We start from the raw sequence: 65903 nt of genomic DNA, 5'->3' as shown, positions 1-65903 counted from the left end.
GGCAAGGGCACTCTAACCCATGATCGTCTACCACTGAGGATATTTTAAGTCAGCACTGTTGTCGGTGCAAGCCTGATGCGGAATTCGTATCGACCAACCATCGCTGTGATTCGAACCCTGTTTACCTCATTGGAATCATCCTTAAACTCCTTTGTTTCCTCCCACACTCAAACGGGTTTTGGTGTTCCATAGGCTCGCCTTACTTGATGGGTTTTTTTTTCTTCATTTAAAATCTCCAAATTTATATATATTATCAATGAAATATATTTCATTGAATAAAACGAAGGTTCCAATATATTATTAAATGGTTTAATAAATAAGAAATTCCCCATAAGGATGACGGGAAAAATAGAATTTTATTGAAATATTTCCTAATTTGTTTCTGACGATGGTGTTCTATTTTCAGAAGTCATCATCATGAACCCCACTGGGATGCTCTACTGTGGGGGCTGAAGAAGAAAAAATGTTCTAGAATATTTTGCAAGCGCCAAAGATCACCGAAAGGATCCAAAAATGATTGGAATCTCTCAGGCAAAAGACAGAATCGAAAAATTCATCTTACTTCTCTTCCGACAGATGATGATGCCATCATCCCATTCTGAACTTAATGTTACATTAACTATACTTTGCGTTACGTTTAAGTTAACAGCAACCTTATTTTCCACTCTTTAGCGATACTGCGCATGCTCAGAAATAGTGTTTTGCATCTCACCAATAGCGTAGGAACGTTAATTTTAACTTACCCATGTAGCACAGACTCATCCAGTGGACATCATTGCAAACATCAACGAAGGTCCACTAGAAATCCATATTTGATCCAGTAGATGTCCTAAAGCCGTCCTTCAGATATTCACCGTAGCTTTTAAGTGGATTGCATATGGATGACTTGATCCATAGCTTATCTAAGCATGGACATGGTCTCATGGACAGATTTTATTCCTGATCTATTGGAGGACGTGTAACGAACATTCACTTTGTATTACGAACGATACAAAAAGAACTAAAATATTTTATCAACGATTGAAAATTTGACCAAGATGTGAACATACAGTAGGAATTGAAGAAAGAAAACAAAAATGTTCTTTTTTAAGAGGTTTGCAGTAGTCTAAATTCCATGTTATCTTTTAACTGTAACCACCTAGTAATTATTTGGTGGTTACCTTTTTATCTTAGCCATTTTGGAAACCAAAAGACGGACGCGCCAGAAAAGGTGATGTACTCAAGGAGAAAACTTTCAAAGTTCTTTTTATTTTTATAAAAAAAAATCAAAAAGAAGAATATTAAAGATCGTTGAACAATGATATAGAAACATTGTACATAAAAATATGTAGGCATGAAGTAAAGGATAGATTTTTGTGATGTATGGCTGATTAAAGTCAAGCAATTTTATAAAACAACGCGATATATCCTATAATTTTATGTGTTTTTCATTTGAAATGTTTTTAGGTGTAGCCACAATGTGTATTTAGCTAAATATGTTGTTGTGTTTATTTACTGGAAAAAAATGTGTAGAATTGTTATAACTTACCATTCTATTGAAATAGGATGCAATTATAAATTGTATCAACACATTTATAACAACCGTGATTGTAAACTGGTATCTATACACTTTTTTAAAGTAACTCTTATCATCTCACTCATTATATACAAATCTTAATTTATTAAATCATTTATTTTGCTACGATTACTTGTAAATAAATCTTGAAAAATATATTTTTGCTTCTATTCATTGTCTATTATACTCCAGCATATTTAAAACAGTTTAACGAAAAACTATAATCTAAAATTGCTCACAGTTTGTAACAGTTATAATTCGTGACTGTTAGGTTGTCCATATAAAAATGCCAGTAGCAAAAAAAAACCCCACAAATTTTATGATCTAATTCTACGTAGTTTTTTGCCTCGTAAAAATTTGAATATATTTATAATCATTATTTCACTTTAATGATTGTCATCAAGTTGAAGAGTTTAAATTTTTTAAAAATATTTTAATCTCTATCAGGGTGCGTAGCCAAACCTTTCAACAAAAAATAAGCCATTAGCAAAATAATTTTCAAAGTCTTTAGATGAATAAGAAAATAAACAAGTTTCTGACAAAGAACTCTTTTTCTTGATTATATTAGTCGTTATAAAATGATCGAGAGATGCAAAATGAAGCCTGAAATTGAGAATATCTTGCAAAATTCAGCAGAGTTGCACATGAGAATGCAATGATCTCACCGAACCCAGCTCAGTAGACGCACATGCGGACTCCCAAGTATTTTATCAAACATCAACATGCAAAATGATTGGCTCTTTCATACGCTACGGGCCAACGGTACGTCGAAATGGATTGTGGTTTAATGAATTATGAAAACCTTGAATAGAACAATGTGAAAAGCACACTTTTGAATAATCCATGGCGAAAACCGACACGGTAGAGAAAAAAAAAATCTTATTTTTGAAAAGGGAAAATGAAGCACTTTTTAAAATTACCCAATGAAAAAAGCACCGCACCTTTAAGGGCTTTTAAAAAACGAAAATAAGCACTTTTTAAAAACGCTACGCACCAAGCATATAGACTTAATATATAACCATTCTATGGTCTCCAAAACGGTGGAAACAGCAGATGATTCCATTCATATGCACTTCTTATGATATTTGTTTTTATATTTTAATAATATTATTAGTATAACTTATAATTGAATTTTAGAACATCAGATTCCTTTAAACACAAAAATTTAAGAGAAAAACTATCAGTGTTACGCAATTATCATTTTTCGGACAATTCTATAATTCACGAGTGAGAAAATAGCATTTTACTACAGAAATATTTCCTAAAAACATAAGAAAAATTATTATATTGATTGATAAATAAGTTATTTATTTTGTTAAAATAATATAAAGTATAACGTACGTTATACTTTTCAGTAAACACTAAATTGCTCTCTCTAAAATCTACTTTGTTAAGGATATTGTGCAGGCCCTGATTATCGCCTAGATCCAATAGGCCCTCAAAAATTAGTAAAAAGTCTACAATATTACTATTTTTTTTAAATACTGAAAGAAACAGCTTTTCTCAAAAAAATGCATTTTCCATTTCAAATTTTCTTTATATTGAGATAAACCTAACTCGTGTAAACATTGCACCAATCAAATTCGAAAATACAGCTAAATTTGAATTGGTGCAATTTTTATGTCAATGGTTTAAGTGAATGCATTGAATATGAATTTTTTTTAAAGTGTTATATTTAAATAAATGATTAGTTAAATGTGTTTTAAATTTTCTACGAGTAGATATAATTTTGGCACTTTTGGATATTTTTTAATAAAAATTATAATTAATAACTTTAAGATCTTAGCATACACGCTGAACTTACTGTTAAATCTTATAAACATCTTGGGAGACAATTTAGGAATTATAGTTTTACATTAGCTCTGTTAACATCATAAATGTCGAAATATTTAAGAGAAAAACAATACTTTATATCACTACACAGACCCTTGACGAAATTTCACAACATAAAAATGATGGCACAAAATTGTTTCGTGGATCATTCTCACAAAAAAGGATCGGAAACAACGTGATTTTACGACATCATTGTCCCGAATTAAACGCGTTAAAACTGAAATTCGTGTGTCGTAATATAGTATGTTAAAATTATTGGAGATTGGAAAACTTTGTGGAAAGGCTGAAAAAGACAACGACGAATGACAAACGAAAAAGTAATAATCCAAACAATGTGAAGTTACGATGGAATTATCATAGCGAAACGAACGAGTCAAAGAGTTATTACTCAAATTCGAACGTCGTCGTCAGAATTTGTAAAACCAAATGAAAAGGGCTAAAATAATAATAACTGTAGAGAAAGCTATCATCAAACCACGTTAAATTACAATGAAATTGTCAGAAATCACACGCGTCAAAACAAGAATAACTCAAAATTCTATTGTACTTAAAACATAAAAAATTAGTCGAAAATTCATCGTATTAAAAATATCGGAATTAGAAAAACCACGTTGAAGGGGAGATGAAATTAAATGCAGATCAACTATCATCGTAAAAATTATGATGTAATTAAATTTGAATCGAACACTTCGAATGTCATAACTACGTATTAAATTTATAAGAATTGATTTGAAAAACCATAAGAAGGCGAAAAATTACCAAAAATCAAGCAAGCTTATAAAAAAAAACATATATATAAATAAATAAATAAAAAAAAGAAGATTAGAGTAAAAAATAGTAATTGTTATAACTTTTTATTAAAATTTTCAGGAAAATAATTTCTATTTTTTACAAAAAGGGACTCTAAAAATAAAACCTGGATTGAACCCAGAGTATCGCATTGCAATTTCCTAGTGGAACAGCATTCTCCATGCTTCCGGCTAGTTATTAAAAAAAGTATAATTAAATTCATTGATCAAGCTTTGGTGTTAAGGAAATTAAGAATAAAAAAAATTTATACAATACTATAAAACATTATTTATCAATTTCTTAATCAAAAATAAAAATAGTAAGTCATAAAACCATGGTATATTCCATGCTCCAGGACAACGTAACAGACAATCAATTTCTTCCCTCGGGAGAAAAAGTTTCTTAGTAATTGTGAGTGGCAAGGAAAGAAAGAGCAAGAAACTTACGTCAATCGTTCTTATTTTGTGTAAGACTTTTTTTCTATTACAGTTTTTCCGTTCTTTAGAGGAAAAAAAATGAAGAATCAAAATCTTCCCAGGACTGCATGAATTTCCTTCAAATCTCGTTTCTGTGTTCAGATATAGAGAGGGTGCGTAGCCAGAAAAAAATCATAATTAGGATCTGTGCCGTAATAAAATTTATTATTTTTTAATCGCTTAAAGTTCTTAATTTATGAACATAAAATCAATAAAATTTAAAAACATTTTCACAAACTTTACATAATCATGCATTTTTGTAATTTAGAATAACAATCAACATGACAAAGAAAAAATCTTTTTTTAAAAGATAGAAAATTAAGTGCTTTTTACAAACCTCAAATAAACAAAGAACCTTTAAGGGCTTTTAAAAATGTCAATAAAAAAATAAGCACCTTTAAGCACTTTTTTAAAAACGCTATGCACCCTGACATATTTTGTATCCCTACTGCAGAGTAATACTGATTAGGGTTAAATACATGCTAATATAGTAATGATTAAAACAAACAACAAGTATCTGCTTTTTAATTTAATTAAAAAAAAAGCAAAATAGTTTTACATCTGATTAGGTACGATTTATGAAAATTATATCACATGTGATAAAAGTATGATGATCAACCACACTAATTATAAATAATTCACACATAACAATTCACAGATAAGCAAAGCTATTGTGCTAAGTAGCAATAATAAGAGCATTTTCTTTTTTTTTTTTTTGAAGATCACAATTCAACAAAGTCGGAAGAAAAAAACAATGCAATGGTGAATGAATGGCAGTTTTGTGACAGGTTTTAAAAGAAAATTTTTTTATTTTCCCTATTCAAACTAGTCTATAAGTTATGAAAGAACAGACTGTACATTAAAAATTTCAATAAATACATGTAGTAAAAATACTAACCCTAAATCTCCAATTTCCCCCCTGCTCCAATAAATTATGAACATTAAAAATTCATCAATAAACAAAAAAATTAAAGCTTAATGAATACACGTGAATGAACAACAAGCATTAAATTCAAAAAAACATTTAAAAAAAAAAATTAAAAACATAAACAACTAAATTCACATAAAAATAATAAAAAATCTTCGCAGCATAATGGTCGATAAAATAAAAAAATATTGCAAGATATGATTTTTTATACATAAATTATCTACATTTATAAATGCCTTTTTCCTTTTTCTTCTCTAAAATGAAAAATATACAATGATTTTGAATTTATTTTTCTTGCGTGATATATGACACTATATCAGTGACCTCGGTCAGTTCGTCCTCGGGGTTCCTACCCTGAAGCAGAGAGTCGATCATGAAACCTCCGTTGGGTTGCGGCACCGGAGTCGCTACATATGGATTCGGGACATAGGGTGGACCTTGTTCGGGAGCCACGTAGTTCGGTTGGTAGGGAGGCCTCGGAATGCGTTCTTCACCCCCATAGTATTGATGACTTTGATAATATTCTGGTGACCTGGGTGGAGCGTAAGAGTCAGAATATTGAGAATGGAACCTAGGGGGTGTGCCAGGATCTCTTTGCACTTGGGGGGATGATCTTTGGGTGTAAGAATTAGGCGATTGGGGGCAAGGGTATGGTTCGGGAGGAAATCTAATTTCTCCCTGGTAACTGTCTGAGGAGGGGTGGACTGGTCGGGGCACGACTTCAGGCTCCATGGCAGAGCTGCCATAGAAGTGCTTCTTTTTCCTACCTTCAGAATAATCTAAATTTACGAAGCCCCTGGGACTGTTTGATCTAGAATAGTTATCTAAAGATGTGAACTTTGATGGGTTGTCGAGGGGCGTCAACTGCTTTGATGTGGTGTCTAGCGGGGTTAATTTAGATGGACTGGAGTTATTGGAGTAAGTTTCGACGAGGGATGGTTTGAGGGGGCTCGGGCGAGATGAAAATTCCGCAAAAGGTGCCAATGAAGAATAAGAAGGAGGAAAACTCTTTTCCTCCGGAGCAGTGTAAGGAAATACTTTAGCGGGAATATATTCCTGATCAAACACTCTGGGTTTGTTGACCACCGACGGAGGCACACTCGTAGGTATTCTTTCAAGGGGAACGGAGTCCTCACTTTCTTCGTCCATATTACTGAAAGGTTCCATTATGGTGCTGGCAAACGGTCGGCTTTCCGATCCAGGTTGACTCACCACGTTTTTAGAACCACTAGGTGGTACGGAAGATGGTTGAAGAGAAACAGATGCAGAAGCTGGAAGAGATTTAGCAAATGGTAACTTCGAAGAATCTTTCTCTTTAGGAATTTCTTTATCACTTTCTTCGTCGGGTGTGGTTGCATGTCCACTTTTAGGAGATTTCACATACGGTATAACACAAGGCACCATTTTTGTTGCATCTTTTTTAATTGTCCTAATCGCGGGCTTTTCCCGAGCAACAGCAGTGGGGACTTTAGTTGCATCGACTGCAGTTTCAATCTGAGTTGGAACTTTAGCGATGGATGGAGGGTCAGGTTTCTTCACTAACTCTGCTTTAGGTGGTTCTTTTACGAATGGGGGCTTGCTTTCGGGCGCTGATTTGGGTTTCGCAGCTTCTTCCTCGGATTCGTCGTCCTCGCCTCCTTCCTCCTCGCCGGATGAACTTTCTTCCTCCTCTTCATCTTCCTCCATTTCCTCTTCCTCCTCCTCTTCTTCTTCCTCTTCACTTTCTTCTTCTTCTTCGTCAGATTCGACTTTATTCGATTTCTTTTTGGGAGCAGATTCCTGAGAAGAGGATTCTTCTTCACTTTCACTGCTCAAAACTTTTTTGTTTATATTGATTTTGAGACGACTTCCCTCGTAGCTCTTTTTAATTTTCCATTCATCTTCAGAACCTCCCTGGCTGGTGTCGCTCCCTTTGAAACTGACGTTTTCGGACTCCGATGACTCAGAGCTAGCCCATTTACGAACACGGGATTTCCTCTTCGCTGGTTTCTTTTTGAACGACGATTCACTATCTTCTTCAGATGTAGAAGTCTTCTTTCGTTTCTTAGGCCTAGAATAAGAATAAATTAAAACCACAAATAGTTATATTAACATAAATTGTAGTGGACGTTTAAAGTGCAAAATAGTTAACTAAATGTTTCTTAAAATGGAGGGCATACAAGGCAAATTGGACAATACTAAAATGCTGCCTGATATAATTATTAAATTTCTTGCATTCTCTATCGAAGCATACCAACCGACATTGGACCAATACACAACCAATAGTAATTATTCACATTCCAATGAATTTTTTTCCATTATTGCTTTGCGAAAAGGTAGCGTGCATGCTTTTTGTTTTGATTGAGTTTGCTATATTTTCATTGCTCTCGGAGGAGATAATGATTTTTTGAGGCAAATAAATGAGCTAAAGCACAAAGAGGACTACTATTTCAGGGCTAGCAGCTATTTTTTTTTTTTTTTTAAGAAAAAAAAAAACAATTCTGAATTTGAGTTTTTTCCTTATTTGCTTAACATCATTTTTATATTTAATTAAATTTCTATACATTTGTAATATAACTTATGGAATTTATCTAATTTAAAATAAATTGGTTCTGCGATTAGCTTATATTTTAAAATTTATAAGTGTCCAAGATTTTTCCATAATATTTTAATAAGACAATGATATTTGATTTTGAAAAAAAAAATCTAATTTCAGGAATAAAAACCAGTATATATTTTCCCACTATTTTATGTGTTCTTGTTGTTGATTATACATGTATAAAAATAATAATAAACACATTTAATGAATGCTTATTTTAAATATTATATTTCAATTTTATGTTAAGACTTTTTTTTACAACAACATACTTGATTAAAAGTTAAGATTCCCTTCCCCAATTTGTTCTTTTTTGTTTCTTAAAATATCTTGCATTCCTTTATTTATATAATTGATTAATTAAAATATTTCATTATAAGTGTTAAATGTGTCACATATCATACTTATATTTCATCCCTTCTAAATTCTTGCTAAGGAAACTTCTGAATTGTAATTTTTCCAGTTTGGCATGTCTGTGTATACAATCTAATTATATATTACAGGTAGTAAGCCCATTTCAAATTTTACTTACACATTTTCAAACATCATGATAAAAACCTTCAGAAATGGCAATATTTTAACACATAAAACTTTTGTTTTGTATGCAAACAAGTGAGAAAGTACATATAGAGAGTATATAAAACACCCAGCCAGGTCAAGACTGACCACAACTGCTGAGGAAAAATAATTGTGGCTTGATTACATCTACTTGAACAATAGAGAAAAAAAGTTTGATATCAGAAAATTACTATATATATTCCAGTTATACACTAAATTAACAAGTTTCTTTTTATACACATAGTAAAGAAAAACTAAAGAAATAAAAGTGTTCATATTGTTCTTCAAAAGATTATTTAACCTCAAAAAGTAAATGTTTTTAAAAAAGCATCAAGTTAATGAATTCTTCCTGTATAATTTATTAATAGGCCATATTAATAAATTTTGGTTAATACTATACGAGTAGAAAAGGTAGAAACCGGTAAAAACTTCAGGATTCATTGAATTAAATCAGCCTGATTTTAATCAAAGTATCCTTTTTTAAAGAAATTATTCATCCAAGCAAAAGAGCAGGTATTGCTCTAAATCAATTTTAAAAGCAGAAATGTGGTTTGAAACATATTATGATTTAATTTTTAATAATATTTTAAACATTTACTTTATAATATTTCATTATTAACTAAAGCTCTTAAGATGAATTTAATTTTTTTTTAATATTAATAAAAAAATCCCAAACTTTTCTAAAGGGAAATTGCAGTGAGGTGAAACTGAATTTCCAATAAGTTAAATAGCACCACTTTTATAACTTTCTCTAAGTACATAATGTAATTCTCTTTCGATGAATTTAGTTTAGCTAAAAATGAAACTACAAAACCTTACAAATTAATGCTTAAGTGAGAAAATAAAAATTTCACTTGCTGAATGAAAAGCTAAGTGGAAGAAGCAAGTAAGTGACATTTCAGTGAATTTGGGTAAAACTTATTTATCAAGGTGTGAGTAGCCAAATCTTTCAACAAAAAAATAAGCACCTTTCAAGTACTTTTCAAGCACTCAAAAAAATATTTTTAAGCACTATATACATGAACGAAAAGCAAAATAATTTCCAAAGACTTTACATGATCATGATAAAATAATTAGTTTCCGACAATGAATAAACTCTTTTCTTGATTATATTAGCCACCATAAAAAGATGTAAGATTTTTCAGTTTGATTTCAGAGGGCGGAAAATGAAGCCAGAAATTGAAAGTATCTTGCAAAATGCAGCCGAGTTGCCCACGAGAGTGCAAGAATCTCATCGAACGCAGCTCAGTAGAACGCACATGTGAACTTCCCAAGCATTTCACCAAACATGTAAGATGATTGGAGCTATCATATGCTACGGACCGACGGTACACCGAAATGGATTGTGGTCGAATAAATTGCTTAATCGTTGAACAGAACAATGTGAAAACCGCACTTTTGCACGACACGAGGCGAAAATCGAAATGATAAAGAAAAAAATCTCATTTTGGAAAAGAGAAAATTAAGTTCCATTTTAAAACACCCAATGAAAAAGGCACCTTTAAGGGCTTTTAAAAATTGAAAATAAGCACTTTTTAAAAACACTATGCACCATGTTTATATATACTGACAAGAATACATATTTTTAGATATAAATACTTTCTGACAGTAAGTACACAGTCAAGATACATTAAAAGCATTTCTTATCCGAATATACAGATACAATTTTTGTTCGCATAGCTTACAATTACTGTTTATTTTCTTCCCTTTCTTGGTAGTAATTAGTATATGACATGCTTTTATAATAAATTTAAAATAAAATTTTTCGGCTTCAGAAAGATTATGTTTTTGCTTTCCCTATTTAAAATTTCTAAAAGCAAGACACTTTAACTAAATTACTTTTACTATAATGTCTTAACTGAATAATTTTTTTTAAAAAAAAGGTGCTTCAAATGATCGAAAACCTGCTTGAAAGTATAATTAGGGGTCAATACGAAAATATATAAAAACTGAAAATTCTGAAAAGGAAAAGTTACAAACCTATAACTTTAAATGAAATAACAGTTTTTTTAAAAATCTAGTCTATAATAGGGGGTGCTTAGCCAGATTTTTCAACAAAAAATAAGCACCTTTTAAGCACTCAAAAAATATTTTTAATCACTTTCCAAAAAAAAAAAAGTCATAATTAGTATCTGGGCAGTAATAAAATTTATTTATTTCTACTGTTTAAAGTTCATAATTTATAGATCAATAAAATTCAAACACATTTTTGCATAATCATGATAAAAATAACTAGTTTCTGATAAATATTGCAGAGAAAATTGTAAAAATCACGAACTTTATGAAATTTAGAGTGACAATCAATGCGGCAAAGAAATAATCCCTTTTTAAGAGATTGAAAATTGAGCACTTTTTACAAACCCCGAATAAAATAAAAAGCACTTATAAGGGCTTTTAAAAAATGCAAATAAAAAAAATAAGCACCTTTAAGCACTTCGTAAAAACGCCGTGTTACATTTATGTGACAAGTACAAAATAAGCAATAAAAAAACGAAGGGACATTTTTAAAATGGAGAAAGCAAGAGATAGGGAAATATCCCGTAATTTAAGGGGGAAATAAAGCACAGCTGGCAGGTATGCAAAATCAAAGAATTGTTTTCACAGCATCTAATATACAAAAGCATTTTATCACTAGGTTGTTTTTAGTTATATGAATTTAATTGTGTAGCTGGCTTAAAATTATGAGTAGAAAATGATTATGTAAATAAGCTTACAATTTAGCCTTGGGTGCGTTCCATTCACCATCGTCATCAGATGATATCTCTCTGTAGCTGATGGCCTTCTGGGCAGCCCTACGTGTCACCGGTCTGTAAGTGTCACTTTCATTCTCTTCCCAGTCCTCTTCTACAAACACATTATTTACAATCAGAGAGACAAATAAAGTAATTGAAAGGTAGTCACTGGTCAAAGTGACCAATAACTTAAAGAACGCACTAGTCCATGAAATAATGGAGATTTTATTAGCAATTTTTTTTTTAATGCTACGAGTCAAGTTTAGATACGTCATGCATAATCACGTAAGTCAAAAAAGAGAAATTCACAATTGGAAATAATATAAGCACTTACATTTAACAAAAAATATGTATATAAATCTTAATCCAAAGATTTTTTTGAACTTTTATCTATAACTACTTAAACTATAAACACTCAACATACTGCAGTACTGGCAATAGTATTTTACCGCCAAAAATTTTTCTTTTACATTTTTTCAACAAATATGGAGAAATTTGAGAATATACGGGTAAACAGAAAACAGCCGTAAAATACAGGAATCTTCGTTTAAAAAATCAGGAGACTTGGTAGGTATGCAGTCCATTCTAATCGAGAATGGAATGTAATAAATCAAGATTTTTTTTATTTTTTTTAAATAATGCCAATATGAATTACACATATGATTTTTAAATCGCATTACAATGTGCAATTTTTTTAATTTCGCCAAATACTAATCACAATATTTGAATCATGCGAAGATAAATCATGTCATATGGTTTTTAAATATTGTGATTAAATCATACGAATTTGGATTCACATCCGGAGATGTTTTAAAAAGTCACATGAATGCGGATCATGGTGTGTGGCTTTTTAAATGTCACAAATAGGGATCGCATTGAAACGGGTTGATGTGAGATTTTGTTTTAATTGCAGGAATGCTGATTACGATATTAGATTTTACATCGCGCCAATATGAATAGCATTAATACAGATTGATGTGAGATTTTTTTTAAATCACAGGAATGCTGATTAGGATGTTAGATTTTACATCGTCCGAATACGGATTGCAATGAGATTTTTAAACAGCGCAAATACAAATTGCAATTTTTAAATAATTATTTAATAACATAATTATGATAGATAATTTTTTGATCATACAAATACGGATCGTGACTCATAACTTTTAAATCATGTTAATACAAATCACGATGCGTGATTTTGTTTTAACTGCACAAATAGGGATCGCAATGTGTAAATTTCAAATCGCACAAATATAAAATTAGATTTCTAATTTTTAAATTGTACAAATATAGATCGTGATGTGTAATTTTTAAATCATGTGAATACAAATCCCGATGTATGATTTTTAAATTGCACAAATACTGATCGTGAGGTGCTACTTTTAAATCTCAAAAACTCATATAATGATAAGAGACTTTTAAATTGTACAAATGCGGATCTCGATGTGTGATTTGTAAATCGTGTAAATACAAATCATAAAGTGTAAATTTTAAATCGTACGAATACAGACCATACATGAGTTCTTAAATTGTACTGATATGGATTGTGTTGGGTAATTTTTAAATCATGCAAATACTCATCAAAATGTATGGTTTTTAAATTGCACAAATACTGAACATGATGTGCAATTTTTAAATTATACAAATGCACATTGTGATAAGGGATTTTTAAATCGTACAAATGTGGATCTCGATGTGTTTATTAAATCATGTAAATACAAATCACAATGGATAAATTTTAAATCGCACAAATACAGATCATATGTGAGTTTTTAAATCGCACAAATACAGATCATATGTGAGTTTTTAAATCGCACAAATACAGATCATATGTGAGTTTTTAAATCACAAATACAGATCATATGTGAGTTTTTAAATCGCTCAAATACAGATCATATGTGAGTTTTTAAATCGTACTGACATAGATTGTGTTGTGTAATTTCCAAATCAAGCAAATACGCATCCCAATGTATGGTTTTTAAATCGCACAAATACAGAACATGATGGGTAATTTTTAAATCACACAAATACATATTGTGATAAGGGATCAACTGCTCAACGTGGACCAGCCAACGCAGTAGGCGTGCTAAATTGAAGTGTGAGTTTCTGTGAAAGTTCATATCACGTCATAGTCACCAATGTAGGGCAAGTGAAATCAACAGTTATCTATTAAAAGGTACACCTACATAGAATTGAATTAACATGTCTATTACATTTTATTTTATAACCATCGTTAAACAGCCAACCCAATTTTGTGTTTATGACTACTATATATAGTAGTGCATTTTATTTTTGTAGTGGAAGATGCACAACAAATTGTATAATTTATCTACATAGGAATGTTAAACATACCAGAGCTGTATCCTCCTCTCCTTCCACGCCTTGGTTTCCTCCTCTGTTTCTTTCCTCGTGTCTTCACTATCCTCCACTCTCCGGAAGCCGCACTCTCTGCCCCAGACTCATTGGTGGAGGGGGGAGGTGTATGTTCAGAGTCAGTGCTTCAAATAATTAATAATAAGGAGAATTAAATATCATGTCTGAAATGAAGAACTTTTGATCTTCATGTACTAGGACTCAATCTTAATTGTTTAAAGAGGTGACTTCATGTATGCTAATTAATACGTGCAGACCATATTTTAAGTTATGAAATAAAACACAAAATATACTTTTTCTCTCTCGCTGGATTTGAATTGTCAACACTTAAAATAGGGTGGCCCTTTTTCGTCACAGGATGCTTAGCTAAATCTTTCAACAAAAAATAAGCACTTAAAAATATTTTGAAGCACTATAAACATTAACAAAATGCAAAATAATTTTCAAAGACTTCACATGATCATGATAAAATAATTAGTTTCCGACAAAGAACTCTTTTCTTGATTAAAATTAGCCATTATAAAATGATTGAGAGATTTTTCGGATCGATATCAGAGGCTGGAAATGAAGCCTGAAATTGAGAATACCTTGCAAAATGCAGCAGAGTTGCGCATGAGAGTGCAATAATCTCACCAAACCCTGCTCAGTAGACGCGGACTCGCATGTATTTCATTAAAAATGTAAAATGATTGGCGTTTTCATATGCTATGGACTGATGATACATTAAAATAGATTGTGGTCGAATGAATTGCGAAAATGTTGAATAGAACAATGTGAAAAGCATATTTTTGCATAATACATGGCGAAAATCGACACGGTAAAGAAAAAAAAATTTCTTTTCGAAAAGGGAAAATTAAGTACTCTTTAAAAACACTCAATGAAAAAAAAATCGAAAATGAGCACCTTCAAGCACTTTTTAAAAACACTACACACCATGGCATCTTTCCATAATAATGGCACATGTATGAAATCAATAATTTAATTTTTTCCGTTTTTATTGTTTTTTATTTTATTTTTCACTGCAAACACAACAAAAACAATAGTTAACCTAGTAGATCCTTATGCACTAATCACTGAATAATAAACCATTAATTTTTTCATGATTTTATTATGTCTACTTTTCTTGGATCATCATTATTTATTTATTATCGTATTGCTATAATTTTAAAAAATAATAATAATCTTAATTTTGTTTAGCATTTTAAAATGTTATGGAAAAATGAAAACAAATTCAGATACAACAATAGTACTAATTTTGTTCAAGCAAACAAGTTCAATCACAATCCCAGTGATCAAGTAATGATGCGGTGCGACATCATTACTAGATCACTTTGAAAAATAACAATCTTTTCATTAAAATATAATATTTGTTATAAAATTAACATTTTTAAGGAAAACAGTTTATTTTAATTTAAAGAAAAACTGGAAAAGAGATTAATTGATGAAATTTAATCTCATTATTTTTTCTCAATACTGATTTCACACTGAAGAGTGGCACCCTTGCATATTTTAAGTTATGAAATAAAACACAAAACATAATTTTTTTCAACTAAACATAATTTTTGTTGTTGATGGATTTGAATTTTTGACACTTAAAATATGGAGGCCATTTTCCTCTATCAGGAAAATAGAGTTCCAATAAGAGTTCAAAATAAGTGGTCATTAATTGTAATTTGTACCTGAACATTTGAATTTTATGCCTAGAAAATTACACCCAGTTGTCATTTCTGATGCTTAAATAAAATACCTTTGCTCCTACAATTCAACTCTGGGCGATGCTATACAATGGATGGGAAATTTCACATTGTTTCACAGAGGCTTTTCTAAAAGTTATTTATAATTTTTTAAGGTTTCTTTCATATAATTTTTCCAATTCCAATATTTTTAAGCAATGGATCCCTGTGGCAGAATTTCTTCGAACCACCTGCGACAAAACTCTCTAGCACTAAAATCTTTCTGCAAGATACTTTTAATAATAACAATGTTACTAATTTAAAATAACAAAAGCGCTGTATTAACAAAACAAACAAAAAAAAAACTATAAATACTTCTTTTCATTAAACATGTAATAATTTTTAATTCTAATATTATAGATGATATGCATGCATTTTGTTGGGGCGAAAAACACATTAATTATTATCTTATCCACATTTTGTAAATAACCATCTCAGTAAAAATACCATTAAAAATTATGAAATTCTTATTAGTAATTGCCAAAAAAAAAAAAAAAAAAAGATCGACGACGAAATCCCGCGAATTGGACTCCACAAAAAGGGGTTAATCAAATGCACATTTCGTTTCGAGATTAGGTTGATGTAATAAATAACTGTATAAAAAATATCGGATTTAATATCGGAAAATATCGGACACCTATGGAGAAATCAAGAGATATAACAGCCAAAAAAATTTATAGAATCATTGCCTTAAATAGTAAATACTCAAATGCTCGATTCAAATTTTTTACATTGTTTGAAACATATCGGATATTTAAAAACCATCTGAAAATCAATATCAATAACTGCCAAAAATACAGTCGAAACATTATATCGATTCAAGATACTATTGTGGTAAATTGACCGTGAAAAAAGGGATTATCTAAATACATTATTGAAATTTTATGTGTAAATTTTAGAAGAACGTTCTGCAACAATTTCACCATGATTTTGCCATGGAGCAATGGATATGATCACCTTATTAAGACTATCAAATTTGAATTATCATTTTTTGATAACTTTGATAGTTTTTTCAGTAAATAATTTTTTTTTCAGCAACGAATTATAGTTTTTTCAGAAAATATTTATAATTTTTTCGGCCTTTTCCACAGGTTTTTCGAAGTCTCATCATAGTGGTGCAGAATTCACATCTAAGAGACATCTCTGGGATTCAAACTCAGGGCACCTCATTCTGAGGCGAGTGCTCTACACCCTGAGCCCCCAAGACTCTATAAAAAAACTAATTTAAACTGTTCCCATTTAAGGACAACTACTTCAATGATATGGAGTGTGTTAAACTCCAATAGCTCCAGATCAGAGAACTTACTCAGTAATTAATAGAGTAAAAGCAGCAATTAGAAATAATGTTAATTAGGCTAATGTAGGTACTTATTTATGTCACACTAGAGCAGCACAATGGCAGCGGTCTGGGAAACATCCTCGAGGATGATCCGAAGACATGCCATCACAATCTTGATGCTCAGCAGAGGGGATGGCTCTCCTGCTTTGGTCGAAGTCCAACTCTGATGCTTTGTGCAAAGTCCAACGCATTAAGGTAGAACAGTTTAATGAGAACCAATACCGCACACCCTCGGTCCCTACACAGGCTGATCAAAGTGGTCACCCAACCGATTATTGACCGCAGCCAGTGATGCTTGACTTTGGTGTTCTACTCAGGGTGCGTAATGAGATTTTTCAACAAAAAATAAGCACCCTTTAAATGTTTTTTAAGCACCCAAGAAATATTTTTAATCACTTTCCAAAAAAAAAAAAAATCATAATTAGGATCTGAGCTGAAATGAAATTTTTTTTCTATAGTTTAAATTTCTTAATTTATAAACATAAAATCAATAAAATTCAAAACTTTACATAATCATGATAAAATAACTAGTTTCTGATAAATATTGCAGAGAAAATTGTGAAAAATCACCCATTTTTTGTAATTTAGAAAGACAATCGATATGGCAAAATTTTTTTTTTTTAAATATAGAAAATGGAACACTTTTGACAAATCCTGAAAAAAAATGCACCTTTTAGAGCAGGGGTTTCCAATTTACATGAGGCTGGGGGCCACAGTTAAAAACACCAGTCAAATGGCGGGCCGCAACTTTATCAAAATTTTATATAGGACTCCTTTATGTTTGAAGGAACATTAAATATTGCCGTCAGATATTTATCAAGTTGTACAAAACAAACATATTGAATTACAAATTAAAATTAATAGTATATTATTAAGCAACATATACGATTATTTTTGTATTAGAATAAATATTTTCTTGGAAGCAAAACCTGAGAAAAAAAATTTTTTTGTGCCGTTGGTATGTTAAACTCATCTAGATTTCTTACGAAAATTGTCCACAAAAAATGACAACTAATATATTTCAGTTCACGGGCCGGATGCGGCCCGAGGGCCACCAGTTGGCAACCACTGTTTTAGAGCTTTTATAAAACATAAATCAAAATAAGCACCTTTAAGCAATTTTTAAAAACGCTACGCACCCTGTCTACTTGGAACCGCGTCTTTATGATCGAATTAGAATAAAGATCCTCAGAATTAGGATAAAGATCCTCAGAATTAGGACAAAGATCCTCAGAATTAGGACAAAGATCCTCAGAATTAGAACAAAGATCCTCAGAATTAGGATAAAAATAATAAAATAGATTACGCATGATTATTCACCTTTGTCCTTTGTATTCTTCCCCACTGTCATCCTCATCATCAGAGAAGTCCAAATCATTCAATTTTCTACTTCTCTTCTTCCTTCTCGATCTCACACCAGCTTTGAAAGATTTCTCACTTTCAGCATCGTCCTCACCTTTAGGGGAGTCTTTGAACTCTTCGTCCACTAAAAAGAAAACACATCGCCGTCTTAAAATCAAGTTTAAAGGAAATCTACAGCTTCAATCCGAGATTGAAAGAATTTGAAAAATTAAAAAAGACAAAATTATCTTAAAGGAAGGACTATTTGTTTGGTGGGCCCCTGCAACAATTTTTTTCGGGTTATCTGTGACAAAACTCTCCAACACTAATATCTTTCCACAAGATACTTTCAACGATAACAAATATGTATCATTGAAATGGCTACAAAAGTAAAAAACTAATTTAAGGCACAAAAAGGCTGCATTTAAAAAATCAATACAATTTTTTTACCTGAATATGTAATATGTATATTTAATCTAATATTATGGGCGATATACTTGCATTTTATTGGGGGGGGGGGCACTAATTGTTTCCTTTATCGCATTTTATAAATCTTCATCATCTTAAAAAAATAATTAAATATCATGAAACCTACAGCAGTAATTAACGAAAAACAAATCGAGGCCGAAATCACTTGAATCGTACTCTTCAGAAAGGGCTTACTCAAATGCATGTTTTGTTTCAAGATTTGATTGCTGTAATAAATTACAGAGTATAAAAAAATATTGTGCTTTAAAGATCGAGTGGAAAACAAATGCAATAACTGCCAAAAAAACTGACAGAGTCATTACCTTAAAAAGTAAATGATCAAATGCGCAATTTGAATTTCCCACATCGACTGAAATATATCTAAATATCTAAAAGTCACGTGAAAATCAGTTTCAATAACTGTCGAAAAAACAATCAAAATAGATTTACGATATTGGCATGAATTGAGAGTTTCAAAAAATGATTATTTAAACGTGCGATTCAATTGTACGTGTAAATTTTTGAAGAAAAACAGACCAAAATTTTTTAACTTCCCAAAAGCAAACTATTTCTGCAAGAGCTCTGTCAAGTTCTGCGACAATGTCGCCGTGATTCTGCCACGGGGTGGTTGGCTATTAATTTAGACAGGGTTTGTTCTTAAGAGAAAAGAAGGTAAAGAAACTATACCTCTGAGAATCTGACGTTATCAACATACAATTCTTTCTGAAATATCCATAACATAAGAATGTTTTAAGTCCATAAAAAAATTAAGAATAGAACTGAAACATTTTAATCCTAAATTGAGAACTAAGCATTCATTACACTACTAAGCACACTTTTTAAGGGGTTTAAAGCATCAAAAATTTATGTTGATATACATAGGAAAAAATCCAGTAGATTTTACCAAATATAAATTTAATGACAATTGTTGCATAATGTACTACAAATTTTACACATAGGAATTTTAGGGATCAAAAAAGAAAAACTGCAATATTTTCAAGTCACAACTGGCCTTAAATACGCTTGAAATGTTGTGTATTATATTTACTCATAATTTTAAATAGTAATAGACATTTAATTCCTGAAAAAATTAATTTAAAAAAGAGAGTTCTGCATGAAATTAAATTGAATATTTTAGAACAATGACGTTTCTCTGGGTAAACGGGGAAAAAAATTCTCCCCTTCCTTACATTTTCCTCTACTCAGCTTCAGGGATGAGTTCATTTCCGCTTTTTTTCATAATCGTTCTAGTTTAAAATGACGGGAAAACCGATCAAAAATTTTCCCGGTTATCTGGATACCGGATAAATGGTTCTCTACTGTATATAATAATAATAATGCATTCATAATAACCCAGTAGTCTACTGGAAATTCCAGTAGCATTGGCAACTATAGCACTTCTTTTTTAGGTTAAAGTAAAAAAAAGTTCTAACCTTATAAGTTAACTTTTACAAATATATTAAAAATTACATATTCTTTCTAAAATACACACAATTTGGAAGATTAAAAAATTAACTATATTAAATTCCTGGAAAATAAAACCAAGGGTCTGTCTAGGTTTTTTTTAAGAGGTACTATTTTGTGAAAATTTAAACATAATTTGTGAAAATTAAAAATTCTATTAAAAAATTAACACAAAAAATATGGTAAAGTCAGAAAATATTTTCAAAAATTGTCACTTTAAATTAAGATCATTTATGACTGGTAAATTTCTATATATTTATAGTATATATTCAAAAACAATTTTGCTATAGTAAAATTTTGGGCTTAAAATTGTATCCAAATTTAAAATACCATAAAAATCATTGTCTGTCCGTAATAAACTTTAACTTGAATTTAATAAAAACATGCATTTACTAGCACTAATAGTTATTTTCATATAAAGAACATTCTCGACTGGTTCATACAGAATTTTTTTTACAGAGATTGAAAAAGTTCAAGAAAAAAATAAAGGACTGTTACAATAATGTTTAAGATAATAGTTCGAACTTTGACTTACTGAAAAGTTTATAGAGGGAGAGTATTGTCGTTTTATTTTTTAAAATAAATCTGCTTAAAAAAGCTCGCTAAGCAACTGATTAGGCTTACTATGCTGCACTATCTGACCAAACACGTGATACCTATTCGTAGAAGACAGCTGGCGGAAAAGCCCCTCCCCCCTCCATAGATTGCAATGAGAACGCTCCTTTTCTTCCACGGAGTTTTGGAATCCAAGAATGCACTTATGGCCAGGCATGAGGAGAAAAAGCGATTTTTTCTACTTGTCATAATAGCAATCCACGGAAGGGTTCAATCTCAAGACAAAATGCATAACTAACCTTGATTTCTTTTTTATGGAGATACCAAAAGAAAATTTTAAAAGGTAGGGAGGTCTTAGAACTTGTTATAGTAAATTTATCCTGGACAGACCCCTGAGAACTAACAAATAAAGTAGACACTTAAGCAAGTATTTAAAAATAAATATTTAAACATTTCACAGCTTACAGGGTACTCCTATATCTAACATATCTTCTTGTATAGCAGATGCAATAAGTTCATCGTATTCCTTAAACTGATAATTGACTGTACGGCGCGCTCGCACAGATCGCTGTCCATAGAGCTTTTTGTGCTTTTCATCGTCGGAGGACACTTCTTTGCTCTTCACTTTAGGTCTGCGTTGTTCCACAACTTCCTCCTCGTCCTCCCCATCGTCTTCGCTTCTGGAGGATTCTTCTGATTTCTCTTTTTTCTCCTACAATAAAATTTTAAACGTTGAGATATTATTGTTACAAAGCATAGAAAAAATTGCACTTTAAAAAAGGCACTTACAGGCTTTAGGACATTATCCAAACTAATTCCAACATATGCAAGACGCTGTTTTCTGCAATATATAAGTAAATAATTAAAGAAAGGAATAAATTTATCACTCTAAGAGATCTCCCTATCTTACACATTTTATAACCGTCGTTGAATAGCTGACCCAACGTTAGGTTTAAGAATACCAATGTTAAAATTGTAATTTTGAGCCCAATCCAGAAGACAAGGGAACTTCTGGATCAAGTAGTGGGAAGAAACATATATGAACCACTTGTAAGCGTACTTGATTCACGAGTTCCCTTGTCTCCTGGATTAGGTTCTAAATTACAAGGCTATAACATTGAACATTAGTAGCTGTAAACCCTAAATTGGGTCAGCTGTTCAACAACGGTTATAAAGTATAAAAAAATACCCATAGTATGGGAGAGGATACTTTAAATGACTAGAGGGTTGTTGCAATTAAACATTGAGAGCTAGTGTAGCACAAGACAAGTTGGTAGATATACATTTACAACAGGTGTAGGTGTTGTCTGAAGTTAAAATTATATATATGAAAAGTAGATGCAGTTGTTTAGTTGTACCATCCCTGCACCTGTGGGAAATTTCAATAATATCACTGCAGTCGAGCAGCCCATATTGTAGATCGATCTTATCGATACATGTTATAAGGTGACATCTTTATATCGTCATTGATTAAATTTTACTAAACAAAATTGTGAGTGTGGAATCATCCGTAAAAGCTTAGAACTAGATTGTGTTTCCAACTTTAATTTTCTAGATGCAATAATACTAGAATATTACCTAATAAATGATAAATTGAAATTTATGGAATATTTTTCCTTAGATTTATCTATCTTTAGTATTTTTTATAGACATGTATCAGACGTATAAAAACAAACTTGATTATGTGCAGCGCGATGCATGCACATAATTTTTGTAAACAATCCAATTTAGACTACTTTGTAGCCAACGGTTGAAAATAAATTATTAAAAGTTAAAATAATGATGAGGTAAATTGCCCACTGAGAGAAAAAGCTTTAACCCTCCATTTAACAAAAACTAATTAGCTGACATCAGTTTCCTCATGGTGGCAAAGGAAGTAGGAATTTGTATGCACTTAATGAGAAAAGTAAACAAAACTTCTGTATTTGGGGGGGGGGGGAAATCACAACAATTTTAAATTTGGCTGTCAATTTAGCAAAATTCGGGATATTTTTTAGGAACAATGGCAAAAATTGAAAGCCTACCAAATGATGCAGCAGATTTGGCAAGTCAGCAATAGTCTTCATCAATTTTAATCCTCACAGTAATGTGTTTCAAGCACTTTGCCCAATAGTTAGCTCAACATAAAAACATATTGAAGTTTCCCAAAAAATGTGGCAGATTTGGCACATCAGCAATAGTCTTCATTTGTTTTAATCCCCACGGTAAGGTGCTTTGGGTAGTTTGCCTAATAGTTAGCACATCTTAAAAGCATCTTGAAGTTTTGAAACGCACACAAATTTTCCAGTAAGGGAAATATGTATAACCCGCAAGGCGTGGATAGGGGGTACATATTTTATAAATTTCTGTAATAATGCATCTAGTAGGTATTTAGAATTTAGAATGTAAAAAGCCTCTAATTTTTAATAGTAAGTTTAACTTTCATTGCACAAACTACAATTACAACACTTAATTCCACCAGCTGTGTTACTAAAATCGTTATATAGCTATTTTTTGATTTGAATAATAACATTAATTGAAATGCTTCACAGGCAAATTACTTGATACGAAAAATAAAGGAACACTAGATGTCAATACAATACACATTGTATACCTGAGTTCTTCCCTTTCTTTTTGTTTCAGCACCAGCTCTAGTTTATGCAACTCTTTTTGTAGACACTCACACAAAAACATCTGGAAAAAAAATGTGCATGAATAATTTAATTTTATACTCACTAAAGCAGGGTTGACACAGAAAAAAATGAACAAAATAGTTGCTTTTAGTAGCCTAAAGCATGGAAATAGTTGCAAAAAACTATGAAAATAGTTGCCTAAATAAGAACAAAAATTCATCAATAATGTGACTATAATTTTATTAAAATCTTAATTGTCATATACCATGATCCATTAAGTCAAGTTGGTGGTAAATATGATAAATTTTAAAAAACATTAGTGTTCTAGCACTAAATTTTTATATCAAAAAAATTTGTATATTTGCAGAAACTTAAATACTTTTATTTTAATACTTTTTGCAGAAATTTATTACTAGAATTCATTCAAAAAACACAAAAATACTTTTTCATTAAAAAAAACAAACATACTTTTTCTAAAACTTTTTCCCTTTTAATCAATAATTGATTTAGTATATATATTTATACATACATAAATTGTGAAAAAGTGATTACTCAAATTCGAAATGCACCCATCGTAATATTGTATAAAAAATTTGTTTTTAAAAAAATCATGCAGAATTTTGTAGCAATAACCGTTGAAAAAAAGTGATCGAGCAACGAAATACACTTGTGATGGAATCTGTGCAAATCGCGTGCGTTGAAAAGTGATAACTCAAATTTGCAATTCAAAAATTTTCAAATTTTTTTTTTTTTTTAAAGAAAAAATAAATAATTGTGCTCAGAAGCTCCTGCCGGCTGCAGGTTGACAACCCAATTTATGTTAAAAACAATTGCTATTAATACAGAAAAGTCTCCTTTTCTTGAAAATAGATTTTTTTAGCCTTTTCAGGTGAAAAAAGTTGCTAAAGTCGCTTTAGGCTGAAAATAGTTGCATTTTAGTTGCCTGTGGCAATCCTGCTAAAGAAAGTGAGAGAAGGCAAAACACTTACATGCTCACAAGGTTGGCAATACCAGTCACCATCAGGAATAATCAATAATGGAGGAATCAAACATGTTGTATGATATCCGCTGTCACATTTATCACATAGCAGTATCTAAAACACACAAAACATCATAAAAACAAAATAATGGTGTGATACATAGAATAATACACAGTGACAGAATGACTATCTGGAATTTGAATGACTGGAAGTAAATATAGAAAAAAAAAGTATTTCCTCAAAAAAAAAAAAAAAATCCTTTTTTCTTGCAATTAATATTATTGACAGATCGCTATTTCATCACCCATTTCTTTTTTATTGCATATATTTTTAAGCCGTTACTTCATATTTTACAAACTAGCTATCAATAATTAAAAGAAAATAACACAGAAATATATTCGGATTGGCCTTTATATATGATGAGAAGATTTAGCAGTTCTTAAAGAGAGCAGAAATCAGTAGGATTTTTTGTCACTTAATTGAAAACTGATTTAGATGCAGCACTGATATGTGACATAAACAATTAAGTCCAAACTGGAAAAGACAGTAAAGGAGTAGAATTTTTTTTTATTATAGATTAGATGCAAACTTGCTCTGGACAGATATATTTTAAAGTGGTAGTTTATCAATTGTGATTCTTGATTTAATAAATCCAATTTTTTAGTAGATTTTTACCCACCACTATTTCTAAATAGTTCGTAGGCTTATATAATTCACCACTTTATAGTACTTGCCATGACATGCCTTTTAAAAAGCTAGCAAAAATAGTCAAACATTTGCAAAATTTACTTAGTTATTTACCGTTGGTGTGTCCGGAGCAGTTGGTATTTCTGTGCAAACAACAAAATTTCATAGCTCTTGGTAGTTAAGGGGAAAAAATATTTTTTTTAAAGAAATTGAGAAAATTTTCAAAAATACTTAATTTTTCATCAAATAAATATACATACAACATCATTGATATTTTCAAAACATTAAATTCTAAATAAATTATATGCAACATAATTTAAATGAATAATTTATTTATAAGTTTACTTTTATCTCTAATCACATTTATTATTCTACCAAAAAAAAAAAAAAATTACAAATGGAAGAGTTGCCAAGTATAAATTCTAATTCTAATATTTTTAATTATTTATATTATTATATTATTAATATATTTATACAGATAAATAAAATATACAAGAATTTTTATACATAAAAGCGATGTATAATTTCTCAAAACTTCTGGACCTGGATTTTCGAAAACTTTCAGATCACGGGCGAAAAATACGGATTTTCTCCGGAGCACAATCATCTCTGATTCCCCCGACTGATTTTAGCAAATCTTTCACTTTTTTGCACATAAAATATATTACAAAACACTGATATTTGCCATTAAAGTTGAAACAAAACAATTAAGAAATTCATTATAAGAAAGAAGTAGGGGAAAATATCACACTCTAAAGTACCAAAAAATCAAGTTAATTCAGATTTCATGACTTATTGGGTATTTTAGTTAAATAGCCTGACATTTCCAGATGTATAAACTGCACTGATTTTTCCCTGTTCTGGGGCTACCCAGAACATACTGAATTAAAATAGCAAACAAACCCATTCAGGTCGATCATATTTGCCACATTTAATGCAAGGCGTGTCGTCATTGATGACCGTTTCTTCAGCTGCCTCTTCAGGAGCTGGAAAAAAGAGTATTTTGATGTGATTATACAAATTTATAATGCATTGCAGTTATACAAGGAATAAATACAGCAATTTAATAAATTATTACAAAAAAAGTAATCTATCAAAGAAAGCACTAAGACTGACGAATTTTTCATAAAAACGTTAACCACAAACGTTTGTAATGCGAAATATTAGATTTTCTGCATAATAAAAAATATTATTAAATGAGGAAAGGAACATTTCAGTTTGACTAAAATGTTAAAATTTAAAAACAAATAATTGTAATCGATGTTAGAATTATTTAATTTAGGGGTGCACAACCTGCGGCCCTTCGACTACTGAAGTGCGGCCCGCGAAAGCTTCTAAACACAATAAAAAAAATTTTAAAAAGGGCAATTTTTAATTGCACTTTTAAGTCATCACGTTATGACACAATCAATTTTAACAGATTCTTAAGTAAATGTACATTTAACGCGCTTTCTTTAAGCCGATTTCATAGTAAATATAAATGATTTTTTTTAAACAGTTATTTCCGCTTTTCTACGTGATTTCGAAAATCCCGAATTTTTATTACGACGCGAGTTTCAGATCGCAAGTTTAAATAATCACTTTTCTTGCACTTTATTTGTGACGATTTCATCTTAAATTTAAGTGATTTTTTTTTTTTGCAATTCTTTCTTTTTTTTCAAAATTTTTTTTCGGTAGTTATTGCTATGCGTTCCCACGTATTATAAAAAATTCCAATTATTCTATTACGACATGCAAATTTTAAATCATGCATTTGACACGCTTTATTCGTGCTGAGTTCAGCATAAATATATATTTTCCCACTTATTTCTATGTTTTTCCACATGATTTTGACTATCCCGTTATTTAACTATGATGTTATTACGATGCGTGATTGTTAATCGGGCAATTAAATAATCATTTTTTGATACGGTATTTCGGTACAGTGTTATCGTAAATCCTAGTTATTTTTCCTTCGTTTTTATTTCCGCAACGAATATGATTTGGTCGAATGTGGTAATGAATTGTGATTTGGTCAAAAACCAAATATTCGGCAAAAAAAGAAGAAAAAATCGACTGAGCGCAGTACAATTGGGGCCAAATAGCAAAATCTTTTACTGCTACTAAACACTGAAACTAAAATTTTAATGCTCAGAATAATATTTCCTGGAAAATCGTATTCATAAATTAACTCTAAAAAGAACGTTTTTGCCAATCAAGGCGAATCAAGAACGTTTTTGAAAATGTCGAAAAGCGAAACAGAGAACATAAAAATCAATCTTAATTTTTGAAAAATTTTTTTAAAGCTGAACATCTCAGTTTTTCAATTACCAGAAAAAGCAAAAGAAAAATGAATTAAGTAATCAGAAATGCTATTACAGGGTTCCCACTCTATAATGAGATTGAAATTCAAGAACTTTCCAGGACTTTTCAAGGACCTCAACAAAATTTTCAAGGACCTTAATCTAAGACCAATTTTAAAAATTCTTCTCTTCTATTTTACTAGAAGCAACAATGCTTGTTGTGGCAATAATTAATTTCAAATATAATACCTAAATGCTTTGCCTATATAGAGAGAAGAGAGTATATGTATTATGGACTAAAATTTATATTTTTTTAAAAACAACCCTACTGGTTTTACATATTAATTCACAAAATCATTTTCAGCACAATCTATAACTAATGGTAATGAGGTGTTAATGGGGAAATCCTTTAATCCTGCGTATTTCCATGTGAAGGCTGCATGAAAGACAGAGCTAAATCTTAGGTATTCCATATTCCATGACTATTCCATAATCCCCTCCTCTATTAAACATCGTTTCTGAAATTATTCATCCATAATTTACACAACCTTCTCTAAATGTTATGCAGCAACAATTCTTTCTGAAAATAAAAATTAGAAGGAACATATCCCATTTTCACCATGTTTAAAAGCATTATTCGTTATGTGTAATCCACAACTGCCAATGAATATGACCTGGTGGGAATATTTCTCTTAATTCACACTGAAGCTTCTAATAGAATTTCCAATTGACATAGGGTCCATCCATGGATAATTGAAGTATTTTAGAGAGATTTTAACCATCATCCATGCATTTGTAAAAAGAGGACAAAATATTTTCTGCAGTTCCATGACCCATAAATTGGGAGGTAAGATACTTAGTGCAAACTTTATTATCAATTCCTTACCATAATGTCCATCTGCTTAAATTGTAGAGACTGATTTAACGTCTCATCAAAGAGTACAGTGTAGCAATCAACATTCTTCAGCTCATTTATTAGAATCCCTTTGAAGTATAGTGCCAATCCAAAGGAGCCCAAATAGGCTCACTTTGTGGCACTACAAAAAAATTGTCTCGCTATACAGCTATCAGCAAACATTTTGGAGAACAATTTATTAATCCCTTCACAGGAGTTACATGAATAATTACTAGTGATGCACTTCAGACTCCAGAGAATTTCAGCATCAAGCACATTCCTTTTGACCAGATAAGAAGACAAGGTTACCTCGGCCACTAAAGTCTCTGTTTCACTTGGGGCACACGATGTTGAAGGAGTATTTACACCAGATGAATTAGATGTTGATGTCTTTGGAAAAAGAGAAGTATTTACTTTTTTGTTTTACCTTTCTTTCATGTGTGACTTCAGAGCAGATTCTTCCATTTTTGCGATATCGATCTCCTTCATGCATAATCGGCACTTGGCTCTGAACTTCTTTTCGGGCATCGATAAAATCCATTCTTTATAAGCTTGATTATCCATCCATTGGGGATTAAAATAGCACTTCCCAGGCATAACTAGTCTAAACTACATAACACAAATACAAAGCCGTGCCTTTGCGAATACACTTTACAATAAAGTTTTGAAATGATGCAAACATAAGGACAAGTGCGGATGGTAAAACGGCAAATTTATTGAAAACTACAAGGTACATATTGTTACGAAATTCGAGAGTATTCCAGTTTCGATAAGAAAAAAGAAGATCTAAGCATATGCGACAGAAGATGAAGTGGAGTCCCGCCCCGAACGCATTGATTGTCTGCTGTGCTCCGCGTGCTTGGCAGACACCAAGACGCTAGGCCCGGTTAGAAACGGTGGCGTTAAAAACCATGTGAGAGAGCTCAGGAACAAAACAGAAAGAACGAGAAAGATCCGCGGGTGTTTATAAAAAGGGCCGCCTGCAGTATTTAACAAATTCAAGGACCTATCAAGTTTTTCAAGGACCTAAGACGTTTTTCAAGCACTTTCAAGGACCTAAATATAGCACACAAAAAATTCAAGGACTTTCAAGGACTCTCAAGGACCGTGGGAACCCTGTATTAAAAATTACTGCGTTATAGTGAAAACGTCTAAAAAAAGTTTTTTTTTATTTAAAGAAAATAAAAAGATAGAAAAAACGTTCTTAATTTTTAAAATGAAAAACTTATGCTGAGAATCTCAATTTAAATTTTTCTCATTGCCATAATTTAAGAAGAAAAAAAATTGCTATAAAATAAACTTTATTAGTAACTTTATTTTTAAAAAAAATGCTGAGTCATAATGAAAATGCCTAAAAAAAGAAAAACAGAGGAAACAAATTTTTCTTAGTTCCTGAAACAAAACTTTAATACTGAAAATCACACTTTTCTATGTTATTGGTTATTTATATTACAGTACAGGGAAAGAGTGATAATAAATTAATACTATGAGATGTTCTGTTAAAATGCTGGGTTATACTAAAAGCAGCAAAAAATGGAAAAAAATCCTTCTCAATTCTCAAAGTATCGAAAAAATTGACAAAATTGTCTGATTATAATTTTTTTTTAAAAAAGTAATATTTATAAAAATTCAAAAATAAAAAAAACCTAGAAAAATACATTTCTAAAAAATATTCTGCCGAATATTTGAGTGATCATTCAACCAACTGAATTTTTCACAGAATGGCCAAATACTTGTTTCATCCCTCCCTAATTTAAATGCAATGCTATTTCAACTTGAGAAATTCATAAAATGGCGGAAAACGTGAATTTTTAAACTGCTCACTGTTTGTAGTTTAGATTTAAATTTTTTGTTGCTTAAGTGATCTTTTTCGATAAAAAAAAGGAAAATGTTTACGATATAAAAAATCTAATAATTAATAAAATAAAATAACAAAGTTTACAAAATAAGCATTGAATTTTATTTTGAACTATCACAGTTTTGCTTTTATTTTAGGCTTTTGTTTAAAACCTATAAATTTTCTTCAATTAAAATATTTAATTTGAATTTATAATACTTAAATATGACTAAACTTTTTCCTATTTTCATTCCATGGGCATTGCAGTTTTTTTTTATTTATTAGAATTTAATTCTAAAATGAATTTTCGTATTGCATGATTTGATAAAAAAAACATTTCTTTTCTTCAATGTTTATTTATTTTGATAAATCTATTGTTCATATAATAAAAATAGCAAGTTTTTTTTTGTAAAAAAAAAAGTATAAGTTTTTTTATTTTTGAATGAATTCTAATAATGGAACACTACTAAGTTATTGATATTACTAAGTTTATTGATAAAAAAATGGAACGCTAATGTTTAAATAAACATTGCTACATTTGTCATTAACATGTCTAAATACATGTGCGGCCCTTCGTTATCCAACCAGCTGTGCAAGTGGCCCTTCACTCAAAAAGTTTGTGCACCCCTAATTTAATTCGAATTTCAATAACTAATTAATGTTACTGACAATTTTAAGACTGGTTATTTTCCAGGTATGATACAGGGAATATTCCAGGTTTTTGCAAAAAAATTGCAGCTTTCCCTGATTTTTGGAGTTAAAATAAAATTCTCTGACAATTCCAGGTTTTCCCTGTTCTCACTAATCCGTGGGGCGCCTGATTATTAGAATCTGATATTAGTTTTGGTGTTTGTTATTGGCAAAATTAAGTGACTTTGATATACACAAAAACATTTAAACAAAATAATCACACAAATAAAGAGGATTAAAAAAAATAAGGTTACCTCATAAAATGTAAAAAACATAAAAAGTTAAAATAAATAAATGACTGAGGAGAAAAAATTGATAAATGTTCCATGAAAGGTAATTTTCATAGTACACAAACAGTCGGTAATAGAATCTACAGAATCAATCAGCAGCAAAATCCTAACACAGACTGCTATTGTAAAAATTACACTAATCTAACAAGAGTACAGCAAAATTAGTATATATATTAGGTAGATGAAAATAATTCTTAAAAAATAATCTTAAAAATGTGCTATTTTAATAAAAAAAAATTATACGCTTTTAAATAAATGGAATAATTGAAATTCAAAAAAGGGTATAAGTCCCTATTACAGTCAATAAACAAAAACCTTGTACAGCTTTCGAAAATTATAATTTATTCTCAAATTTTTGAGTTTTTTTTTGTGTGTGCATGTAATATATCAGCCTAATGACAGACAAATTTTGTTAAGGACTTAAAACAAATAGTAATGGAGTAAGTTCAAGAATTAAAAAAAGATTTTTCTGTTTCTTCATTCAGTAATATTTTTGATTTGTTTTTTAAACCTGAGAAGGAAAAAAAATCTTAATATACCGCGATAATTTTTTTACATATGAGGGGAAAAATATGCAGACAATATATTTTACAGCACTTGCTGACGTGTTTCAACATTTCTGTCATACAAATGTGAAACAAAATTCTCCAAAAAACGAAGTATTTCAGACAAAGAAAGAAAAAGAAAAAAAAAACTTCTGGACCTGCAGAGATGCCAACTTTCTAAACTAGCTACCAGTAATAAGTACAACAGAAATATAATCTTTAGCGATTATAAAATTCAAATTATTGCAATTTTTATAGATGTATAAACAACTTAATTTTAAATAGGTATATAATACTAACAAAATTATGAATTTACTATTTAATGAAAATCAACAATTAAATTAAAAAAATTTATAAACTAGGCACAAGTATCAAATTAAAAAACTTGAAATTTTATACTTCATTATAAAATGTTTAAAATAAATTGATTACTTGGAATCTAGTTTTTAGTTAACTAACCATTATTGCCTTTTTAGCATCATCTGAACAACTAAAAATTTCTGTTCAAAGCATTTTAAATTTATGTTCTTTTGTTGTTCTATAATAAGGAGAAAAGTTCTTAAGAGTTGGAAAAAAAAGGTTTCATTTTCTTTCCCCTGATTAATAACACTTTTAGATGCAATATTGCTATGTAAACCAAGCAATAAACCCAAAACTAGTAAAGAGGGTAGAACCATTAATTACAGAATTATGACATCAACAGTTTTATGAACTTAATAACAATCCCATTAGTAAATCTTTAACCACATTAAACAAACGCGAAAAAAAAGTATTATAATTAAAAAAAGGGGGCAATAAATTCTAAAATAATAAGGCAGTTTCGTCATGGAATTTTCATATTTTTCTTGAAACTTCTAATATTTGTATCTATCCTTTGCATCAGAATAACTGCTACCTAGAAATACATGGGTATGGTAGGATCAAATTCACAAAATATTAGAGTGGTTTTTGCTTTTTAAGATTTTTTTTTAGCATTTTCTGTAAGCATTTTCAAAATTTCTTTTTTAATATTTATCTATGCTTAAACATAAAAAAGCTTATTATAAAACCAAAAGAAAACACCTAACTGTGAAAATAGATCAAAAGCAAAACAACCATAACCATTCATTTAAAAAATCTCCTAGTTGGCCTTTTTCCCACTTTACTTTGATGAGCAAAGAAATATCTTGTCAAAAGGGCTCTCTTTTTTTATTTGAAAGTTACTAAATGAAACTTATGACTAAAGAAAAGGTTATGTAAGTTACTAAAAATTGGAGTATAGTAAATGTAAATGGAACCAGGACTTTTCACAAAAATTATTAGAACTGCTTAAATACTAATACTAACTAAGTTATATGCTTTAAAGTCTGCAAATAGCACAGTCATAAAAGGTGGTATTATCTATTTATTCATATTGAGATTACTCTCAACATTGAGAACACATAATCTTTAAAAACAAATTGATTAAAATATACACATACAGATACATACACTATTCTACAATGGTTGAAGAAAAACTTTCAGTAATTAAAATTTCTCAAGAAATTAGAGGATTATTGCACAGGTGTTTAGGTCATGCGATTCTTCATACTTCTCAATAAAGTTTAAAGTTTGTAGGACCGGCAATAAACAGCAAATGAAAAAAGGTGTTTTTTAAACACCCATTGTCACAAAATACAGGAATTACTAATAATTTATGAATGTCTTCAGAACTCTTGACAATAGCAGAAAAATAAAATTAGTGAAAAATATACGTCAGTGTTGATAAAAAATATTTATTGAAATAGTGTATGCACACCTTCGGCCAAAAACGGGTTAAGCAAAAATATTTGATTAATATTTAATCTAACAAAATCAGCATTTCGAAACTAAAAAAAAAATAGTTAAAAATTACACAAGACATGAACAGACAAAGTAGTCCTTTCATATTGCGCATGCGCAAAAAATATTAATCATTTTTTTAAAAAAATTTTTTTTACAATTTTGTAGTGAATTGTATTCGGTAAATAGCTTGAAAATTTAAAAGTTCCAAGCAATTATCAAAGTAGTTTCTGCAAATTTTGAAAGAAAATTCTGAATGGTAATTTAGAATAATTATTGTTGGGTATTGTATATCTGCATCCTAAAATTAAATGGGTTCTAACCTTTCTTGGCTGTCCTGGCTCTCCTGACAAAAACAGGTTCAGCATTTTCGTCTATTTCTTCACACGCAAATTCATCCTCATTGACTTCGAATATAAGAGGCTCTTCCTGTTCTTCTTCCTCCTCCTCTTCCGTTATTTCCTCTATAGTAGTGGAAGACTCCGAGGACACATCCCAGGGCCTGTGACCTGCACCCCTACGGCTAGGGCGACCCCTCCTCCTCCTCCTCTTCTCCTTGTTTTCGGCATCCCTCGAATTAGAGAACTCACTACTTTTGGTATCTTCTTCAAACATCAGAGCCTAAAAACAGTTAAAAATCTTCCTCGTTTAGACATACATTTTTAAAACTAAAATTGTTGTCTTTTGAAATAAAAATTAAAATTCAGGCCTAAAAATTGTTGTTTCAGTTTATATCTTACAAAAATCTTAATGAAACCAATAAAAACAAACAAATAAAACAAACAAACAAAAAAAACAAGTTCTTTGTTCAATTTTATATATATATATATATATATATATATATATATATATATATATATATATATATATATAAAATTTTTATATTTTTTAAAAAAAAAGCCAGAGTGTTTTTAAGTTTGGAGATTAGTAGCTTTTTCTTTTGCATTGTCTGTTAGATTTAAAAATTGCTATTAATTTTAAAGCTTGTCCATTTTAAGAACCAGATTTAGGACTTTTTAAGGTCAAATAAATGTAAAATGCAATCGAAATGTATCATTATTATCTACTTGAACAAGCTAAAAAATCTAATAATTAATGCCACTGATTTTTATTTCTTAATGCCTAAAAAAATCATATCCAATCACAGCAATACATTTTCACTTTGTTCTCAGTTTGCATTCCATACAATCCACAAAATTTTGAAGACAGTTACTAATGCAATTTTGCTACCTTAAGCTTATTGATAAGACAATTTATTTGTCAGGTGATGGAATGATAAAACTATGGAAATCAATAAAAAATTTAAACTATCTCACAGCAAAATGTTTCAAAAAATTTTAAACCAATGATTTAAAAGAAAGTAATTAAATCAATAACTTTCTTAACAAATCAGTTAATTTAAACAGGGTTGCTGTTGTCGTTTGAAAAGTACAAGTCAAATGGGACAGAAGGCATGGAGCACAGCCCTAGCCACATCTCCTACTTTTTCGAAATAAAGGGTCATAGAGGGGTTCGCCATTGCTTTGAGAGTTAATTTAAACAGGGTTGCTACTGAAATGGAATAAAATTTCCTGACTTTTCCAGATACATTTAAAAAAAAAAAATACTGTCTAATATCTCAGTATGCACTGGCAGCACTATGGACAAAACATATAATGAACCACAAAAATTAATTATTTGCTATTTACACATTATATTTTATTTTAATTAATGCCAAATTGAAAAAAAAAGAAGCTCATGTGTTCTTGAAAAAGGGTGGTGCAAAAATAGTATGCTTGGCTAGACCTTCGACAAAACAAAATCGCTGACTTTTTCAAATTTCGGCTGAAAACTTTTTTGGGCAATTTCCATATTTCCTGACTTTTCCCAATTTTCCAGACAAAGCAGCAACCCTGAGTAAATCAACGAACTCTGTTTGACAGCATAATAAATTTTTATCGTGTTCACAATTTACCATTTTTGCAGCATTTCTGGATCTACTTTTTCTTGGAGTACGTTTAGAATCTACGCTGCCTAGAGTATCCTCTTCTGATATCACGAGTGTCTTTAATTTCGTTCTACTTCTTCTCGGGGACTTGGTGTCTAGAGGCTTATATTTAAAAAAAAAAAGATTTTATTCAGAAAAAACAGAGGAAATGAACAATGCAAATAAAATAAGAACAGACAAAAAAATTACCTTCACTGCTGCAACTAGTTTTTGGGGAGTTACTTTCTTAGCAGTGTTCTTTTTAGCTAACTGTTCAACTAACATTCTTTGTTCTCTCTCAAATTCAGAGATCTTCTTCTGCGTTTGTTCTCTGATGCGCCGACTCCTCTTGATCGGAGCCGACGACTCCCCGTCGCTGCTCTGCTGAGAGGGAGTCGCCAGGTCTTCTATCCTACTTCGAGCTCTCGGAATTTTAGCGGGTTTGGACGTCTGTTTGTCTGCTTGGGTGCTGCTGAGTATCTCTAAAAAGCCCTCAGGAATAGAAAAGGCTTGCTTTTCTCCATCCCCTGATGAAAATTGAGTACTTTTAGGTGTTCTTTTTCTAGGCGAAGGCTTTGGAGGAGGAGGAGGAGGAACTTTTTTTGGCTGAGGAACAGCTTTTGCTGGAACAGTTTTGAGTGGGGCTCGTAACCTTCCCTTTTTCTTTTTAAGAGCGTTTACGTTAATTTTTTCTTCTACGATTTCTATGTCGTCCGTCGTGTCCATACTGAAGGTGGTCAGGAGAAGCGGCGAGCTTAATTTTTTAAGTGGAACTACAGGTGATGGGCTAAATGAGACACGCTTAATTTTTGTTTCCAAACAAAGACTGTTTCTTATACAATGCAAATCAAAACGGAGGGGGTGAAGTTTACTTTGGAGATCTAATTTTGATTTACTCTTATTTTCGCCACAGGCTAAAGTCGTTTCGTCTTTCGACGATTTCTTTTCGCTAGATTTTTTCATCAAGGCCATTAAATTAAGCTCAGATTCACTAGAATCCTCATCTGAATTCAAAACTACTGTCTTTTTATCCCCTAAAATTTCATCGTTCTTGGATAAATTACCAGAAACTTTCCCTATGTTTTCATCAATGCCCATAGCTTCTACATTGGTTTCTTTTGCGCCATTTTTTAAACTTGCTCTTCTTCTGTTCTTCCGAGGAGTGAATATGCGTTTCTTTCTGCTTCTGGTTTGTTTCCCAGTTTTAGGTTGTACATCACTACTTGCTTCTTTAGCAGTATTGCAATCTTTTTCACCTAGGTCTTCATTTTGAAGTTTTGGAACACTTGTTTCTGAATTCTCTGTTGCCAAGGGCTGAAGCTGAGGCAAACTTTCAGATTCAGACTTTTCAGTCTTGTCTTTAGAATTTTTGTCGATGGATTCTGCTACAGATTTTATGCAAGGTTCATCATTTTCTTCCGCCTCTTTTTGAATTGTGTGTTCCTTGTTCGTAAAAGACTTACTCTTGGAATGTTTCACATTTTCTGTATCATTTAAACCTTCTTTTACCGCTTTATCATTAGGTACTTCTTTCACATCAGGGCAAGCTAGATCATTTTTTTCTTTTGTTCCAATATTGTTTAGTTCTTTTTGTTCGTGAGCAGTAGCTTCTGTTGTAGTTTGCTTTTGTATTTCAGTTTTTTTGTTTGTTTCTGCATTCTGTTGCTCATTTTTTTCTAATTGAGAAACTTCTGCACTAACATCTTCTCCAATCTTTACCTGGCACTGTGTATCATTTTTATCGTCCCTATTGTTATTATTTTCTGTGCTTAAGCTCTTTACCTCACTATCTTTATCTATACAAGATTTAGGCTCATCTACAATTTCTCTCTTTTCAGACTTGTCAAGCTTTTTGTCACCGGGTTCTTTCTCATCTTGAATATCCAACGGCACAGATTTCGAAATTACCTCTTCCTTAGTGGATTTCAAAGTTTCTTTCAAGCTTTTTGCATTGTCTGAATCATTATCCACTGGAATACGAGAACTTGGAAAAGATTTTTTTCCCGTAGATGAATCAGACTTCTCAATTTTATCACAACATTCAGTTTCATTTGGTTCAGTAATTGACTTTTTAACTACATTTTCAGGTGGTAAGATAGGTCCAGTTGAGGTTTTAGGCGAATCAGTTGTAGTTTCCACAGAAAGTTTTTCCGATTCAGAAACAGAGTGAGCAAGATCTTCCTTCAAAATAATTTTACCTGCTTTCTTGTCATCAGCATTTGTAGTTTGAATAATTTCAATTTTTTGATGTTTTATATTAGGCGGAGTTACGGAAGAATCAGCAGTCAACTCTTCAGACGCTTTTTCATCCTTGGACACTTCATTAGTTAAAGGTTTAGCTGTTGCACTTTTCACACCATCCGAGACTTTCACGCACTTTTCAACATCACACGAAGAATCAGCAACAGTCTCAGATAGTTTGGGATCATGACTGTCTCCTGCCGGAATACTCTCATCTTTTTTATGTGGATCAGCTTTATGTTCATTTGCATTTGGTACACTTATTTCCCCTTTTCTTTCTATTCCTTTTGAAGCTAATTTATGTTCTTCATCATCGCTTACTTTTTTTGAAAGGTTCTGAATATTTGTTGCGTCCATATGCTCCTTGTTATCAGGTGTTTGTTTGGCCTCTTCCTCAGCATAAGGCTTCAAAGATTTCCCAGCATTAGCAGCTTCTAACGTTTTTCCATCAACAGAAAGCTTGTCTGTGGATTTCTCATCAGGAATCTCCGGTGCTAAAGTACCTGATTCTTTTATAAGTTCTTTATTTTCAAGAATTTCAGAGGTGTGGTGGTCATCCAGAGATTTATCTGTTTTTTCCTCGCTCAAGATCGGCATGGTTTCCTTGATGCTAGAATCTTCAGAAAGTTTTTTAGTGCTCGTCTTTGTCTCACAGGAACTTGTAACTCTCGAAGTCAACACCTCCACTGAATTTTTATCTGCTTCGCAATTTTCTTTTACCTTGTTTGTTTCCTCATCAGGAGTTAGAGCTGTTTTATCAACACTTTCTTTAAGGGGCACTTCCTTATCCAATTTATCTCCTTTGGTACTCAGTTTTGACTGCTGTTTCAATTTATTCTGTTCTTGAAAAGAAGTATCAGACCTGTTTGGTGTTACTTTATCAAGACTTTCACTTAGGGGCACTTCCTTATCTAATTTATCTCCTTTGGTACTCAGTTTTGACTGTTGTTTCAATTTATTCTGTTCTTGAAAAGAAGTATCAGACCTGTTTGGTGTTACTTTATCAAGACTTTCACTTAAGGGCACTTCCTTTTCCAATTTATCTCCTTTGGTATTCAATTTTGACTGTTGTTTCAGTTTATTCTGTTCTTGAAAAGAAGCATCAGACTGGCTTGGTGTTATTTTATCAAGACTTGCACTGAGGGGCACTTCCTTATCTAATTTATCTCCTTTGGTACTCAGTTTTGACTGCTGTTTTAATTTATTCTGTTCTTCAAAAGAAGTATCAGACTTTTTCAGTGTTATTTTATCAAGATTTTCACTTAGGGGCCCTTTCTTATCTAATTTATCTCCTTTCGTACTCAGTTTTGACTGCTGTGTTAATTTATTCTGTTCTTCAAAAGAAGTATCAAACTTTCTCAGTGTTATTTTATCAAGATTTTCACTTAGGGGCACTTCCTTATCTAATTTACCTTCTCTAGTACTCAGTTTTGACTGTTGTTTCAATTTACTCTGTTCTTGAAAAGAAGCATCAGACCTGTTTGGTGTTATTTTATCAAGACTTTCACTTAGGGGCACTTCCTTATCTAATTTACCTTCTCTAGTACTCAGTTTTGACTGTTGTTTCAATTTATCCTGTTCTTGAAAAGAAGCATCAGACCTGTTTGGTGTTATTTTATCAACAGAACTGCCAGTTTTCAATTCTTGAACACTTTCAGCACTACTAACAGGTAAGTTATCAGGATAATTTACATCAGCTTTTATACTCTTTGCATTTTGAAATTTAGTATGCTTATCTTGGGATAGAACTTCTGGGCAATCAGTTTTATTATCACTGCTTCCTTTTACAGAAGAATTTGAATTAGTTTTTACAGCATCTAAAGATGAACATTTCTGGTAAAGTTCTGAGGAAGTTCTGCTGTTCTGTAGTGCCACATTAGATTTCAAAAGTACAGAGGAATCGGTAGATTCCGCACCGGATTTCGCGTCATCTAGCACCTGCGCAGTATTGAAATTATACCTCTTGCTTAAATTATCACAATAATTATCATTAAAAGACTTCTCACTTGCATTAAGGCCAACTTTACTCGAAGCATTAGTGAAGTTTAGGGTTTTGTCTGAATTCTTTGGATGAATGACGCTATTTGAAACATTCATCATCATGTTGGTATCGCACATGTTTTGCAAAGCTTGAAGGTGCGAAAAACTAGATCCCGTACTCACTTTGGAGGTATAAATAGACTCTCTGCTAGTTTGATTTTCTTGATATTGATTAAGTTTACTATTTTTCACTTCAAAAATTACAGATTTGCGCAAATGTTCACTATTTTGATTAGAATGCTCGTCTTTCAGCATGGACATGTGCTTTTTTTTCAAAGGTCTCGGCGCTTCAGGCACACTGTTAAAATCGGGATCGATCGTTTTATAACTCATAGGGGAGGATGTTATGTGAGAAGGCCTATCTTTATTTCCATTGCAATCAATACTACTTTTACTTAAGTTAGAAATATTATTAAAGTCTATTCTACCCCCAGAGGAAGACGTGTTCACTTTGGTTTGGCCGGCCGAATCGCTGCTACGATGCGACACGCTCAAATCCATCGGAAACTCTTCCCTAGGTGGGGCAGAAGATAGTTCGGTAGGGTGTGTTTTCGAGGGGCTTCTTAACTGTGGAGTTTTTCTAGCGTCGACGGACAAGTCCTCAGCGACCGCTTCAGGAACATTATTTGTTTGGCTACTCGAAGAGAGATCACAGGCGGTGTGCTGATCAAGGTTGAGAGCTAAGGCAGCAGCTTGCTTCTTCTGGTTGTTCCAACGCTCATACAGCTTGATTTTCCCGCCTTTAAAATTAGGCTCAGAAGGAGATTCGATAGAGGGGGAAGGAAGCTTGTTTGGGACATCTCCTTTCTTTGGTACAGCTGGAGGAGTTTCTTTGCTGGGCAGCTTGGTTGGACAGGAATCCTCCGATCTAGGCAAAGGAACTGTTGTCGATTTTTTATCAGATTCCTTAGTTTCTTTCATAAACTTTTGCAGTGGTTTAACAAGATGCAATTTTTCTGGAATTGAAGTGACGGGAGAAATTTCCGCCGAGTCAGTCTCCTTTTCGGAAGGTTTATGCGATGAACATTCCTTTTGCTTGTCTGATTTGTTTTCTACTTTAATTTCTTCGCTGTCCGTCATTTCAACGTCATTGTGCGTCTCCTTTGCGGCAATGGAAGAATCTTGTGTTATAACTTGGCAACCGTCAACTTCCATTGGAGTAATTTTGTTATTCTCAGGATCAGAATCTTCTATCTTTACGGTTACTTTATTATCACATTCCATTAGACTGTCTTCAACTTTGACAATCTCTGATTCCGTTTGTTTTTCATTAGACTTTTCTTCGCTGAGCCGCTCGGTAGAAGGTTTTGAATCTTCAGCCATTTTTGTGGAGTTGACGTCATTCAAGTTTGAGTCTTTTCTTTCAGTTTTTATTATTATTGTATTAGGTTTTGTCTCAGATATACTACATGCTTTCATATCATCTCCATCTAAAAATAAACAATGTAATATTAAGAACAAAGGGATAATAAGGATTATAAAAGATTGTTGCACAAGAGATAGTGTCATAGAACATCTCATTTTAAGCTTCTGCAACAAGAGAAAACATTTTTACAGGGATAGCAAAACAACTTTTTAAACTTTTAGGGTAATTTTAGGAACCTTTTCAAGAAATTAGAACATAAGCTTTAGGGGTAAAATAAGATTTTATTAGTTTATTACATTGTTTATTACATTACAACAAAAGATTATTCCTATCCAGGAATACATATTTACATGTCCTTAAACAAACAAAAATGAAAAGACCATCATAATTGGCCGCACAGCCCAATGTGGGTCAAAGCCTTCCCCTGAAGATTTCTCCATAAAGACTTCTGATTTATCTTTGGTCTCCAATTGTTTACATTGATAGCAAGAAAATGAGACTCCGCCGAGTCAGCACATCTCAACCACGACCTTCCCCGCTTTCTTGCTCCAGTAGGACTAAAAAGCAGTATATTTTTCTATTGTATTGTCATCACTCATTCGAATCACGTGGGCCACCCAATTTATTCTATCTATTTTTATGTATTTAACAATATCGGGTTGTTTATAAATTTTGTACAGTTCAAAGTTAAATCTTCTTCTCCAGTTACTGTTTTCATTTACACCACCAAGTATACTCTGCAAAATCTTTCTCTGAAATATTGTGATACGATTTTCCTCCAGTTTAATCATTGTCCAAGCTTCAGAAACGTATGTCAAGCCTGGCCTGACAAGAGTTTTGTAAATTAAGAACTTAGAAAACGAAAAATAAGTTGAGGAAGAAAAAAAAATCCATACTAAAACATTTCAAAAATGAAATGCTTCAAAAAATTATTTATGAAAAAATATGATCTAATTAAGTAAGCTAAAAATTGGAACTGTAGCAAAATTTATTTAGCACTAATAAATTATAAAGTTTGATACAACTAATTGACTCAGGAACTGCTTTTTACATAAAGAACAATTTATACATTAACAAATATAGATAAACAAATTAATAAGCATATACCTTCATGCATAATTTACAGATATTGTATCTAATAATAATACCAAAAGAGATGGTTTTCAAAACTAAGTCTTTGGAATGGTACCCTTCCTCTCCAAAAAAAATAATACCTTTTCAGTAAAGGAAAACTTTAATTTTTAACATATTATTACAAACATTATTATTTGAACCCCTTTACCTTATTATTAAAAAATATATAATGTGTGATATTACTAAATTTCAAATCAGCAATTTACATTAAAAGTTACAACAACAACAAAAAATGACATAATTTAATTTTGAGTCTCTTTATCAAAGGTTATTTGAAAAGTTCTTTGTAAAAAGTCTTGCAAAGATGTTTTTCTTTCCTCCAAATTATGATGAGATCGACCTTGAGTGAAACCACTTCCCGATATTTTTAAAGCTATGCAACATAAACTGCACTTTGCAGAATATACCTTGCCAGTCACTAATTCTAACCATTCTTTAAGAAAAATTCTGTCTAGTTCTTTTTCAAATCAATTGTTCTAGAATTTGGTTCCTACTTTTCCCATGTTATCGATTTATACACAGACAAATACAGTAAGACAGCATGAAAATTATCATCAGGGGTCTGTCTAGGCTTTTCTGAGAGGTACCTATTTTGTGAAAATTTAAACATAATTTGTGAAAAATTAAAAAATATATTAAAAAATCAACACAAAAATATGGATTTATTGTTTCTTAAGGGATAAAAAAATAAAATTTTAAGAAAAAGTATTTTGTGAGACTACCGCTTTTCCTAAAATTGAATTAGTGAAGGTACCGCTAAACGGTAGTAAATTCGGCCTGGACAGACCCCTGATCATACAATGTTTATGCTACTAGACAAACTGGAAGAATTATAAAAATGCAAATTAGATATTTTGACATTTTCCAAAACATGACCCCGTTCAGACGACAGGGAATTTTTTATGATTTTCTTAACCAGTATTTTTCTAAGAATTGTTTCCCCTTAATTTCAGAAAATAATCTTTTATTTTTGGAATCTTGACTTTTTATGGCTCTCTGCGAACAAATGATTACTACGTTTTAAAATTAATAAGAGATATATATTTAACACCTATGATTTAATACAGAAAGAATCGTATGAGACATTCTATATTACACTCATATATATATAAACACATTTGGCTACCTGTCTCAACTTTTGTTGCAGCATCTTCAGATGTTTCTTTGGTTTCTTCAGCACCCTCCTCTTTCGTGGCGGCATAATTATTTTTTTGAAGCTCTCCAAGAAGATTCTTTAACTCATCAGTCGTTCTGTAAAATATTTTAATCAAAATATTTTCTACTTTATAACTTCCAGTTAAGAATAAATAAATAAATCTTTAAAATATATTTCTATTTATATATATATATATATATATATATATATTAAAATAATTTAAAATATATTATAAATAAAAGCTGACGAAATATATCTATTCTGAACAGTCGACCCATTTTTGAGTTTACATCTATATTCAACTATGTAGGCTTTCAATTTTGACTCCAGAAGACAAGTGAACTTCTGAATTAAACCTTGGAACTAACTAGCTGTATGGGAGGACTTTTTGAAGGAATTAATCGTATTTGTAACCATAAGAAAATTCTGAACAGCTAAAATGGTTAGCCTGACGCTGAATTGAATTCTAACTAGAGATAGATAAGCTTTCGTTATCAATTAAAAACTGATATTGATACAGTACAGAACCATTTATCCGGTATCCAGATAACCGGGGAAAGTTTTGCTTGGTTAGTGTTAACTAGAACCATTTTAAACTAGAACGATTATGAAAAAAAGTGGAAATTGAACTCATCCTTGAAGTTGAGTAGAGGAAAATGTGAGGAAGGGGAGAATTACTTTCCCCGTTTACCCAGAGAAACGTCATTTCTTCCATGACCTTGAAGATCTTTATATCAAGAGGAGGCAGGAATGTTTTGTTTTCTCCTTTAGGCCGTCAATCAAACTCAAAGGAGTGGGATGCTGATTTCGTTTACCGTTTGATTTAAGAGGGGGTGGGGAAAATGCATTGCACATGCATATCAGTGAACAGAAGATGAAAGAGAAAAATATATTTATCTATTTGACATCGATTAATAAAAAAAAAATCTTTTTCTTTAGAATAAATTCTGATTCTTTGGAAGTGCGGTATCATTTGTAAATTTTTTTCGTGATGTAGAATCACAGCTGCTGTAACAAAAAATCGCATTATATAAAAAAAATAATAAAAGGAGAATTGTTTATTCATTTAAACATATGATTATTTTATGAAGCAGATTGGAGTTTTGTTTTTCGGATTCCATTATGTCTGATTTTTTTTTTCTTTTCCCGATAAATTTCGCTCTCAATAAATTAATTCTTTTTATTCATAAATTTTATCATTAGGTTGTTTCTTTTAATTCCGTTGATCTTGCTTTGTTCCGGGTTTTAATATTTATGCTAGTGCCTTTTTTAACTATTGTTTCGGTTCAATAATTTTAAAGTGTTGTTTTTATTTAGTTTAATAAGTTTTCCTTTTATTTATCGTCCCTTCCCCCGTATAAATAGGCATGAAATATATTACGTTATTTAATCATTGGTTTTGTTTATATTAGTTAATTTAGGAATTGTAATTCTACAATATGAGATATGATATTGAATGATATGAGAATTTCGTATATATGAGAACTATATATCAAATATCAAATAAATATGAGAATTTCGTATTTTTTAAACTTGTTTTTCTTGTCTAAACTTGCAGATTTTTTTCTTCTTTTAAATGTTATTTTTCTACCATTTTTTTTTCTTTTTAAATTTAAGAGTGCTTTTCTTTTTTCCCCCTTACTTTAAAAGGTTTTACACTTTTCCCTCGTAATTCGGGTTCGATAAAACATCGATTAACGACACTTTTTGGTCGATCCAGAAAACCGGGAAATTCAGACATCCGGGATAGCGATGGTCCCGAGCATCCTGGATAATTGGTTCTCTGCTGTACAACTAAACATCAGTTACAAAAAGCTGATACGTTAACTATCAAATACATAATGTTAATTTAGATCTTAAGAAGTAGAGTTGATGAATTATTAAGTGAAATTTATATTGAATTTTGAATTTATTCATTTAAATTGTAGATCTTAAAGTTTTGTTATAAAATAAAATGAGTTAAATCAAAAAGAAAACAAAAACTAACTAAAATTAAAAAACTAACATATTCAATATGGATTCCATGCATCAATTTTCATGCATCACATCAATGAAGTTGTAAAAACATAATGACTCCATGGCTCATACATTAATTATAACTTTAAATTAAACTAAATGTATCAACAAAAAGTTTATTATTTTTATTTTCTGATAATTTGGCAAAAAATTAAAACTTTGTCAGCACGTGCAAAAACGTGTCAAATTTAAATAAATTATTGCTTTAAATTTTATAAATAAAATTAAAAAAACTTTCAATGCCACAAATTCAATTTTTTACACAAATAAAGAGTTTGTAACTTTAGTCAAATTAGTAAGAAAAAAGCTAATATTAAAATCATAGTAAAAACAAACATTTAAAATTTATTATAATAACAAACTTTACAATAAATATTTATGAAAATTCTTTTATGATTTTGAAGTTACAAATTAAAATAACATACGATTAATTGAATATAGCAAAAAAATGAAATCACTTTTAAAATCTGTAACAAATCGAACCTATATCAAATTACTGATTTGAATAAGGAACTGTTTTGAACTAACTGTTTGAAACGATAAAAGAATCACACCAACATTGTTGCAGAACGTTACAGAGTTCTTGCAGAGAGATTTTTCTTCCAAAAGTGTAAAAAAAATTAATTAAAAAAAAAAAACACTTTTAACACACTTAATTTACACCGATAGAATCATAAATTGATGTAATGTTTCGATTGTATTTTCAACAGTTATTAATTTTAAATATCCAAATATATTTCAAACAACATGGAAAATTCGAATCTTGGATTTGAGCATCTACTTTTTAAGGCAATAATTCTATCGAAATGTTTGGCATTTATTGGTATTGATTTCTACGTTTTAAAGCCAATATTTTTTGTACGATATTTTTTATTACAACAACCTAATCTCCAAACAAAACAAGCATTAGAAAAGTCCGATTCACACTATTTCATCACCGATCTCCCCCCCCCCCAGCAATTACTCGATCAATTTACAAAATGCAAAGAAGAAAATAATTTGTTCCCTCCCCCACAAAATGTGAGAATATCACCCAAAATATTAGAATAAAAAATTATTATATGTTTAATTAAAAAAAAAAAGTTTTTTTTTGTTGCAAACACAGTGCTTTTGTTATTTTAAATTAGTAAGTTATTATTAAAAGTATCTTGCAGAAAGATAGTGGTAGAGAGTTTTGTCGAAGATAGCTCGAAAAAATCCTTCCACAGGGGATACAAAATTATCTAAGTTTCTCAGTGGTATTGATAGGATTCAAAAATTAATATAAGATTGAAAAGTAATTTTAACTTTTTTTTAAGAGTTATTTTTCATTAGATAACTTTAAAAAATGAATTAATATGCTTACGAGCATAGAAGTTGCCACTCATTTTCATCCTCAGCCCCTTGACGATATAGCCTCATATTATGATCTTTGTCTAACTGGTACCAATACACATGGCCATCGATATCTCGACCAATGGGTGGAATGCGAAGAGAGGAGGCATCTTGTTTGTTGACTTCAGTTTTAAATTTCACATTGCTATCAAATTGCAGTTCAAGTAATCGCTGCAAAAACAAATATTAATTAGTGTTTTAATAAACAAGAAACCAGGACCAATTATTCCGACAGCACATTTTAGTCACGAAAAAAGGAGGATCATTTAAGAATACTTTAAGCCATTTAATTTCAAGTATCAGAATTAATTATTAAAAGTTAGCAGAGGTCTAACTAAGTTTTTTATGAGATACCTATTTTGTGAAAAATTTAAACATAATTTGTGAAAATTAAAAAATCAACACATAAAATAGGAAAATATTTTCAAAAATTGTCACTACAAATAAAAATCATTAATGACTGGTAAATTTCTGTATATTTCCCATATATTCAAAAACAATTTTGCTATTGTAAAATTTTGGGCTTAAAATTGTATCCAAATTTAAAAAAATCCATAAAAATCATTGTCCATTGTTAAATTTCAACTTGAATTTAATAAAAACATGCCTTTAACAGTATTAGCACTTAAATTAATTTTTATTATGGAACATTTTCAACTGGTTCATACAGAAAAAAAATATTTCATAAACAAATAAAGGCATGTTAGAATAAATTTAAAGTAATGTTTTAGATAACAGTTCAAATTTCAACTTCCTCTAAAGTTTACAGAGGTAGAACCTCTTTGTTTCATTTTAAATTACTTTTCTAATTTAAAATAAATTCAAACTTAAACAAAAAACATAATTATTTCAAAGTTCTATCCTTTATAATTGGTAAATTTGTTTTTACTCATAATTAGAGGTGATTTTTATTGATGCTCAAGTTTTATAATTGATTCGATTCTCAAGGGGTCAAGATTAAAATCGTAACTGACAAATCCTTTGGATAGCATTTTGAACTCAATGGATGTTTAGTTTTCCTTCTTTTTTAATGGCGGACACTTGGGCCTATTTCCCATTGGTCAATGCCCGAATTGCTATTCTTTTATCGTTACCCAGTGGCTAAGTCACGTGGTGGAATAGTTTTGCCCACATTAAACAACTGCAAACCCATTTATAGGGCGAGTTACATTCACATAGAAGAAAGGACAGTGAACAGAGAGAGAAAGTTGCATCCATACCTACAGTGGGATTCGAACCCATAACCAGAGCCTAACAAAAGCAGGGTACACGGGGCAGTTGCCCCTGGCCCCACATCAGAGGGGGCCCCCAAATCGAATAGAAAGTTTACTTTAGGTTTCTTTCATTAATGAACTTTTTTTGAACAAAATATCAGTACAGTGTAAAATCCATCAATTTTATGTTAGCTTCTTCATTCATTTTGTATTCATTCTATCGTATGAATACAAAAAATCTATATTTCGTAAATCCATGGTTTTCTAGTGCGGAATTCAGCTAAATTTCCACAATTTTGATGGACAAATTCAGCCAATCAAAAGCCTGCATTTTTACATATCACAAAATATGATGTATTTACAAAAATACAGACTTCTGATTGGCCTAAGTGAGCAATCGTAATTGCGAAAATTTAGCTAAATTCTGCTCTATAGTCAGTAGATGACAAAATTAACAATCAGAAAACTGCATTCGGCATGGTAGACATAGGGGGTCAGAAAATCAATAAAACGGAAAGAAATATATTTCTTCTGACCATTGGAGGGCTTTATAGCAATTTTAGGTTCTCTAGTCAACTTTCTTGTTACTTATGTATAATGAAGTGAAAAATTTAAATACCTCCATAAAGTTCAGTTCTTCATACTTCATTCCCTCAAAGAAGTTTTTGCCCTGGGGCCCCAATTAGGCTAAGTCAAGCCTTGCCCATAACCACTGGCCTTGTAGTCCATTACAGTAACCACTAGACCAGTGATTGTCAATGGAGGTAACCCTAAGAAAGGCCAAACCCCATTAATGACTGTATTACTCTGGAACATACAGGGGTTGCTCACAAGAGATCACCGTAATAATAAGTGGATAAAATTGTTGGTGTCAGGCGTAAAACCTTAGAAAGCAAAAAATAATAAATTATTTACAAATTGCCTTACTCTGTAAATTTATTAACACAAACACAAAATTAAATTATATTAGAAAATGATTATTTTTCAAAGTTAGATAAAAGAAATAAAAAGTTTACCTTCAAGAGTTCTATTTTTATAGAAAGCTTTGCTTTTTTGTAACCAAATCTTTCTAATTCCCATGCATCCACAGATGAATACTCGTGACAAAACTAAAAATACAAAAAGACTTTTGTAAAAATTGTGTAGTAGTTGATTTATGAAATCTCTCGAAAGAATACATAAAACACATTTAGCAAACTCCAAATGTTCGCATAAAACACTAAAGTTTCATGCGATTTTTCAAATTTTAATTCATGAAATTACTTTCAAAAAATATTCTGAATTAAAGATATAACTTCTGGTTCAAAATGCTCAGGTATGAGATTACAGTACTTGAAAAGCACACACACAATATTCGAAAACATTCAAAAGATATTAAATTAAATAATTATTCCTTGTCATAAAATGTGAAGGTATCACATAACTTTAAAGTTGTATACAACTTTAAAGTTTTCATGCTATAGCATGAAAACTACACATAATATGCAAAAATATTTTAAATACACCAAAGCAGGTTTCGGACAGAATGGATTAAACCAAAACCAGAATTAAATCATCCTGTCCAAAATCCTTTTGTTCAAATTGTCCAAGACCCTATTGTTAAAATTCTATCACAATTTAAAAAAATAATAATGATGTGAAAAATAAAAGGTTAATTTTTGAACAAAAAACAAAATGAAGGCAAGCTTTTGTTGTATTAAAAACATAGATATATTATTACTTTTAATATTGCACTATTTATCTTTATGCAGTGTTTTCACTACAGCGCGAGAACGCGAAAATCTCGCATATTTTCGCACACTAATGAAAAAAGCACCTTAAGAGGATGCCATACAGCGGAAGGAAATTTTTGTCGTAAATTCTGAGAAATGAAGGAGAAAGAGAATTTACAAGGAAAATTTTCTTCTGCATTATGACGTCCTCTTAAGAGCTTTTAAAAAACGAAAATTGAAAATAAGCACCTTTAAAAAACATTACGCACCATATCTTTTCTCTCTCACTTATTTAAGATTTCTTAAACTAGTGAAAATTAACCACGAAAACTCACTTTTATCAGGCTTTTCTCCCATTTTTCTTTTGTAACTCTCTTTCTTCCCCTTCTCAGCAAATGAATAATAAGCTCTGCCAAATCTTCTCTCACTGAAAAAGAAAAAAAGTTAACTTAAATACGAAATATATGTAACGCAGCAAACCATAGTAATACATTAAAGTGTAGACTAGTGATCGGAAGTAGAGTGTTATAAATATCAAAAGTACTGTGGTCACTACTTTTTTAATAAATAGTAAAGGGAGTAGTTTAATACAAAACAATATTTAAAAAAAGTCAATTCCTACTTAGGTCAACAAACACAATTTTTATTTTAGTTACTTTTTATTAAATAATGAAAATTCCCCCCCCCCTCCCCCCATATAAAACTAAAATTAATAAATTAATATCTGAAAAAACGGCAAGTTTTAAAAAAAAAATTATTTGAACTTGAATGGATGCATAAAAAGCAGGGTTGGAGTTTTTGCCGGCAAAAAAAAGGGTTTTTTGCCAGGACAGTGGCAAAAACCTGGTAAAAACCGGCAAAAACCAAATTATTTAAATTGCTGATTAAATATTATTACAAAATACTTGAAACAAATTTAAATCAATTATAAGGAACAATAATTTTGATACATTACATGAAAAAAAAATTTTTAACATATTAATAATTAATATAAGGGTAATAATTTTTAAAAGATTGAAAGTTTTTGACCTCTTTTCATTTTAGAAGAACATTTAATCATTAGTAAATGCTTTTTTACAAATAAATAAATATTATTTGAATAATATCATTAATTATTTATTATAAAAAATTATTATTTGTACAATAATTAACTACACATGTTGATAGATATTTTATGCTTTAAATTATAGTTATATTAATTTAAAATAAGTTCATTTCACTGGAAAAAAGAGAATAATCACAAATTTTTCAATCAATAATGTTTTAAACTACTAAAATGATATATTATTACATTATGATTTAATTATGGAATAATAATTTTGTTAATTTTTGTAATTATTTATATTTATAGTATATATTTCAATTTTAGGAATAATTTTGCATCAAAAATGTGTTTTTGTCCTCTCATCTTGGAAAATATAGGTTTTTGCCACATTTTGCCAATTTGCTTGGCAAAAACCTGTTTTTGCCAGGACGGTTTTTACCGGTATTTACCATGGTTTTTTCCACCTGCGGCAAAATCTTGCCAACCCTGATAAAAAGTATTTTATAAACGATTGAAAATTTGAACAAGATATAGGGAGAATGTGAACTAATAGTAGGAATTCCTGACAATTGCTTTTCTGTTAGTCTAGTGAAGAAACAAGGTTCAAACTAATTAGTCTCATTGGTGCAATTTTTATGCGGGTTAACCATCGGCAGAGAGAATTTCTAATATTTAAAAATTTCTAAGTATTTAATAAATTAAATATTTGAAATCAAGTAAAGCATGAAAATAGAAGGTTAAAGAAAACAAATTCGTAAAAATAGCAGCACTCTGCGTAAGAATAAAAAAATGGCAAGGTGCTTCCTCTCTGAAAAGGGTACTTTGAAACAGCACTCACTTAACATCCTAATGATTTACCAAAATGTGTAATATTATGTAATAATTGAATTTTTACTCTCAATAATTTCTAAATTACCCTCTTATACAATTTAATGTGTATATTTCAAAAAGTAATTTTCTCTCGTTATCAAAATAAGATAAAAATTTGTAATTTACAAATTTTTCATGCTATACTCAGTATTAACAAAAAATGATCAATTGATAAACTTGAAAGCTTTTTTTCTACAAATTTAAACAGAAAATTATGTGAAAATAAACATTTAAAGGAGCATTTGTTCTTTTTTTAAAGAAAAGGGTATTTATTTTATAAAATAGTTTTGAAATTTAAAATGACTTAAAAATTTAATTAACATTCTCTTTCTCCGAAAAAAGATGCTTCACAAATTTAAACGGTTAAGAATAATCCTAACAAAGTAAATGTTTGTAATAGTACTCAGAACTAAACCTATTAACACACATGATTTTACCTAGCAGATATTTCCGTATCGTGATGTGTTGCACCAACTACAATCGCCAAATTTAGGATTTTAAACTTGCAAATTATTTTAACAAAGCATTTACGTGCTTGCCCAGGGGTTGCTACAAGTTATACCTTTTGAGTTTATCCCTTTCTGTGATGTTATATTAGTTTTTTGTGGGCAGCTGCACGGAAGCCGCCAAGGCTTGCCGAGTATTCTGCCACAGATCACGATACAGAAATTATCCCATTAGCAGTGTGTAATTATTATTTAAATAGTAAACATATATTTATTTTCTTCATAATCGAATATCAATAAAAAAGCAGGTTTTTTAAGGGATGTCGGCGATTTTTATTAATCTTCCTTGCTCTTGTAAAAACAAATAAATATTTCTTAATAGGTGATTCCTTATAGTTTAATAAGTCTTTTTAAAATTCAAAATGATTATAAATATAGGTTCACAGTAAGTTCTCCAGGAAAGTTTGTCTTTTAAAAAAAGCAGAGAGTAGTTGCTGCTCACTAAAAAAAAAATTATAGTTTTTTGTTTAATTACTGGTGTAGACATATATCCCGTGACAGAATCGTGACAACACGGCGACATTGTTGCAGATTATTACAGAGTTCATGTAGACAGGTTTTTTGTTTGGGAAGCAAAAAAGTTTGATTCTTTTTCATCTGAGAATTTTTTATAAGATTCTATTTTCCTGCTTAACTTTTTTTTCTTCCTTTTCTGCCGAATAATTTTCAAAAAATGCCTTATTTTATATATCAGACAAGGAAAAAATGCTCGTGGTATTTTAGCGTTTATACAATAAAAGAAGGTCCACAATGACTAATTGATATTATAAAAAGTAATTTCCAAGTCGATAAAATTTTAAAAAAGTTAACTGCACAAATATTTTTCTGAACAAAAAAATATCGCCCATAATATTAGAATATGAATTCTTTTACATAGGTTTAAAAAAAAAATCTTACATTTATAATTTAAAAAATTATATATCGTTCTATTTTATATATGCAGGATTTTTAAAAAAGTATTCATTCCTTTCTTTCTTGTAAACAGGAACCGCTTCTGTTACTTGAAATCAGTAATATATTTGCAGGGGTCTGTCTAGGTTTTTCTGAGAGGTACCAATTTTGTGAAAATTTGTACAAAATTTGTGAAAATGAAAAATTATATTAAAAAATCAACACAAAAATATGGTAAAAATATGAATTTATCGTTTCTTTCGGCATACAAAAATAAAATTGTAAAAAAAAGTATTTTGTGTACCTACCTAAAAGTACTTTGTGTTAAAGTATCTACCATTTTTCCTAAAGTTGAATTTGTGAAGGCACCGCTAAAGGGTATTAAATTTTTCCAAGACAGACCCCTGATTTGCTACTATTAAAAATGTCTTTCAGCAAGGTATCAATACTAAAGAGAATTATCACAGAAAGTTCGAAAAAATTCTGTCACAGGGGACTTATAAGATACACTAATGAAGATTTGAGCAATAAAGTAAGACACTACATTTTTTAAAATATTACAGAAAATTGAGAGAACAACTCACTGAAAAACAAGATAAAAATTATAAATATTTTACAAAATAATTACTCATTTTATGCTATTATCAGTGAACTGTAATAATTAATAAAACCTAGCAACATCTCAAAATTTAACAACAGAATTTACTGCCGGGGTGTGTTTAGAAGAAATTTGGGTTCGTTAACAGACCCTTCACAAAATATCTTTCCATAAAAACGGACCCTTCACAAAGTAATTTATCTTTAAATCCAACCCTTCACAAATTTGTTTATCTTCATTATTGTTTTGTTAATCGAATAAACTTTTTCCCAGAAGAAAAAAAAAGAAAGACAGTTCGAAACGGACTAAGTTTTCCAAGTTTAAATTCCAAATGTAGTTTTCTAAGAAAATATTTCTACTTTTACAAACGTCGTGTGCACATTCTGATTGATATTGAATGATAATTTTGTTTTTTTTTTTGTAAATAAATAATTGATCAATTTATATTTATTCATAAAATTAGTTAATAGAATATTATGTAAATAAAAATTAATTTCTGGCAATTTTTTTAAAATAAAATATTATAAATTCAAGAATTGTTTAAGTTTACTTAATGCGTAACACATTAAACATGATACACTACTAAGTTGTGTCATTTAAAATATGTCAATTTAAATGATTAAATATGTGAGTGATTTTGTTTCCATTATTCATCCGAAAAGAATATTCTGTGTTGAGCAGTATAGGCCATATAACAAATATTTGTATGTTGCATCTCTTGTTGTATGTTGTATCTAATTAGCAATTTTTGCAATAACAGGAAGAATGTGACTGAACGCTTATTTTATACTCACAAATTATGAATAATTTTTTTACACTTTTACAAAAACAGGACTATGTATGGACAGGCCCTTGGTCAATAAATTGATGTATCAATAGAAGTTACATTAATTGTCATAAATATTTTGTAGACATATATTTCTCAGATAAAATTTTATTCTATAAAGTAGATGAATTAAATGTGCATACAGTGACTCAAAAGAAACAAAGATTCATTCTACAACCACAATTTTGGCTCAAATGTTCTCTTCCCTCAGATATAAGGGAGTATCTCACAAAAACAAAATTTATCTGACCCTATAAATCTAAAAATCACATTGAGGCGAGATTAAGATTAACGAACAAATATAAATATTGTAACGTTGTCCATAAAGTAGAATGTTTTCTCTTAGCAAGCGCCGATGTTATACAACTCCAGTCTGCAATGGAATCCACCATAATTATATGCAGGGGTCAATAAATTGAACAAAAACTACTAAAGTAGAATGAAAAAATAAACAAATTATTTTATCACACTAGGTAGTAGTCATATGAAGAATAAAGTAACACCGAAATCATATTACTATCAATAAAACACTATTTAGCTGATTAGAGTAGCGCTTTCCACAGCGATGACTTAAATGGACACCGCATATAAACAAACAATCATAAAATAATTGCTTAACAGCAATTTATGCCTGTATTAAGACCGATTGAGCCCCTCGCATCTTAAAATGATCAATAACCATAGTTAAAAACAAAAAGATTTTCATAATTAATAAGATTTCTTGTGTACGAAACAAATGACAAGTAATAACCAAGGTTAATGGCTCTGGAGTAGGCAGGATTCACGAAAATGGCCGATTTACAACCACTCACCATTTTTGGTATCCTCTAGTAATTCTTTAAGGTAAGATATAGATAGATTTACTCCACAATCGCTTCCAAATTTAGTGATAAACGAACATATGATGGCAAAATCGGGATTTCCTTCACAACTCTCCTCGCTGGCTGCCATCTTGAATGGCACGGCAACACATTATTACCGTGGATGCTGACCGTGACTGTATACAAAAATAAATACCGAAACAGCAGTAAAAAAAATCACCGTTACTTTGTATCTGTTACTTGTACTGGTTGTTTCTGTAAAGGTAGCGTATGGCAATAGAACGTGCGTGATGCCATAGGAAACAGGACGCTGCGACAAGGCATGTTTTCGCACTAGAACTGCATAATGGGCTATTGGCGACGGTCTGGTAAACATCCTGAGGATGATCCAAAGACATGCCATTACAATTTTGATCCTCTGCAGAGGGGATGGAACCCCCGCATCTGTAGAACGACGGCCTGCACGCGAAGTCGAGCACTTCACGGTGGAACAGTTTAACGAGAAACAATATCGCACACCCTCGGTTCCTGCACAGACTGATCCAAGTGGTCACCCAACCGCACCCTGACCACAGCCAGTGATGCTTGACTTCGGTGATCTGCTGGGAACCGTCTCTTAACGATCAGTCCACTGCGGGACACACTACCTTTTGTAAAGTTCGCTAAAACTTTGGTGAAGATTAGCAGGAAATGAGTACGGTTTGGAAACTCTTATTTCTGGAAAGACTCCCTGCACCTCTTTGGGTTCCTTTTTGGGACTTTGCGTAGTGCTTGGGACGGCCGTGACTGATAATTAAATAGATATATCTTATGGGTTGATTTTTATCATCGTTGGCATCGTTATCGCTTAATCGTTGATCATTTTTACCAGATTTGGCTTACAACTTCTGTGGCGTCTTTGTGAGCGCATGCGCATATTATGCTGCTGGCGTGCGCGGGCAGATTCTTAATCGACATTTATACGCTATCCGGAAAAAGACCGCGTTTTTCATTTCACAGACTTGGGGTGGGGTGTCGAATTTTATTCAGTTCCTAGTACAACAAAGGGGAAAAATGTGTTTACAATGTCAATTGATGCTAATATCTATTGTATCTTTCTTTTTACCTTTCCTTTTTCCCACCTCGATATCAATTTTACTCAAATCATTTTGTTTTTCTGGTTATGATCTTTCTTTTCAGTATCTTTACTGTAGGCAATTGAATAAGTAGGGAAAATTGTAAAAGTTAAGTTTTTGAGGCACATTTAAATATTTAACTCCCAAAGCGTGGGACTTAAATCAGCAACACCATTCTAGAGGGGGGCGGAAATACTACAAAAATGAGCAATAGAGCATAAACCCCACTGAAAATAATCTTAAGATTTTCTTTAAGAAATATCATTTTCTTTAATTATTTAAAAGTTTGAAGAATTTCTGAAGATTTAACTCTATCTCCAAAATAACTTAAGAATTTTTGCAGGCATTTTGAATTTCTTTGAGGTGAATTAAGTTTGTCTTAAGAAAATCTTTAGACAGTTTCCTGAGTTAATGTTACCTTAAAACATCCTAAGATTTTTTAGACTATCTTAAGAATTTTTGAAAACATTTTGAATGTCTTTAAGGTGAATTAAGTTTGAACAAAGATTTATTTCAGTTCAAACAAAGTTTGTCTAGTGATATTTTCGATAATGATCAGATCTTAGTTTCTGTTTAATTCTACGAACGTTTCAATAATTCTCTAATTAAAGTATATGTATTAAAGGTTTTCTACCTTTCCTCTCCGTTCTTTCATGAAACATAAAAAATAATAATTTGAGATTGAAAAGAAAATGTTTTGTTTGACTTCTATTTTAAATGTTTTAATTTACTGTTTTTGTCAAACATCAACTGGTATCTACGGAATTCAATATATCATCAGCTCAATTTTTCAAATCAAAAAATATCGTATTTTCATATTATTAATCTATCTATATATATAAAAATACGATATTTTCTGCTTATTTATGACGCATAAATAGTTTTGGTTTCCTTTTTTATCCAATTAAATATATCCATTGGATAAAAGCTACTAACAATGATGTAACTAAGCAAAATTGCTCTAACTTCTTACATATCTATTTTTCATTTATTTAGTAGATTTAAAATATTTATTCAAAATATTGCTCTAACTTCATACATTGTTACTCGCTTATTCTATTTTTGATTATATGTTAAGGAATTGAATGAATTTTACCTCCTTTTTTATTCTAAAATCATCGTGATTTAAATACAATCAATTTAACAATTAGATCTTTCTCATTTACACAATAGGAGCTTTTCCCCTGCCGAAAAAAGGTAAAAAAAATAATAAAAATCATGAAAATAAAAGATATAATCTTTTCATCGGCTCACACGATTACATCCGCAAAAAGGAGTGCTTTCTAACATTGTATCACTATAGCCAAAGCAAAATATATCAATACAATAGTGGGAGGAGCGTGACGCCCGGTAGCTGAGCGGTAGCGCTTCGCGCTGTCGTGCCACAGGTCCTTGGTTCGATCCTTGGGCCGGGCAAGGCCGACTCAGCCTTTCATCCCTTCAGTGGGTCGATAAAATGAGTACCAAGCATGCTTGGGAACTAACACTGGGGGTTCCGCGTTCGGCTGACCACCTGACCGGAACATATGCTCCTGCACCCCAGAGCCCGAGGTCAAGAAAACTGAGATGGGCACAGTCGGCCTTGGCCCTCTTAATGGGCTGTCGCGCCACTGAGTTAGTTAGTTAGTTTAGTGGGAGGAGCACTCAAAAAAATTTACAACAGATAAAATGGAACACATTAAGTAAAAATATCACGTAAAAACAGAAAATAAAATTTAAAGAAGAAACAGAATAAAACATAAAACGATTTCTATAAAGCGAATAGCAAATTCAAATGAACTTACATGAACGGGAAATTTTTCAAGAATGATTTAAAATATTTTCGTAACTAGATTGCCAAACTACAAAATAATAAAACAGAAACGCAAGTTGAGGTAAAAGCGTAAATAAAGAGATTTTTGTTTTACAGTGCGTTCTCACTGCAGTGCTGAAGTGCGTTTGATTTGCTAGTTACCAAGGATGGGCCCGAAAATGGATGTGCGCAAGGTAATATTATACTGGATGGTTTAAGGAAGTTGACATTCAATAATTTTAGAAAATTAACTTTTAATTTAAGAAAAAAAATAGAATAAAATAGAAAAGTGAAAGAAACATGAATTGCCTGTTTTGCACATAATTTCAGCCATGGATTTGCCCGAAATGGATTAGCACACGGTAAGAATTATATAAATTAACGAAGAAGTTTTTTAGTAAATTTATTTACAATAATATACAATTAACTCAATGATTTAATATAGAATTTTATTACTTTAGTTGGGTATCCATTGTTTGTTTTTTTATCAAATTTTGAACGAGTTTGTCTATTTGTTTTTTGAATAAATAAGCATCACTACATATTCTTTTAATTCTATTCATTTGATTAAAAATGGTATTTAAATAGATGTTATTGGAAACATTAGAATTCTAAGTAATTAGTTTATTTATACTAAATTTAAAATAATTTCTTTTATCGTATAAATCGACAAAGCAGATATTTTCTTGATTTATAATACCCAAATCCAAAAAATTTTAATGAATATAATCATCACCCCTTTTTATATTATTCCGCCGGCACCCTTGCATCAAAATTAGGAAATTCGAAATCAATATTCTGTATTACAACATTGCCCTATATCTCACCTTAATATAGACCCATAATATTCAAATTGGATCAAGTATTAAAGTTTATTTAATTCGATCAATAATTTGATTATAATATTGACATTTGATATTTTGTATACATTTGCTGTTATTATTCAAAATTATCGGTAAATTTTGTTTAAAAAATACACGATATTTTATTGGAGCAAATATTTTGCAGGAACAAATATTATATTTACAGCAAATATCGGGAAACAAGTAATTATTTAAGAATAGTTAAATGACAACTTTTATTTTATAACCTGTGCAAAACTGCCATTGAGTAGTTCTTGTAAGTAACAACAACAAAAAAAGGCCGCGTTTTTAAGTTAACATTTAAAAAGTGCTTACATTAAAGTTAAAAATCATTTTATGTCAAAGTTTTGAAGAATCATGTGAATTTGTGATTTTTAAACCATTAAAAAAAAAAAAAAACTCGTATCATTAAATCATTTTTCAAGAAAAAGGATAAAATCCATCGCCTTTTGCTACACAGATAGTCATTCATAATTTAAGTTTGCATTTGTGTGTGGCTTTACATTCTCGTTATTTGTATGAAAAGAAAAAGAGAGGGTATCTAATATTTCTTTCTACAAAATATATGACCCAATAAAATATCCTGTATTATTTATTGTCCTTAATTTCCCTTTTTAAAATTCTATGGAAAAATTTAATCAACCTGGTTCAGATACATACAAAACAATGCTATAGAAATGTATCGAATCACAGTGAAAGGAATAAAAAAATCGGTTTGATTGCCTGATGAGGCTTTTCTTAAAACCGGCAATCCAAGAGACTGATTTCAATATTTTCTTTCATTAATGATTGACTTTGAAGTGTATCTACCACTACAAAAATACAATTCCAATTCACTAGTATATGAGATATGTTAACTCGATTCTATGTTGGGGTAACTTTTCACAGATGAAGGCTGACATTGTCTATAACTCCCCACATTGATGATCTTCGGACGAGATGTGAACACGCCTGCCTTGACAGAAACGCCCACTTCAATTTGAACACGCCTATTTCGATGGAATGTCCCCATTGAACAGTTCACTTGTTATTTGTGCCTGCGACAGTATCCACATATCCGTGCTGTTTTCACTCAGTCTCGATCACACACAACGTCGGCGTGTACACACTAGACTGCTCATGGCAACACGAGAGCAACCACAAACGTGAACTTTACACAGTTTTCACGACCTGTACTCAAAAGTTCGGTGATCTTAATACAGCTCTCCCGGCTTGTCACAAAACAGCAATGAATCAACTAATGGTATTTCATTCATCGAATTCTTTCACAGATATAATTCTGGTGGGGGAGTACTATAGTGTATCTACCACTAGAGCACTAAAAACTTCAATAATAACGATATTTATGTAATCTGGTCAGACTCAAAATCATCAATACTTGATTTTGACACAAATAATAGAATTTCTTTTGATATTCAACAAGAACTACAACACACATCAATTCAAATTTCCTGGATTAAAGCACACAGCGATAGAGTAGGTAACGAAAAAGCAGATGATTTAGCTAAACAATCTACGAGACAACAAAAAAATGTTGTATACCCACTTCCAGTTTCATATCTTAAACGACGTATTAAAGATTCTCTTCTAACAAAATGGCAATTTCAATGGAATAATTCAGACAGAGGCAGACGTCTATTCAAAATTATTAACAATGTTACTTTTTTTAAAACAATTCCTCCAAAACAAGTCATCTGGTTCTTGACGGGTCATGGACCATTCCCAACATTCTTTAATTACCTGCATATAACAGATACTGATCTTTGCACCTGCGGCCAACAAGGTTCGCCTGAACATTATCTCACTAGTTGTTCCTACACTGTCTCCTGGCACAGTCGTCAACCTAGCCCAACAAATTTAGAAATTTGGCAGAAAACTTTTATTACAAACAATACCTTAAACAAAAGATTAATAACAGTTATGAACTTCTTAGCGGATAATGACTATCTATTAAAATTTTAATAACTTCCCATTTTACATGTATAATATTTTTTTTGGTCTTATTTCTTCCTAAATTCCACACTTTCAGTAAAATCTATTTTTTTTTTAAAATTTTTAAATTTTTTAAATTGTATGTTATTTAGGCTGGAGTGGAGCTGGACCAGCGGCCAAGTCCTGGGCTATATGGTTAAGGGTTTTCATAACCTAGGTACATGCTCAGGGCTTGGAGGAAAGAAAAAAAAAAGTGTATCTACCACTACAAAAATACAATTCCAATTTGCTAGTATATAATATATATAAATATTATATGCTAGCAATATATAAATGCAATTCCAATTTACTAATATATAAGACATGTTAACTCGATTCTATGTTGGGTAACCTTTTCACAGATGACATTGTCTATAACTACTATCCCTATAACTTCTTTTACAACGAAATATTCACATATCAAATGTTTTTTTTTTCTATTGTGTAAATGATCTAAGAGTTCATTTTTAAACTTATATTTTATTCCTCGTGTAATAAAGCCTTATTCTTTACCAATAAAAATATTTATGAGCTTTCATTCGATCGGATGCCTTCATTGATTATGATACAAACCCCTGATCAGATAAGTTTTCCTCAGTAAATACGGATCTGCTGCACAAGGGATCAAATCTTAATAATGAATTCCTTACGCGTCATGGTGGCTCAGGGGATAGAGCGTTCACCATGCATGGCTTGTCAGAACGAATTTCGCACTCGGCTTGCACCGGGCACAGTGCTGACGTAAGATATCCTCAGTAGTAGAAGGATCGTGAGTTAGAATCCTCTTGCCATGAGGCTAACCTGGGAGGTTTTCGTGGTATTCCTCTCCAAGTAACGCAGATGCTGGTTAGTTCCACCAAAAAGTCCTCCACGAAGGCAAATTTCTCTCGACAGGGTGCGTAGCCAAATTATTCAACAAAAAATAAGCACTTTTCAAGCACTCAAAAATATTTTTAAGCACTTTAAAAAAATATCATAATTAGGCAGGGTTGGAAAGTTTTTGACAATGGACGGTTTTCTCTTGTTTTAACCGTCATGTCAAAAAAAAACTTTTTTGACAATTGTCAAAAATCATGAAATTTTGAACCAAGTAAAACTAATGGCGTTTTCATACGCTATACGGACTGCCGGATACGCCTAAATAGATTGGGGTTGTATTAATTGAGAAAACGTTGAATAGAACAATGTGATATGTGTCTTTTAGCATAATTCGTAGCGAAAATCAACATGGTAAAAGAAAAATCTCATTTCGAAAAAGGGAAAATTAATCACTTTTTAAAAACACCCAATGAAAAAGTACCTTTAAAAAACGAAAATAAGCACCTTTAAGCACTTTTTAAAAACGCTACGCATCCTGCTCGATACTTAATCCAGGAGTTCCCTTGTCTCCTGGATTGGACTCAAAATTACAAGGCTACGGAGTTGAATATTGGTTGTTGTAAACTCAAAATATGGGTGGTTTGTTTAGCAACGGTTATAAGAAATAAAATAAAAGGAATTCTTTATGTTTACAGGGCAATATTTTCTAAATAAATAATAGAGAAACTTTCTTTTTAAAATCTATTTTTGAAAACTGATCGAAATTTCATATAAATTTTTAAAATGCACAAATGAGGCAATTGTTTGGTGCCAAATTTTTTCTTTGAAAAAATTATTGGATTTTCTGGTACCAAATGAAACCTGATTCTTGGGATGTTTTAATAAAAATCAAAGCCTGTTCACTATGGAATATTATACTTTCGATTAAACTGTCGTATGTCTAGCAAAAAGAAAATTTGTTATTCGAAATGTAACAGAGGTACTTTCTATGAAACAAATTGTATCAATTTTAAGAGATCTGATCGTGGCTTTCTGAATTAAGTTGACTTTTGTGTACTTGGTTTTCGTAAAAAATTGCAATAGAGCTTGCTCTAAACTTTTAAACCAAAAAGAAAATTTGTTATTCAAAATATAACCGAGGAAGTTTCTTCATAACAAATTGTATCAATTTTGAAAGATTTTATCCTGACTTTCTGAAGTAAGTTGACTTTTGTGTCAGAGTACTTGGTTTTCGTAATAAACTGCAATAAAGTTTGCGATATAGACTTATAAAGTAGAAATAAAACCTTTGCTGCAAAACTATCATGGACATCAATATTATCGAGGAAAAATAAGTAACAAAAAATTATCAATATACAATTTTATTTACAAATTCTACAATTTTTACATTATGAGTGCATAAAAATAGTTGACAAACATAGATTAATGAAAATCAATGAATAGCTACAAAGTAAGTTTATTAAAAGAAATCATTCTATTCATCTGATTGATGAATAGAATTATTCATTACCCAAGAAAAAGTGCTACATTATAAGAATAGAAGTACAAACAATTGCAACCATATTAGCAAAGAGTCAAAACTGATATTTTCATAAACGTAACCAATAATGTTATTTTTAAAAATTTAAGTTCAATATGTAAAGTTTAGTTCTTTTTTATTTATTTGTATACTTATTTTGAAAGATTTAAATACTATATATAAAATTTAGGCTGTAACAAAATCGGAGAAATATTATGGTTAATGTGATTATACATTTTTAAACAAAATTTGAACTTACATATTTTCATCCTTATTAAGCAATTCTAGATTTTCTTTTTTAAAAAAAGGAAGGAGGCAAATAGGAAAATAATACTCTCTAACCAATAATTTTTTATTGGTTGAGGATTACATTTTGCCGATAAATTAATCATACTTAATAACTTAATTCTCGGCCATAGATGGCGCCACTGGAAAACAAGAACAATCGTACCCTCTCTGCCTTCACAGGCATACGCAACAACTTAATAAGTTGAAATAATTTAGAGAGAATTTCATATTTTTTGAGTCAAGGTGACTAAAGCTAAAAAACTTTAAATATCTCCTACGAATAAAACAAGATTTTGCGAACTTAAAATGTCCTTTTTTTACACTCACTTGCTCGTTTAAATTTTCTCCCGATTTTATTTTTAAAAAAATGAACGGCATGTTTGTAATGCAATAGCAAAGTAGAATAGATATTTCACAATGTTTATAGTTTGTTAGTTGATGACTTTAAACCCTATTTTCCATTTGCCGTCCTTTCTGTAAAAATTAGAAATCGGTAATCGGGTGATCAAAGAGGCGTTACTTTTAAAGTTTTGACACAGAAAATATTAGTCTTAATAAGAGCATTTAAGCGCGCTTTTTATTAAAAAATATAAACTAAAGGTAAGCAAAAGTATTAGTATTAAAAAGAAAGGCTTAAGAACCACCTAGATTTAGAAAATACATTAATACTACTATAAGCTCGAAACATGGAAATAATTCCATATAACTATTCCGATATTTTGATAGTTATGTAATTTTGCAATAAAAGCTTGAAATAAAAAAAAAAATGTAAAGTTAATTCCTACTTAGGTTAACAATGAAAAAAAAAATTTTTAGCTACTTTTATTAAATAATTAAAATTGTTTCTCCCCTATAAAATTAAAATTAATTAATTACATTTAATGAGTGAATTAATATTTGAAAAAAAACTGTATTAACATCAAATGTCATCCACTTTAAAAAAATGTATTTGTACTTGATAGTGGATGAATAAAAAGTATTTTATTAATGATTGAAAATTTGAACAAGATATAGTGAAATAAGAGTAGAAATTGAATAAAATCAAGAATTCCATATTTGAGGGTATAAATAAATAAAAATAAATATTAAAAACCTGCTTGGAATTACAGCTATCGTGTTTTTACTTATTAAATATAAAATAAATGTTGATATTTTCGAATATTATATACATTTTTCCGGTATCGTTTTCATTTATCTCCGTATGGGTTGAAATTGATTGTTAGCAAAAGGAAGGAAGGCGGGTTGTCCTAAATTTGGAAAGGGAAGAAATCCACCAATCAACGGTTGGCTGAAAAATCGTCTGGCATCTATGGCACCAATGGGGATGATGTTTGGTTGGTTGTTGAATGGAATGAGGTTGGGTTGAATAGGAACTAATGTTGGTTGAAAAGGTAAGACTGCTGGAGGAGCTACAACAGGTTGAGCAACTGCTACTGGTTGAGGAGCTGCTGCATATGCTTGGAACCCTGCAAAAATCAACATATGAGTAAATCATATAAATATGAATTTTAATTTTGCATTATTAACTTGCATTAATAATTTACGATAATGTGATCGCTTAAGCTGTTCCAACTTGTTGCGCAAAATGCCTCCCAGTCTCATTAAACAACCATGGTCAAACCCATTTTTTCTTACATCTTACAACAGCCAGGACTACATAAATTTGAACCCGGTCAATCTATAAAAGTCGTTGAAGAGATGACCCAATTTTTTGGCTTTGCGACTTTAACTCCGTAGCCTTGAAAATTTGAACCCAATACAGAAGACAAGGGAACTCCTGTATCAGTACCCCCAGAGGTATGATTTGTTACAGGAACTTGGAGGACCTTGTGACTCGACTGATATGACATGCACCAGTCACCATTTACTACACGGGGAGTCTTCGGTCGGAGGGGATCGAACCCACGACCTCTTGGACATGGGCCCAGTGCCCTACCAACCAGGCTTTTTTTTTGGTAGCCAATGTTTTGGGTTCACGACTACTAATGCTCAACTCCGTAGCCTTGTAACTTTGAACCCAATACAGAAGACAAGGGAACTCCTGGATCAAGTATAGGGAGAAATTTGCCTTTCATGGAGGACTTTATGATGGAACTAACCCGTATTTGCGTTACATGGAGAGGAAGACCACGAGAACCTTCTACGGTTAGCCTGACGGCAAGGGGAGTCTAACCCATGATCCGTCTGCCACTAAAGATATTTTACGTCAGCACTGTGGTCGGTGCAAGCCGGATGCGGAATCGCTCTATCCCCTGAATCGCTCTATCCGAGCCATCAAGGCTCGATCACGATCAATAGACGTGGACATTGCTTGAATTGTACACCGTCTCAATAAAACTTCAACATCAACGAAGGAACTATGAGCACCTTACTGCATATACAAGCCAAAAAATATTTTAAATGTGATACACTTTTATTGAAAT

General features: G+C 31.0%; 3 protein-coding genes across 3 annotated transcripts in view; 1 reads left to right on the top strand and 2 right to left on the bottom strand.

Annotated features, from left to right (window-relative positions):
• The window catches only part of LOC107456502 (uncharacterized), a 17174-nt gene extending 15461 nt beyond the window's left edge, over window positions 1-1713 (top strand). The window contains exon 3 of the mRNA XM_016074373.5: window positions 407-1713. Within this exon, the coding sequence (XP_015929859.2) occupies window positions 407-602 (196 nt within the window). The 3' untranslated portion in view covers window positions 603-1713. The remainder of the gene's footprint in view (window positions 1-406) is intronic.
• A 3454-nt stretch (window positions 1714-5167) lies between these two features.
• On the bottom strand, window positions 5168-55344 carry LOC107456499 (uncharacterized). The gene is made up of 17 exons (XM_043048673.3): window positions 55105-55344; window positions 49892-49983; window positions 48861-48953; window positions 46602-46801; window positions 43211-43335; window positions 35514-41014; window positions 35292-35426; window positions 33661-33958; window positions 25902-25984; window positions 24321-24425; window positions 23313-23392; window positions 21509-21560; window positions 21185-21431; window positions 18212-18377; window positions 13799-13944; window positions 11429-11558; window positions 5168-7631 (listed from the first exon to the last, which is right to left on the bottom strand). The coding sequence occupies exons 1-17, from the start codon at window positions 55241-55243 to the stop codon at window positions 5867-5869; spliced, it is 9357 nt and encodes a 3118-aa protein (XP_042904607.2). The 5' UTR covers window positions 55244-55344; the 3' UTR covers window positions 5168-5866.
• Window positions 55345-63018: 7674 nt separating this feature from the next.
• LOC107456500 (uncharacterized) overlaps window positions 63019-65903 on the bottom strand; it is a 10372-nt gene continuing 7487 nt past the window's right edge. Inside the window, exon 4 of the mRNA XM_016074371.5 lies at window positions 63019-64946. Coding sequence (XP_015929857.1) covers window positions 64672-64946 — 275 coding nt within the window. The 3' untranslated portion in view covers window positions 63019-64671. The remainder of the gene's footprint in view (window positions 64947-65903) is intronic.

The sequence above is a fragment of the Parasteatoda tepidariorum genome, chromosome 8, assembly GCF_982258835.1.
Source record: "Parasteatoda tepidariorum strain Cologne lab strain chromosome 8, Ptep-v5.0, whole genome shotgun sequence".
In the NCBI taxonomy this organism is placed as follows: Eukaryota; Metazoa; Arthropoda; class Arachnida; order Araneae; family Theridiidae; genus Parasteatoda; species Parasteatoda tepidariorum.
The sequence above is the reverse complement of the archived record's forward strand: the minus strand, read 5'-3'. Positions and strand labels throughout refer to the sequence as shown.

Bases quoted from the DNA above. Each gene is read 5' to 3' on its own strand.
- LOC107456499 (XM_043048673.3), bottom strand. From the start codon at position 55,243: ATGGCAGCCAGCGAGGAGAGTTGTGAAGGAAATCCCGATTTTGCCATC. The intron at 24,426-25,901 runs GTTTGTTTGCTA...TGTGTGTTTTAG, and splicing joins AATATGATCGACCTGAATGG to ATACTGCTATGTGATAAATG. The intron at 18,378-21,184 runs GTAAGCTGTGAA...TTTTCTTTTTAG, and splicing joins GTTAGATATAGGAGTACCCT to TGGACGAAGAGTTCAAAGAC.